Genomic DNA, 72,089 nt, shown 5'->3' on the forward strand with positions numbered 1-72,089 from the left:
TGGTACCCGACATGTAGTAGCACTCAGTGAATATCTGTTGAATATATTTACTCACCTCTTCCCTTCCGAGGGTCTGTGAAAGCTAATGGAGAGCCAAACCTGGGTGAAAATTTGCTGATCACATAAGTCAGGGAACAAAACTCCTTCCAAAGTACTACTGGTCTGTGACTAAATAGAAGATCCAGCCCTTGGCCTCAGGAGCTTACCATCAAGTTGGTGGAACATGACTTGAGCAATCCTTAGAATCACTGGTGGTTTATAAATCACGAGTGGAATCTATGCCTCCCGTGAATGAAAAGTGGTACAGCCATTGATCAGACCAAGAAGGTGTGAGGCTCAGTGCTAGGTTGAGAGGTGCATAGTGTGAGTGAAATGGGGACACCGAGGGAGGGATTCAGTTGAGCAGAGCCCAGTCGCTTCAGACAGAAGAGACTGGGTGCTAATGTTTGTGAAGCCCTGAGAACACTGTGGCCCATAGCAAAAGTTATATATGTGCTTATTAAATCAAAATGTTGAACTGATATTTTTATACCACCAAAGTTTTATTTTTCCTTTTAAAAATATATAAAAATATAAAACAGCTTTATTCAAGAAACAACCACGAACTTCCCTCTCTCAAAGGCACTCATAAGGGGGCTTCCAAAACACGTTTGTCTGATATTCAAAAATACTCTATACTAATGTTAGAAAAAGCATCTATCTACAGGAACCGCCCCCATACCAAACCTGGGGATCACATGGACTCAAGGAGATCGTCTGAGCGAAGAGACCAATCCTCGGAAATATCAACAGAGGAAGATGGCAGCACCAGCTGGCCCTCCTCAGCCTCCACTTGGTGGTGTGCAGCCTGGGCATGCCCTTCTTCATTGAACACACAAGGTGGACAGTCGCAGTCGGGCCTTTGGCTAGACTGTGACAAGGTGAACACCTCGTAGCTTGCCTCACCATTCTGGGCTGTGGCCCCGGCTTCACTGGCTACTTTTACAGAACAGGGCAGAGTAAGCCATGGGGACCGGTGGGGAGCAGTACATGACACTGGGATCACATACTTAGAAGAGGTACCCTTCGAAGCATAGTGCAACTCAGTGCTGTACATAATCATGTCCTGAGAGATAGCCTTGGCACGGATGCCACATTCGGTAACGCGGTAGGTGAACTGGTAGACATGTGGCTGGACATGGTTGGCAGGGCACCCTAGGCCCAAGTGTAACTCATGGAAGTGTACATACACATCATTATTCAACATGAAGGGGTGGACAGTGACCATGAACCAGTCTATAGAGCACAGTACAGTCATTGGGCTTTGTGTGGAACAGGCTGAGAACACAGAGGCAAGGATGACCATCCCTCCTATCAACTCGAAAACTTTCATCCTTGTAGTTGATCAGGTAACAACTCTCAGGAATCAGGATGCTGTCAGGTGAGGATTTCTAGAGCACACAAAAACACAAAAGGTCAATCATCTTATTGCCTATTGAAAGTTCAAACACAATCATTTTTTCCCTTTTAAAACAAGTATTTTCAAAAGGTGAAGTGAGGAGAACTTAAATGGAAAAAAGGTGAGGTGATGGACGTGTTCATTAACTCGATTGGGTGAATTCTTTCACGATGCATACGTATGTCAAACCATCACGTTGTACGCTTTCAATATCCTACAGTTTTTTTTTTTGTTTTTTTGTTTTTTTTTATTTTTTATTTTTTATTTTTTATTTTTTTTATTTTTTAATATCCTACAGTTTTATTTGTCAGTCATACCTCAATAAAACTGAAAACAAAACAAAGAAAAGGAAAACCTTCTTGTGAGAGAGAACAGGATTTTAATTTCATTGTTGGAACTCGTGTTGCTAGATGATGACAGCAGCTTCTCTAAGTGGCTTCGCCACACTGTTGCAGTATAAAGCACATGTCCCTCATCTTCAGAATGAGAGTCAACATTGGTCAGTGATGGCATCCCTTTGTGTGCAACCCCAACAAAGGAAATGAAACTGTTTTTCATGCCACACATGAACTAAGGCGACAGGAGATACAGTTTAATTCAAGCTGGCAGCACTGCCCTCTTTAAGGGCCTCCATGTCCTCTAATATGCCACAAACAGACTCCTCCCTATTGTCCTGTGTTGGTTAGAGACAAACAGGAGTTAATAAAAGTCAGAGAAGGAGATATAGTCTGGGGTACCACGTGGGTGGCTCAGCGGTTGAGAGTCTGCCTTCGGCTCAGGTTGTGATCCCAGGGTCCTGGGATCGAGTCCCACATTGGGCTCCCTGCATGGAGCCCACTTCTCCCTCTGCCTGTTCTCTGCCTCTCTCTCTCTGGTCTCTCATGAATAAACAAAATCTTTTTTAAAAACCCCACAATATGAGAAGGAGGTGACAAACGATGCAAGAAGGAAGGGAGAGGAACACCATCAAATATTCTCGGACTCAGCTCTCATTTCAAAAGTGAAAATGAGGGATCCCTGGGTGGCGCAGCGGTTTGGTGCCTGCCTTTGGCCCAGGGCGCGATCCTGGAGACCCGGGATCGGGTCCCACGTCAGGCTCCCGGTGGATGGAGCCTGCTTCTCCCTCTGCCTGTGTCTCTGCCTCTCTCTCTCTCTCTGTGACTATCATAAATAAATAAACAAAATTTAAAAAATGACATCAAATAGAAATGAACCTAAACTTTTGAAGGAAATGTCTGTGCAAGCGTGAGGTTTTACTTTTGTTCCCTGATGAGTTAAGTCACCCCTGTGTATACAAATGCATCCTTTGACTCTTATTAAGTGCCTACTACATGCACGGCACTGAACTCAAAAGCATCCCGAGGCATTTCTATCCTCCCTGTTTCCCCAGTTGCAAAAATGCAGCTCTTTCCTTTCCTTTGAAACTGATGAATTTGCTGCATTCTTTGATGGAAACCATGGTATAATGAACCCACTAGAAAAGGGCGGTGGCCTGCATGAAAGACTTTGTTTCTAACTCAGGCACTTGATCTGATTGGTACTGATTGGGCCTCCCCATGTCTCTCATTCATGACTCCTCAGTTTCTTGGGCTTGTTGGGTGTAAAGAGCCATCTCCTTCCTTCCTTCTTGGCTTGTTCTGAAATGTCTCTCCTGGGACTGCCTTTCTGTCTTGTGCAAAGCAGAAATAGAAGCAGCAGCAATGAACAGAGAAACTGACCCTCTTACCCCTCCAAAAAAACAAAACAAACAAAATAAAACAGCAACAACAACAACAAAACACAAGTCCACTCCAATGCCAGCTGTTCTTGGATAATGACTCAACAGTTATACAAACAGATCGCTTGCTCTGGAATGACATGCGGTACTCACTGAGCTCATCACTCCATCACCACCGCGCTATCCACTCTGGTCCTGGTCTAACGGAGCCCATCCTACCCTGAGTGTGTTTTAGGAGTGGCTTTCTCCCCCTCTCTCTTTTTTCCTGTCCTTAATATCATCTCATAGCCGGGACCTATTTGCCCTGAACAAAAAATACCTGCCCTTTAAGGAGTTCTTGGAACTGGGCCAAAGAAACAATCCTTCTATTCCATGTTGGTTGTCCAAACCCCAAACTGAGACCCAAGTTTAAGGCCGAGTTCTTGTCCGGGGAGTCCAGCCTTCCATTTCTCAAGCATCTTTCCTATCTGCTCCCCCCGCCATTCCCTCTCACAAGTAATCCCAACAGAGTTATAAAAAGCCCAGAGTCTCTGAGAAACAAAACAGTCATCCCCCTGACCAATCATTTTGGACCACCTCACCTTCCACATCCACTTTCTGAATGATCTTGCACTGAATCAATCTTGAAGAAAGGGGTTTAGTAACATTGCCGAGTTCAGGGGTTCATTTAGTACCAATCTCTAAACTCAGGACAGTCTCTTTTTTCTGTGATTTTTCACAGCCAGGAACAGATTGCCACACAAGGGGGGCAATCCATGAGGATGCCTGTGTGTGTGAAAACCTACCTCTGAGCTCAGATAAAACTTAAAAATGGAAGTCAGGGGGACCCATGTTCAAGACTACGCATCTCTGAGGTGAGAGGGAGGAGTGGGGGACCAGGAGGAGAGCAGAATGTTCTTGCTAATAAGCTTGATAACCCTAGCTCAGTGCCACGCTTCAGGAGTCACTCTGTTTTGCTGAGTACAGATCATCAGAACTGGGCAGCCTCCCCTTTCCTGCTGCCCACAATTCCCAGGCTGGGGTAGAGGCAGTGTGTGTGTGCATGCATGCGTGCGTGTGTGCGCGCGCACGTGCTGGGGGATGGTGACAAGTCATTCACAACACAGTGCGAAACCATCCAATCAGCTGGCTTTCCTAACTTCTAGCTGAGGCCTGCTGGCAGAATGGGATTTGACAGGCAAGGGACAGGGTGGGCTCTGGGTAGTTGGCAAAAGAGGAAGAAGAAGGCTGAGGGGTTACAGATGGGAAGGGGCACCAGAAGAGCAGGTTGTGTGTGCGTGCAGGGGGTGCCAAGTGTAAGGTATTTTTAGCCATCACTGGGGCTGTGCACAGCATCCCTGGAGCTGTGGACAGAATCCTATTTAAAAGTCTCCAGAAATCTTCCGAGTTAAGGGGAGCTGAGGACAAGGAAGAAATAAATGCAGAGAAGGGAGTGCTCACCTTGGGACTACTATCCAGCTTCTTGAGGAGGAGGAAGAGGAAGAGGAGGCAAAGGGAGGAGGAGGCGAGGCATTTAGAAAGCAGTTCTCAGTGACTGCATTACCGTAGCCCCATTTGGACTTGATTGCAAATTATCCCTGTGACATTCCAGAAGCAATGAGCTTTGGTGCATTCATACGGCCAAGCAGGGCTCTGCTATTGGTACAAGCCGTCCTGAGCCGAGCTGCAGAGGCCCACTAACCCAGAGCTGCTAGTGGCACCTGGATGCAAAATGTTTGCTTTCCCTGCAGCTACAGAGTACAGTAGCTTTCTGTTTTTCTAAATGTGGTCTTTGCATATATATTTTCCATTAGTTCCTCGGACAGAGTTTTCCTCCTTGCCTTTATTTTTTTTTTCAAGAACTCCCTAATAAGCCTAATTCTTAATAAATCTTTTTCATTCATTCATTCATTCATTCATTCATTCATTCATTATCTTTCACATTTAAGAAAAATCATGAAATGTTTCACTTTGGGAACAGGAACTCTATTTCTTAATGTCTTACAAGAAAGAGACTGAATATTGGCATAGACACGGAGCATTTTTAATCTCGGGAAGAAAAGACCCTTTCTAAAAGAGACAAAAGCTGCAGACCAAATTCGTTTTGTGCTGTGTATGTTTTGTGAAAGCAGACAGGATTTTTGCCTTCCCATCTCCTCTGATGTCGTTAGAGACACATATGAACCCTTTGCATGGGGATTGGGGAGAGGAATTAGCTAAACATTTCCACATCTGGTTTTGGAACAGTTTGGAAAAAGAACTCACTCCATAGGCTCCTGGAAGCTTTTTGGGTCGACAGTTATTTATTTTTAAAATTCAGTATACTCACGACAGCATAGTTATCAATTGTATATTGTTTTCTCAGAATCTTGTTGTCAAAACAAAAGGAAACTCCCAAGCAGTATGCAATTATCTCAGGGAAATAGAACTGTCAGGGTTTTGATTTGCAGCAAAATTTGTTTGCTCTCTTGCAGCTGATGTGAAGAAAAATGAATCTGAGTTGGAGCGAAGATCCTTTCAGAAAACAAGAACAGAAAAGAAGGATCCCCACACTCTGCTCGAACTTTTGTAGTCCAGAAATTTGAATCCTCACGTTCTGACTATGTCCTGCCAGCCTCCTCAAGGTTTGGGAGGCTTTTCAAATGGAAGTTCTTTTTTATAAAGCCCAGCTTTAAAGAATTTGTTGGTTAACCGTGCTCAAAGAAAAGTGAGGGCTGTGATGATGCTAATGATGTTGAAGGTACGTGAAAGTGAGTCAGAGAATTAAATAACTGCTTTGGTGGGATCTACATCGCTTCAAAAGAATCTGGGTTCGGTTCAGGCTGCGAGGCTTGTGAAGCACAGTGTTACAGTAACCACACGTTATTCATCATTGTGGGTGGAAGAAGAATTATGAACTGCTAATGCTTAACAATGTCCACTTTCTCAACAGAGGAAAACACCTTGACTCAACCCCAGAAAAGACTTCATTAAAATTCAATGAAAAAAGGTTGTCATTAAAAAAGGTTGTCATTAAAAAAGGGTTTGCAGATTCTAAGTGTAACTGCGGAAAAATGCATGGATGCAGGAAAGAAAACACTTCTTAATCTATAAAGTAACCACTGTTCAACTTTTGGTTTCTGTGCTTCTGGATTTTGGGGGCAGATATCTATCTACCTATCTATCTATCTATATATCTATATACATATATACACCCACATACACATACATTTTATATATATACAAAACATATTATATATATTTATATTTATAAATATATACTTTATATTTTTATATAACAAATACATTTTATGTGTATAAATACATATATATTTATAATACATATATATATGTATAAATACATATATGTGTAAAATCCAACGTCATTTCTGGAAAAAAAAAGTCAAGACTTTTTGAAAGCTGTTTTTAATTTTTGACATTGAATTTGAAAGCAATCAAAGCATTATTTTTGTTTGGGCCATCTGGTTTTGTTCTTATAATCTGTTAAGCTATCAGGCATAGTTTAAATGTCATGGTTCATCTCATGCACAAATAAAGATTGCGAAATAAATAAGAGCCCAAGCTCCTTGTAAGAGAAGCTTTTGTTGGGTCACAACTCTGGTTACTAAAAAGTGAGTAGTCCGATGTGAAGTGAAACCGTAATGAGGCTGCACAACTAGGGTAAGCTGGACCCCGACGGAACGTAAGTATTTCCAAATAAATACAGAAGGCCATGCTTTAGTGGAAGTTGCAAATATCAGGTCGTGGAATTCCTTCCCTCGTGCAGAGAAGCAGAGTTTAACTATAAAGTTGAATGAAGGGATGTGTTTCATAATTTCCATAAAATGTACGGAAAATCTCAAAGGCATGCCCCTAATTCAGTTTATGTTTTAATTTAATAATTTATTTGAGCTCGATTTTTCAGAAAGCTATACCCTTGGCCACAAAGCCCTAGAGTTCCCTCTCATTTTAAAAGACAAGGTGAGTTTGTGTCTATGCAGACCTCCCAGCCCCACGGTGACATGCTGCATTTTTAACCCACTAGCAGTCTCTGGGGGGTCTGCCCAAACCAGATTAAGTCCTGTTTGCCTGAGATGATTTCCTGATGTTACCAACTGAAGGCAGAGATCGAATCAGATGCTCCTTCAAGGGCTTCACCACCTCTTTGGGACACCTGTGTCAATAAAGGAGGGCTCTAGATGGCTTCCAGAAATGGTCAGGCACATTCCTCTCTCCCTTTCAAAGTTGGGATTTGGGGGTGACAGGTTTTCTTAAAGCAAGGTCCATGTATGGGGCCCTAGCAGAAGGATGGCTTAAGTCCAAATCAAACCATAGTTGACTTTACGGGCTGTTTGGTTGATTTGGAACTGACTTGACCAATATGTATCTTTCCCACATCCAAGCTTCCTTATGTGTGTCCCACCCAGAACGTGGCCACTGGTGATATGTGGACACCCTGACTGAGGCCGTTCACCACCCCTTGGCTCTTGAGTGGGGAAAAAAAGATTTAGAAAAGGATCCTCTGATACGAAGTTTGGTGGTCACTGTCACCCTACAATTTGGGAGGCATGCTGTATATTAGAGGAGGGAAAAGTACATTGCTCTGTGGCCAGGACACTGTGGGAAGAGGAAATCATATACGTGTGCACATGCGCACACACATGCACACACACAGATGGTTGGACAGACAGACACACTAAAGAGAAAGGAAAGCCCAAATCTCTTTCCTGCTGTTGCCCTGGTCCCTCCTATTTTTTTCCATTCCTTAATCTTTGGACTGTAAATTCCTTAAGGAACTGGGTCTTGGTCTACTACAGTATCTGGTAAATCGTAAGTACTCGGTAAATATTTATCGAATGAAAGAGCAAAGGAATCAATGAATGACCACCAGCCACCTGCCCCTGTCCTTCCTTGTCTGGTCTAAGAGTCTGAATCTGGTTACTGACTAACCCCCTGCACCACTCCTTCCCCAAACTCTTGGCAGAAGGCCTGGAGTAGCAGCAGAGTATTTCTTGGTAGAGAGTGCAGGGCCCCTGTCAAGGGTCAAGGGTCAAGGTCTCCAGCCTACCCACTTACCTACCTGCCTGCCTGCTGGGCTCACTGATGCCAAGGGCTTTACATCTGCTCAGTACAATGGTACCCTTCACAGCCCTCTCCATGAGCTCTTGGCCAGCCACTCCAGAGAGAGCCAGGACTTCTTATATTAACCCCAACCCTGGTCACTGTCCTCCTTCCCTCTGTCAAACACCCAAACAACCAGTGTCAGCATGCCTGGATTCAGCCACAGATTCACAGGCTATCCCTGCTCTAATGGTCTCGGGCAAGTAAACTAAGTCCACCTCTAGACAGAAGACAGGTGCAACTGTCCTCCGGACTGGCTTTACTTGGGAGGAAAGAAGAAATTCTCAAGCCCCAGCCAGACTGAGTCTGGGCAACCGAGAGCCACGGTGTAGTCAGAGTGGGAAGGCTCGGGCCCACAGGTACCACAGAGCGATGGGGTGCCTGGCAGGAGCTTGCCTGGGTCAACCGAGGCACGGGGACACAGTGGCCAACCTCAGTGGCCACTGCGTGGCTGGATTCCCTTGGCTGGAAGGAGAAAGCTAAAGCCTGGGCTACGTATCTGTTCCCCTCGGAGCTGCCAGCTCCCAGCGTGGAGGGGGACGTCAGAAAGCAGCAGAGGTTCCCAGCGATGGTTCGGAGGCAGGATGGCTTAAGTGCCCCCGACCACGAGCTGACCCTGCGCTCCCTCTGGGTTGGCCTCTCCGCTCTGCCGATCCAGAGCAAGAGAGACATTGAGGCCAACTTCAGGTTTTGTTTCAACATCCTCTAGTAGGAGGGCTTCTCAAAATGCTTTGAGGTCGATCCCATCTTCACATATGCTATCATATTTCACCGGTAAATATCACCCTCCATTTCTCTTACTTATACCTTTTAAATAGCAAAGATTTTTTTAAAGATTTATTTGTTTATTCATGAGAGACACAGAGGGAGAGGCAGAGACATAGGCCGAGGGAGAAGCAGGCTCCCTGTGAAGAGCCTGATGCAGAACTCGATCCCAGGGCCCTGGGATCATGCCCTGAGCCAAAGGCAGATGCTTAATCACTGAGCCACCCAGGTGCCCCTATAACAAAGGTTTGATACTGGGTGTGACAGCTCCTTATCCTAGCAATACCAAAATACTTGGGGCAGAGAGTTGGCTTGGTACCTTCCTCACACAATTAGCATGTGGTTAAAATATATACATAATATGTAACAGTGTGAGTCAACTATTCTTCAGTTAAAACAACACATTACAAGGGCGTCTGGGTGGCTCAGGCAGTGAAGTGTCTGCCTGCGGCTCAGGTCATGATCTCGGGTTCTAGGATTGAGCCCTGCAACTGGTTCACTGCTCCACAGGTAGTCTGCTTCTCCCTCTCCCTCTGTGTATCCTCTCTTTCCAATAAATAAATGAAATCTTTAAAAAACAATGAAAACACAACACATTGCAGAGGCACATGGGTGGCCTCAGTTGGTTAAATGTCCGACTCTTGATCTCAGCTCAGGTCTTGATCTTAGGGTCATGAGTTCGAGTTGCAAGCACAGTATAAAAAATATATATACGCAACGGGTTGAACTTATGTTCATTATTTGTATATCATAACATATAAATAATTAAAATAAATATGTAATATATGGATGTTAAAATATAAAATGCTGACATATAATATTATTCTGGTAGTATATACATGTGTGATATATAATACTATTAAAATATATTTTAACAAGAAAAAGAGGTCTCCTTTGCCCTGACAACCTATCATTCCCTTAACAAAGAATAAAGAACTCTTATGAAATTTTTCTCAAGGGCCAAGACTTGAAATATATGTGTGTAATGTATGCAAATACCTGTATACATGTACATAACATATGCAAATATATTTGTTATATAATAGGTAACCCTCCACCCTAGGTCACTGTCTTCCTTCTATGTCTATCTATAATATATCATATATATATATAGTTATATATATTTATGGGTTGAATTGTGTCTCCCTTAATTCATACTTGAAGTTCTAACACTCCCAGTACCTCAGAATGTGACCTTATTTGGAAATAGGTTCTTTACAGAAATAATCAGGTTAAAATGAGATCATTGGGGTGGTCCCTAATCCATTATGACTGATGTTCTTATAAAAAGGGGACATTTGGACACAGAGATCTGCACAGAGGGAAGATAATGCAAAGACACGTGGAGGATGACAGCCATGGGAAAGGAGTGAATGAAGCATTCGCAAGTCCAAGTATGCCAAGAATTGTCAGCAAACACCAGAAACTAGAAGAGGCAAAGAAGGATCCTTTCCTAGAGTTGTCAGAGAGAACATGGCTCTTCTGGTACTTGATCTGGGACTTCCCACTTACAGAACTATGAGAGAGTAAATTTCTGTTGTTTTTATTTATTTTTAAATATCTTATTTATTTGAGAGGGAGACAGAGAGAGAAGTACAACCAGCAAAGAGGGGCAGAGGGAGACAGACTCCTTGCTGAGCAGGGAACCCAACACAGGACTCGATCCCAGGACCCCGGGATCATGACCTGAGCTGCAAGCAGATGCTTAACCACATGAGCCACCCAGGCACCCCCAAGGTATCTGTTGTTTTAAGCCACCTAGTTTGTGGTACTTTGTACAACGTCCCTTGTAAGCTAATAAATATATTTTCCTAATCAACCCAATAGACACACCTACTTCCTTCCTGAGGTAAGAGCTTGCAACCATGGCTCTTCTGACTCAGTGTCTTGCTAAAATCTTAAATTCCATGAAGAATCACAAAGATGGTGAGGCTCCAAGGAATGGGGACAGCTAAAGGGATGCTGATGCTGGTGCTCCTTATCTACAAGGGAAGCGGAATGGGATGGCGGTGGGGTTAGCCTACTTTTAGGAAGACTTCCCTTATTCTAAAAGTTGTTCACAACTGAATGGAGACAGTAGGTATGAATCCAAGTTTTCTTGGTTCCCTGTAGGCATTCAGGTAGAGGCTGGATGGGCACTGGTCAGGATGGCTGGAGAGGGCATTCCTGTCCTGGGAAGGGTGGCGGGGCACGAGATGACAGGGTCTTTATTTTTTTTTAAGATTTTATTTATTTATTTATGAGAGAGAGAGAGAGAGAGAGAGAGAGAGAGAGAGAGAGAGGCAGAGACACAGGTAGAGGGTGAAGCAGGCTCCATGAAGGGAGCCTGACATGGGACTCAATCCAGGGTCTCCAGGATCACGCCCTGGGCTGAAAGCGGCGTTAAACCGCTGGGCCACGGGGGCTGCCCAACAGGGTCTTTAAAGTTCTATCACAGGAAGCTGCATGTGTGTTCCCATGTGTGTGTTCATAGTATCATCATTTGTAGTGTGTTCAGAATTATGTATCATATCATGCTCATGATTAGTACATATATTATAAACACAGGCAATGGAGAACATACACACACCCCATGCACACATAGGTTATGTACATAGGTCTTCTTCTGAAAGTCTCATGATGTCCTTGACACCCAAAGCCTCTACACCTCATACATAGAAGATCATGTAGTACTGTCTACCAGGGATTGACCACCCCCCACCCCAGCCAGGTTTTTGTTGTCACTGGAGCTTGGTGATATTGGTGACAGTTACAAGGGGGAAGCAGGAGGGAGAAGAAGGAAGGTGGGTCATGATGTTGAGGAAGATACTCAGAATGGGGTTCACTGCCCGGCTCTAAATGGCGGGGGGGGGGGCTGACATGGCCTTTTTACAAGCAGCATGCTCGCGGAAAGCCCCTTACCAGAGGTTCTCTTGCCAAACTTCTTGCACTGGATCAAAAAGGCTGGGGCTCTGCTCCTTGGAGCTACATCTATGGGAGCCTTAGCGCAGCTGTAGGGTAAGTGCTCCAAAGTATAAATATTTTCTGTTTAACCTAGAAAGGAGGAGCAGTCATGACTTATTTTCTATGCTTATGCTTCTTAGCAATGTTTTAAGCAATCGCAGAATCCAAAGATTTTTAAAAGTTTGTTTGAACATACACATATGGGTCACGTATGGGAACAGGTCTCAAACATTTTCTTTTACTTGGATACTTTTTATTGCACAAAAGACCCCCTCCTCCCCTCAATAGAGTGCACAGCTCTCCTATTATCTCCCTAGATCTTTGCATCCCTCCTGGATGGTCTTTCAAAGACAGGCACTGCATGTTTAAGCTGTGGAAATGGGAGCCCAGAAGGGCAGAAGGCCTTGGCCAAGATTGAGGTTGGATCAGTGGATTTGGGCCTCAGGCCCTCCTGCCAGCCTGCCTGGTTTCTCTCCCCCTTTACACCGTATACAACATAGTGAGTTATTATGAGTTAATCAATGTGGAAAGAAAGGGAAAGTCCTGGAGTGCCCTGACCCAGGGGCTCCTGTGCCAAGATTTGTGGCAGAGTTCTGCTCCAGTATCTGACGGTGGCCCAGTTTTTCAAGAGAGGGAGTCCCACCTAACTCCCATTCAGTTGAGGTCGCTAAGCAAACCAAAGCACAGAGGGCCTCCGGTGGCAACTTCCCACAGCTAGGGAAAAGGTGGGTAAAGCTCTAAGAGGGCAAATGGCTGTGACGGGCAAGGACCAAGCCTTCTAGAATCTGCCCAAGATTTGCAAAAGACAAGAGAAAGGACGGAGTATTCACAGACTGGAAAGGGCTGACCTGGTTAGACACCAGCTGAGCTGAGAGTCTGTGCTTCCCTGACCGTCTCACTTGGTCACGTTTTTGTTTCATTCCTGAGTTACCGGAACAAAGACAGAAACCAAGTCCACCCAGGAGACAGGACCATTCATCAGAGGCAGCTGCCTGATGGCAGAAACCCAAATTCCTTTGAAGAAGGAAGGAAATAGACATTTATTGAAGTTAGGAAACTCACAAAAGACACAGAGCTTGTAAGTGGCAAAGACAGGACTGGAAGCATCTGCCATGCTCACGGAGTTTCCACAGTTTTCTTTCTCGTATATGCCACCACTGAGAAAGTAAACACAGGGAATGTATTTTTAAAAAAGAGGACATAAAAAAAGCATAGATTGTTTATGGGGATCAGAGTCTAGGGTGATGGGGAGGTGGGGAAATTAATAGCTTTTCAAGCAGGGGAAGTGCAGGGGGTACGAAAGGCCATAAATGAGAGACAGAAATTCAGAGGCATTCAGAGAAGATAATTCTAGATCACTGTTTATATTTGATCACTCCTTGTATTTTAGACTTCTTGAGAACAAGCAGTCATTCCTGATTTCCATGTAACACATTTATTCTAGGAGGTGCATGTGTACCCAGAACATAATGAACCTTAGGACACGCTGTATATTCAGGCCTTCCCAATCGATTTTGACAAGGGAACTGTGCATGGCTTCTGTACAAAGCAACCGAATATGGCAACCCCAAACTATGAAGAATGGCCTGCAGGCTCACCCAATAAATCTTTCTGAATGGAAAAAGGGTTCCACACATTCCCAAACTCTCACATTTGTTACGGAAGTGGGAGATCGCATATTCCCAATTCCACCCTGAGGACAGAGATTGTGTCTTTTTCTGATTTCATCATGTCTTTAAAAAGAATGCCGGGCTTTATTTACCAAGCCTGGATGTTTGTGAAGCTCCAGACAGGGCTTGGATGAGAGTGTGGGGCAGGGGACCAGACAGCCAAATGTAGATTCAGTGGCTCATTTTACATCAGTACCATGTTCTACACAATGAGGCCTAGGCAGCCCCCATGCCCTGACAAAAGTTGGGTTTTCACAAACATTTTGGTGTCCACTTAAAAAGAAAAAAGCCTACTTAGTGAGCGTAAAGAAAGCACCAGGGACTGGGTGCTTTTTATTCCTGGTCAAAGCCATTAGCTGGAGATGTTACAGAAAGGAATTGAGTTTATTTCCCTCCAATAATACCATCTGGCATTCTCGCAGATTCTTTATGAAGAATCTTATATTGTTTGAGCCATGCTCTGGGTCATAACAAGAGTTGAACAACTGTGGCACCCACCTGTTCCAAATCAAGACTGGGGTATTAAGATCAGCAGTGCTGACCTATTAGAAGGGCCTGGCCATTTTGCGTGGAAGGCAAACCTCTCCTAAACCTAGGGATTAGCATGCTCACATTGGGACAACTGAAGCAGGTGCTTGTTCTGTGGGTGGTTCAGAGTCATTTTTCTGGCTGCCTAGAGGTAGAAGCTGAAATAGAATAAGTCCTCGAGGGCATGACCCCAGGCAGGGTATGGGGAGATAAGGGGGACATGCCTTGTTCTTTGCTTCCTTGGAAAATGGAAAGAGAATCTCTTGGCACAAAATGGCAGCTGCCCTGGGTCTTCAGTGGTTGTGCCACAGAACGAGGGGCAAAAGAGCATGAAGCACTCTCTGTCAAGGAATACGGTCATTCAGTAATGTGATGTACATCTCTAAACAAGCAATACTTTCAAGAGGGCCACCTTATTATTTATAAAATAAACTGATTTTCAGAGAGGAGGACTTCTCTTTTGCCTCCCTTTTTGGGATTCTGCTTGTGTAGACTGTAGACACGGAGGGGGGGTATTTTTTAAAAAATCAAATTTTAGGGGCAGCCCCGGTGGCGCAGCGGTTTAGCGCTGCCTGCAGCCCAGGGCGTGATCCTGGAGACCCTGGATCGAGTCCCACGTCAGGCTTTCTGTATGATGCCTGCTTCTCCCTCTGCCTGTGTCTCTGCCTCTCTCTCTCCCTCTCTGTATCTATGAATAAATAAATAAAATCTTTTAAAAAAATCAAATTTTAGATAGCATTTATGACTTCTAAATATCAAAATTTTATGGCTTTATTTTGCCTTCATCTTAAGAGTCCATGAACCTGTAAGGGTGCCCGGAAATCATAATATTCTGGTTCTTGTTGTCCCTGTGTGAACACATCATTGGGCCTTCCAGGTTTGGTTAAGACAGCCTGGCTGCAGGGGCTAAGAAGTGTTCTCAGTGAGGTGGTTATGGAGGAGACAATGACTTAGCTCATCTTACAGGGCATGAGTGGGTGAGACTGTTATATGGTCCGAAAAGGAGTATAAGAAGTCATCATTTCAAAATAATGAAGTTCTGTAGGGTTTACGGCAGGACAGTCTAGTATCTGTGAGGGTCTTTGATGTGCCACAGAGACCGACCAGAATGAAACTGTGCTCTGGTTTTACTAGAACCTTGGGCATATTACTTTCTTTTAAAATTTTTTTTAAAAAAATTATTTATTTATTCTTATTTTATTTATTTGAGAGAGAGAGAGAGAGAGAGAGAGAGAGAGATAGCAAGAGTGAACACAAGCAGGCGGGAGGAGCAGAAGGAGATGGAGAAGCAGACTTCCCACTGAGCAGGGGGCCCGATGTGGGGCTCTATCTCAGGGGTCCTGGGATCATGACCTGAGCCGAAGGCAGATGCTTAACTGACTGAGCCACCCAGGCACCCCACTTTCTTTCTTCTTTCTTTCTTTCTTTCTTTCTTTCTTTCTTTCTTTCTTTCTTTCTTTCTTTCTTTCCTTTTCTTCTTTCTTTCCTTTTTAGAAAAAGAGCATGCATGCACGAGTAGGGGGTAGAGGGGTCAAGGGAGAGGGAAAAGGAGATTCTCAAGCAGGCTCCACACTCAGCCCAGAGCCTGACATGGGGCTCAATCTGAGAACCCAGAGATCATGACCTGAGCTGAAATCAAGAACTGGATGCTTCACTGACTGTGCCTCCAAGGTGCCCCAAGGGCATGTTACTTTCTAAGTGTTGTCTTCCTCATTCATAAAATGAGGACAGTAAAAATAATTGCATTAATACTTCACAGTTTTGGGATGCCTGGGTGGCTCAGTGGTTGAGCATCTTCCTTTGGCTCAGGGCATGATCCTGGAGTCCCAGAATCGAGTCCCACATTGGGCTCTCTGCATGGAGCTTGCTTCTCCCTCTTCCTGTATCTCTGCTTCTCTCTCTCTGTCCCTCATGAATAAATAAATAAAACCTTTAAAAAGTACTTCACAGTTTTGTGCAACAATTACAGAAAATTACAAATGTAAAACTATTCCATAGACTTTCTGTCACCCAAGCCTTCAATAAATGTGAGCTACTATTAACTTTTTATTGGTGGATATATAAACTCAAGTAAACTGCATTGAAACAGAGTTCATAGCACATCATAGAAGCTCCTCCTCATCTATTTTCATGCTGAAGTCTAAACCACATCTGAGTTTTTCAAAGGCCTGGGAGTTGGAGCAATACAGACCTAAGCTTGAATGGGACTCTGTCACATCCTAGCTGTATGACCTTGGGCAAGTCACTTGCCCCTCCTGGCCTCCGTTTCCTCATCTAAAGCAGGGCCAGTTATAATAACCACCTCACAGGACTGGAGGATCGAATGAGGAATGAGAAACTGCACGTACAGGGCCTGGCATAGAGCAAGTGCCCAATAAATGGGAACTATAGAATAGGCTTGGGCAGACAGCCTGGCTGCAGGCTTCAACCCCCCCCAACACCCCCTTGTAAGTCCTAACTAGAGTGCCATCAATCTGCCACTCTCCTTGGGGGTTGCCGGAAATTCCTGGCACAGATGTCTCCTACAGGGATGAATTTTGGATATTCCTCCGTCCACCCCTGTTACCACCGAATTATGGGGGGAGAGTAGGAGAGAAGAACCATTGAGAGGGAGAGGAGAAAACAAACATCTTCTGTATACTCCTGCCCTGGCGAGCCCAGGCGTATGCCTGAAATAGGTGTTCGGTAAATACTTGAGGAATGTATGTACAAATGAATGAAAAAGCAAGGTGGCAGGCAGGCAGGCATCTGGGAACAGACAGAAAGAAATAAGAGTCACGGCAAACTCTCCCCAAACTCGGCCAGGACAACATCTCTATCTTGGGGGCCTCCCCTGGCCATGGGCTGGGGGAAACCCCAAATCTCTGCTTCCTTCTGCACAGGCTACATTCAAAAGCCTTCAGTCCCCATCAAGATCCCCAGACAGAAGCTTGAAGGTGGATTGGGGCTCCCCACTCTGGGTCCAGAGCCCTGAGTCTCTCTGCCATGGGGAGAAAACAGCTTCCTTCTAAGGCGGGTCTCAGCGACCTCCTCTGAGGATCTCCAGATAATAATCCCTTTGCCATTAGGAGATTCCTTCCTTGTCTGATACCATGCAGTGGGGTGCCAGAGATCCACACATGGAAGCAACCTGACTACCAGGTCTTGCCGAGAATCATGGGCAGATGGTTGAGGACAACTGTATACACAGGTAGATCAACACATGCGTCTGACACGCGTGCTGACCATGGAAGGGACGGAGGCTGAGGACAATACTTTTTATGAACAACATTTAAAACCTTATGTGCTGTGGTTTCTCAGAGCCTTTCATGAGCTCAATTTCTGTTCTGACATTTGTTTCAAATAAGGTCTCCTTCCATAAAAATACCACTTAAGGACACACATGCAGAATATGCATTTGGCTTTTCCTGGGTGTTAAATATTTTATTTGATGTGCTGATTTTCCCACTACATTGCTGGAAAATTAACATACACTTAATTGTCTGTGTGACAACCTCTCAACACAGAAGCAACAGTGATTTGGATCCTGAATCCTTAATTCTTTACCTCTTGTTCTCTGTGAGTGGCCAGCCTTGTTTTCACACCCAACCTCCAGTTACCCACAAATTCTACAAATGGCATATAGAAGCAGGCCAAACATCCAAAAAAAAAAAAAAAAAAAAACCAACCCCACAAAAAAACACAAAAAAACAAAAAACAAACATAAACCAAACAAGGAAATAGAAGAAGAGTGTGAGGGTTCTATCCTACATGATGTGATTAAGAGTTTTTTAAAAAAAAGTATTTTTAAAGAGACCCATTAAGCCAGTCTTTTGGAACACACATCACTTCCTGATTGGTTCCACACTCGTGCCATCTCTGGCTCGATCTGGTTCTGGGGGTCTGACTCAGCAAGCTTTTGTTTTATCTCATTCCACGTGGGCTGAGCGCGAGGGGGGTCTCTCTATAAATTGCCCTTTTATTGTTAAGATAAAAAATCCCAGAGGAAACCAGGGCTCTATTCCAATGTGGGCAGTTCCAGCTCAGGGGTTGGTGGATGAGCCCCAGCGAGTGTGTGGAGTGAACCCCAAGGTGGTGGGGGTAAATCTAGGCCTAATGGCAGCTGGCTGGGCAGCTGGTGGAGAGCAGCTGCTCCTGGAGGGGACAATTTCCATGAAGGGGAGAATTGCAAGTTGGGCCTCTGTACAGAGCTGTTCAAGTTGCCCTGACCCGGGGTTGAATTCTATCCCTTGGTATATGTTACTGGCTGATGCTCTGACGTTAGAGGCACAAGGGCTGGGGGGAGTGACCCAGGGACACAAAGAAGGATCTTTGCCCACTTCCAGAGTCACGGCATTACTGGGGAGATTTCAGGACCCAAAGGTGGCAATTCCCATGTGACCTTGCCCTCAAAACAATGTTTTGATGGAACTTAGCAGTGAGAATGTACCACCAACAGGGCTCTCATCTAAAGTTAAAATGCCCTTTCATAACTGTTGGAAAGGAGGTTTGTATCCAGAGAGGATCGAGGATTTGCCCATTTCTGTAAAAAAAAAAAAAAAAAAAAAAAAAAAAAAAAAAATCCTTCCTGACTGTAAATCCTGTGCTCTGTAAATAGGTTTCAGGTCCAAGAAGACCAACAACTGGCATTTTCATACACCAGTGCCCCCGACTGCCGTCTCTGGAGCCTAGCAACAGGAGGGGGCAAAGGCATCTGGGAGGGAGAACATGACAAACAGACCCAAACACACATATTTATTTAGTAAACAAGTTCGTCATCTCCTAAATTTTATTTTATTTTATTTTATTTTATTTTATTTTATTTTATTATTTTATTTTATTTTCATCTCCTAAATTTTAAAATTCACCATGAGCAAACACAAACAGCAGGCTTCATTTGAGAAAATGCACCGCGTTCCCCCCCTGGAAGTGATTGGGTAATGGTAGGCAGGCAGGAGCCACATTGCACCCAGGTGCCCAGGGCTGCACACCTGTGGATTTGGAAACAGAGTCTGGGCTATTTGACGGAGGGAGCCTTGACTGAGCTGGGAAAGGGAGAGGGACAAGGGAAGGACATAGACACTGCTGGCCAGGCCCCTTTGTCCTAGTAAAGTCCATGGTCATCTTGTCACTTCCTTCTCCTTCTCCTCCCAACCCCCACCACTCCTCCTTGCTAACATTTTTTTTAAAGATTTTATTTATTTATTCATGAGAGACACAGAGAGAGGGGCAGAGACATAGGCAGAGGGAGAAGCAGGCCTCCTGTGGAGAACCCGATACGGAACTCAATCCCAGGACCCCGGATTCACATCCTGAGCCAAAGGCAGATGGGCAGATGCTCAACCACTGAGCCACCCAGGTGTCCCTCCTCGCTAACATTTATTGAGCACTTACAGTATGCCAAGTACCCATGTTAGAGGGGAAGAAACCGAGGCCTGGAGAGTTCACAGGACTTGGGCCTATGGGTCGCATCCTGGCAGGGGACCAGGGCTGAGGCCTGGCAAGGTGACTCTGGAGCTGGCTCTCTCCCCACAGAAACCACAAAGGAGGCTTCCCTTGTGAAGCCTTGCCTTGTGGACCCTGATGGGATCAAGGCCTCAGTGCTCCTGGACGATTTCATGAACAGGGGGCCCAGGTACTTCCTCCAAGCTATGAAAAAAGGCAAGTTTCAGGCAGAATCAAGCAATTGCCAACATATTTCTTGTTTTTAAGAACTGATACATTTTTTTCCTGGCCCCCCCCCCCAAAAAATGCCGTTGGGCCTGGAAAAGCCTCATGTATCAAAAATATAAGCCCCATGCTTGTATTTTTTTTCTAGGGCACTCTGAACGAGGTTCACGCATGAAAAGTATGCACCTAGGGCAGGGGCATCAAACCCCCTTGCACAGATCGTCCCAGAGTAGGATTCGATGAGCCCCTCCCAGCTCTAGCAATTTTGCGCAGCTCCACTGTCATCTGGTCGGTGAGGGAAGGGCCTCCCACCCCAGGCGTACTCAAGGACAGAGAAAGCTCAGGCTACAGGAAGTGAGGAGAAACTTGGGATGAATTCAATCAAGAACAGCAGAAAGCAGAAGAGCAGCTTGGGCAGAAGTTGACTTCGTCGGGGGCCGGGAGAGAAACTAATTCAAGCCCTGCAGGCCAGGGTTGAGCAATAGCTCTGGTGTCAGGTGGCTGTGGGCGGAGGTGGGGGGTGGGGGGGGGGAGGACAGAGCTCACTCTGACTTAGGGATTGAATGTGGAGCTCAGCCAGCAAGGACCTTGCTTCTACCAAAGGACTAGGGCATGGGGGTTGGGGTTGGTAGTGCGGGGAGCCTAGGTGGCCTGGGGCTGAATCACGGGATATTGAGAAGAAAAGGCAAGCTTCTAATGTTAAAGGCTAAACAGGTTGGACTTGTCCCTAAAATGTACTGACGTGTAACCTCTGCACGTCCCCATCCCTGCCCCCCTATCCCTGCCGCTAGAAGAGTCTATGTTTCCTTACTGGCTGATGGGGAGGGCTCCGGTGTGAATGACAGGTCATGGAAAAGCTGCATAAGCGTGACGGACAGCATTTGGGCCCTAAGTCTAAGGAGAAAAGTCAAAGTCTAAAGGAGAGTCTCTTCTCAGATCTTTTCTGCTTTCACAACTTGTTCTTCCCTCAGGGGAAATAAATATAGGTAATGGAAACCATCATTTTTGATAGCTACCAGTCCTTCTATTTAGTCTGGGCGGGCACTGTGACCTGGCCAATGCTCCCCCTAACCCCTGAGCTCTATGGGGGGATTTGGAGGGACCCCTGGGGGGTGGAAAGGAACTCCTGATGATAGCCACATGGGTGCTGATGGCCACATTCCCACATGTAGCACATTTGGGGCTTGGATTCCATGCCTCAGAGAAGGTACAGTGGGCCTCCAAAGCTCAAAGGCTGGGAGGTCATTGCATTCTTCAGATCAGCCCTGTGTAGTTGAACCATGCTTTTTACTCCAGAGCACCTTCCTGTCTACTCAGTCTTATCTGATGTGATGAGTGGGAGAATTCATGTCTTTCCAATTTTGTAAGACAGAAAATAAATACAAATCAAAGTTTACATTCCTTTATGCGATTGTAAGTAATTATGCTTATTACCCACCCTACCCCCCTGCCCTGCATTCATTGATCCATCCAACAAATAGGTACTGGGCACCTTCTTCAGACCAGCACTGTTTTAGGTGCCAGAATATGCAAAAGTGAATTACGACAGGGTCCCTATACTGGTAGAGTTTATAGCCCCAGATCAGAGATACATTCAGTAGAAATACCCACCCACCATTATTTAACATTGAATACTTAATCTCAAAATATGTCATTACGATTGTGATAAATAATACCAAGGTTAGGTTCAAGTGTAATGAGAGTGTACAACACAGGGAGCTAACCTAGTCTTGGGGTCTGGCAAGGCCTCTCCAGAGAGAAGACATTTCCAAATCAGTTCGAAGACTCAGAACTGGGGCTGCAGATGGGGAAGATGGTGAGCATGTGTTAGTGGACAGGCTGAGACCAAAGTACAGAGCTGGAGCACAGGGCAGGACAGTCCTGTCCCTACTACTCTGTTGGTTTTACCTTCCCAGCTTCCCTGCTACTCTTTTCCCCTGTGCTGCTACCAGCCACCATTTCCTCCCCTCACCTGAGTGTGACTTAGTTGGGTCTCTTTCATCGTTTTTTTTTAAGTTTGATTGTTTGTTTATTTACTTATTTACTTTCAGTAATCTCTACACCCAACCTGGGGCTCGAACTCACAACCCTGAGATTGAGTGTCACATGCTTTTCTGACTGAGCCAGCCAGGCACCCCATCTATCTTTCATGTTTGAAAATGAGTCAATAGAAGCAGAATCCCATAGTATGAAAATCCTGACATCTTGGATGTGTGTGTGTGTGTATCTTGTAGATGTGGGACGATAACAATATATATAAGAAACATTGCCTTAGAGATTGCCACTCCTCACTCACTGCCACAAAACTGAAATCACCTGGGGTGCTTCTTTTGGCCAATTCGTCTTTTCAATCATAGGGAACTGAATCTAGAATGTTTGTGATTAGTGGGGTGGGGGTGAGAGGGTGGGGAGTGAGGGGTGGAGACCTTCGTGCAGACCATTTTGCCACTCAGGATAATATCCTTCAGATCCACCCAACTTGGTGTCCATTGCTTTTCATCATACCACAGTTTGTTTAACTACTCACCTATTGAGGGACATTTTGGTTGTTTCCAGTTTTGGGCTATTACAAATAAAGCTGCTATAAACATTCATGTACAAGATTTTGTGTGGACATAAGTTTTCATTTCTCTGGGATAAATGCCCAGGAGTGTGATTGCTGGGTCCTATGGTAATTGAATGTTTAGTTTTATAAGAAACTTGCCAAGCTCTTTTCCACAGTGGCTGCAGCATTTCACATTCCCACCAGCAGTGTCTGAGAGATCTGGTTTCTCTACATTCTCACCAGCATTTGGTATTGTCACAACTTTTTGTCTTAGTTGTTCTAATGGGTGTGTAGTAACACCTCGTTGTGGCCTAAATTTGCATTTCCCTAATGCTTAATGATGGTATTTACCATCTGCATTTCCTCTTTGCTGAAATGTCTCTTCATGTCCTTGGCCCATTTTCTGACTGGATTGTGTTTTGTTTTTTATTGATTGGACTGTGTGTTTTTAAAGTTTTTTTTTAAAAAAGATTTTATTTATTTATCCATGAGAAAGACACAGAGAGAGAGGCAAAGACATAGGCAGAGGGAGAAGCAGGCTCCATGCAGGGAGCCTGATGTGGGACTTGATCCTGAGACTCCAGGATCACACCACGGGCTGAAGGCAGATGCTTAACTGCTGAGCCACCCAGGGATCCCTGTTTTTAAAGTTTTTAAAAGTTCTCTGTATATTTGAGATATGAGTCATTGGTCAGATGTGTGGCTTGCAAATATTTTTGCCCACTTTGTAGCTTGTCTTCTCATCCTCTAAACAGGGTTTTCACAGAGCAAAAGTTTGCAATTTTGATCAGGTCTGATTTCTTGATTTTCCTTTTATCTATTTTGCTTTTGGTATCAAGTCTAGAACTTTTTGCCTAGCTGTAGGTCCTGAAGATTTCCTGTTTATTTTTTGAAGTTTTATACTTTTACATTGAAGTCATCCATGACTCAGTTTGAGTTAATTTTTGTATAAGGTATGAGACTTAGGACGAGGTGTGTGGTAGTTAATTATCCACTTGGCTAGGGTATGGTCTCCAGATATTTGGTAAAACACCTGGATGTTGCTGTGAAGGTTTTTTTTTTTTTTAAGAAAAGATTAACATTTAATTCAGTAGACTTTTAATAAGGCAGATTACCCTCCTTAATATAGGTGGACCTCATCCAATCAGGTCAAGGCCTTAAGAAAAAAACTGACCTCGCCTTAGGAAAAGGGAATTCTCCAGGAGACTGCTTTTGGATTTGAGCTTCAACGTCAGCTCTTCCCTGGGTCTCCAGCCTCCTGGCCTATCCTGCCTGAAGCTTCCACAATCACATGAACCAGTTTCTTAAAATAAATCTCTCTTTCTCTACACACACACACACACACACACACACACACACACACCACACACACTCTCTCTCTCTCTCTTCTGTATCTCTAGAGAACCCTGACTAATACAAGGTTGTTGGTTTTTTTTCTTTGTCTTTTAGCCTGTGGATGTCTAATGTCTCCAGTATGTTTTGTTAGAAAGGTTATCTTTCCTTCACTGAACTGCATTTGTACTTTAAAAAAAAATCATTTGGGCATATGTTTGTAGGTCTGTTTCTGGATTCTATTCTGTTCTATTGCTCTATGTGTCTGTTTCTCTGTCAATACCACACAGACTATAGATCTATAATATGGCCATCTGATTCCTCCCACTTTATTATTATTATTTTTTACATTTTAGCTATTCTAGTTCCTTTTGACTTACTGTATAAATTTTAGATAAAATCCTACAAAACTCTTGCTGATATTTTGAGTAGGAATTCTGTTAAACCTGTCTATCAATTTGGGGAGACTGGTATTTTTACTATGCTGAGTCTTCAAATCCATGAAAGTGTTATACCTCTCCATTTTTTTAGATCTCCTTTTAATTTCTTTCATTAGAATTTTGTGGTTTTCAGTATATAAGTCTTATGCATATTTTGTTAGCTATACATTCAAGTCATTTTTGGCAATTATAAATCGTATCGTATTTTTGATTCTGATGTCCATGTATTCATTGTTTGTGTATAAAAATACAATAGATTTTTGAATGTTTATCTTTATCCTGTGGCCTTGCTGAACTCACTTATTCTAGAAGTTTAAAAAAAATAGATTCCTTTGAATTATCTATGTAGATCATCATGTTATCACCAAATAGGAGAAGTTTCATTCCTTCCTTGCTAATCTGTATGCCTTCTATTTTCGTTTCTGACCATACTGTACTGGCTAGAACTCAGCATTATGTTGAGAGTAAGAGTGGTGAAAGTGGGCATCCTTGCCTTTCTCCTGATCTTAGGGTGAAAGTATTCAGTTTTTTATCATTAAACATAATGTTAGCTGTGGGTATTTTTGTAGATACCCTTTATCAAGTTGAGGAAGTTCCCCTCTATTCCTCATTTGCTGAGAGATTTGTATCAGGACTGGATGTTAAATTTTGTCAAGTGCCTCTTCTGCATCAATTGATGTGAACATGTCATTTTTTTCCCTTTAGCCATTTTTTTCTTTCAATATGGTGTTTTACACGGATTAACTTTTGAATATTGAACCAGATTTGCATACTTGGAATAAATTCCACTTGGTCATAATGTAGAATTCCTTTATATTGCTGAATATATTCTATTTGTTCACATTTTGTTAAGGATTTTTTGCATCTATATTTATGAGGGATATTGGTCTGTAGTTTTCTTGTACTATCTTTGGTTTTGGTATCAGAGTAATACTGGCTTCATGAAATGAATGGGAAATGTTCCCACTATTTCTATTTTCTGGAAGAGATTATATATAATTGGCATTACTTTTTCTTCAAATGTTTGGTAGAATTCTTTAATGAAGCCTAGAGATTTCTTTTTGGAGAGTTTGAAAATTATGGATTTAATTACCTTAATAGTGGGTGCCTGGATGGCTCAGTGGTTTAGGGTTTGCCTTCAGCCCAGGGCGTGATCCTGGTGTCCCGGGATTGAGTCCCACATCGGGCTCCCTGCCAAGAGCTTGCTTCTCCCTCTGCCCATGTCTCTGCCTCTTTCTCTCTCTCATGAATAAATAAATAAAATCTTTTAAAAAATACCTTAATAGTTATAGGGCTACTAACAATATTTATTTTTGGTGAGTTGTGGTAGCTTGTGTTTTTCAGGGAATGGGTCCATTTTATCGAAGCTGTTAAATTTATCTGTGTAGAATTGTTCATAGTATTCCCTTATTATCCTTTTGATGTCTGCAGGGTCTGTAGTAATATCTTCTGTTTTGGCTTGATATTGGTAATTTGTTTCTTCTTTCTTTTATCTTTATCAGTCTTGCAAGAAATCTGTCAATTTTACTGATTTTTACAAAGGGATGACTTTTTGTTTCATTATTTTCTTTCTTGTTTCCTCTTTTCAATGTCATTGATTTCTTTTTTTTTAAAAAAGATTTTATTTATTTATTTATTCATGAGAGACACAGAGAGAGACGCACAGAGACACAGGCAGAGGGAGAAGCAGGCTCCATGCAGGGAGCCCGACATGAGACTTGATCCCGGGTCTCCAGGATCAGGCCCTGGGCTGAAGTCGGCACTAAACAGCTGAGCCCCTGGGCTGCCCAATGTCATTGATTTCTGCTTTTTATGACTTCCTCCCTTCTGTTTCCTTTTTTTAAGATTTTATTTTTAAGTAATCCCTAACACCCAACGTGGGGCTCAAACTTGCAACTCTGAGAATCCAGAGTTGCATGCTCTACTGACTGAGCCAGCTAGGCACCCCCTTCTCTTTCCTTTGTGTTTATTTTGCTCTTCTTTTTCTAAGGTGGGAACCTGGATTACTGATTTGAGACCTTTCCTCTTTTTTTAACATATGTATTTGGTACTGTTAAATGGTTTTTGCTGTGTCCCACACATTTTGAAATGTTGTATTCTATTTTCAATTTAGTTCAATGTATTTTTTATTTCTCTTGAGACTTCCCCTTTTACCTATGGATTATTTAGAAGTATCTTGCTTAGTTTCCAAGTGTTTGCATATTTTCCTGTTATTTTTCTGCCATTGATTCCTAATTTGATTCCATAATGGTCAGAGGACACACTGTACATGGTTTTAATTCTTCTAAATATGTTGAAATTTGTTTTGTAGCTCAGGATGTAATCTATCAAGTTCCATGGGTACTTGAAAAGAATTGTATTTTGCGGGTTTGGGGTAATATGCTCTATAAACTGTTGATTAGATTCTGTTGGTTGATGGTGCTGTTTAGTTCTTTTATATCTTTGTTGATTTTCTATCTAACTGTTCTATCAATTGTGGAGAGACAGGTGTTGAAATCTCTGACTAAAACTGTGGATTTATCTATTTCTCCTTTCAGTTCTATTAGTTTTTGCTTCATGTATTTTGCTTCAAAAACAGCTCTGTTGTGTGGCACATACACATTTAGGATTGCTCCATCTTTTTCATGGACTGACCATTTTATCATTATGTCATAATTACATATCATAATGTCCTTCTCCATCATAGGCAATGATGAAGCCTATCTGATATTAATAAAGACACTCGTGCTTTCTTTTGATTAATGTCTGCATGATATATGTTTCCATTCTTTTACTCTCAATCTCCCTATATTATTATATTTGAAGTGAGTTTCTTTTAGAGTACATATTGTTGGATGGTGTTGCTCTTGTCTTCTAATTGGTGTATTTAGATGATTTACACTTAATGTTAATTTTAATCTCTGTCTTCTAATTGGTGTATTTAGATGATTTACATTTAATGTTAATATTGGTATATTAGGGTCTATGTTTGCCATTTTATTTTTTATTCTCTGTTTTTCACTTCTGTTTTCTTTTTCCTGCATTCCTGTGGGTTACTTGAATATTTTTTGGAATATCATCTGGATTTATCTGTTAGGGCTTTGAGTATATGTCTTGGTATAGATTTAAGTAGTTCCTTGATGTATTACATTGTATATACAGACCTTGTCACAGTCTAATGGTGGTATTATTTTATCAGTTAAGGGAAGTGTGGAAACCTTAACTCCATTTATGTCCCTTTGCCCTCCCCAGTTTATAATATAGTCGTAATATTTCCTTTACATACATTTAAAACTATATCAGACAGTGCTATAATTTTTGCTTCAACCACCAAGCATAATTTTGAAGACTCAAGAGGGGAAGGGAAGTCTATTTAACCTATTCATATTTTTATTGATGTTCCAAGATTTTTTTGAATCATTTCTTTTCTGTTTAAAGTACAACATTTAGCTGCTTGTTTAGGGTAGGTATGATGGTGACAGATTTTCATCTGAGAATATCTTCATTTCCCTTTAATTCCTTAAGGATATTTTCACATGGTATAGGATTCTGGGTTGGCAGGATTAGTTCTTGAAAAATGTGTCAATTCCTTATGTGAAACATTATTTTCCTATAAGTAATATCTTTTTTCCTCTGTCTGCTTTCAAGATTCTTTTCTTTGTCTTTGGTTTTCAGAAGTTTGACTATGATATGGCTGTGTGTGCATTGGATTCATCCTGTTTGGGGTTCTCTCAACTTTTTGAATTTGTAGGTTTATATCTTTTCCCAGTTTGGAAATTTTCAGCCATTATGTCTTCAAATGTTTTTTCAGCCTCATTCTCTTTCTCCTCTCTCAGAACTCCATTGATAGGAGTGCTATATCTTTTGTTCAAGTCCAACAGGTTCCTGAAGCTCTGTTCATTTGTTTTCCAGTCTGTTTTTTCTCTGTGTAATTTCTGTTGTTATATCTTCAAATTTTCTGATTTTTTCATTTGTCTCCTCTGTTCTTTTGTGCCTATCCACTGAGTTTTTCAGTTCTAAAATTTCCATTTTGTTGTCCTCTATATATTCTTATTTGTTTGCTGAGACTTAATATTTCTTTGCTGAGATTTTTTTCTTTTTATTAGTCTCAAACATGTTTGTAGTTGCTGATTGAAGCATTTTTATGACAGCTGCTTCAAAATCGTTGTTAGATAATTCCAACATCCCTGTCATCTCTGTTTTTGTATCTATTGATAGTGTTCTTTCATTCAGTTTGAGACTTTCCTGATTCTCAGTATGATAAATGATTTCCAAATGAATATTGTACATTTTGGGTATCATGTAATGAAAACTCTGGATCTTATCCAAACCCTCTGTTTTAGCTGGCTTTTTTTTTTTTCTGATGCTGCTCTGGGAGTGGAAAGGAGGGGATACTGCCTGGTTACTGCTAGATTGGAGTAGAAGGTCAGGCTCCCCATTTGGCCTTTTTGGCACAGGTGAGGTGGGGGGGGGGTCACAGTTTTTCCTGTGGTGTAGAGAAGTAATAGTTTTCTATCTTGCTATGTTGCCCATTTCCTGGTCCTTTGGCCAGGGAGAGAAGGCCTTTATTTTTGTCTGCTCCCATTGGGTGTTTTATGAATAGCTGGCTTCTCTAGCAGCCAGTCTGGGATATGTGAGGCAAAAAGAAAATTCAGAAAACTTACTACCATGTCATTCTTTGGTTACTGAGGTCCTTAGCCAGTCTGCCTTCTTCTATCATTATTGGTCTTCTTATATTTGTTTTATATATAATGTCCAGGATTCCTAGTTGTACTTACTGAGAGGAATGGGGAACAATATATCTATTCCATCTTCTTGGAGGCAGAAGTCCCCAGTGACTTTTAAGATCCGACATCTCATATTAGTTAAATCTCATCACTTATTTGTTAAGGTATGGTGTTTAAAAGTTACATTTTAATATGCTATCTTTATTGAGTGAGTGGATCATATCCATGTAGCTTGTGAGATGTTGAGGAAGAACCATATATTAGGGCATCCCAAGAGTTTTCCAGCTGCTGAGCTGGTGACAGATTCCTTAAATCTGTTCTGATCTTGAACAAACAAATCTTCAAATATGTGCCCAGAGCTGCAATAGGTGTTTAAAAGGCTAAGGAAAAATTCATCCCCTAGACTCCCAGGGTTGTCTGGTTGGGGAGATAAAACAAATGAATTCTTCATCTTCAGAACCTGGCATATGGTAGACTCTCAGTACATGTTTGTCACATGAAGGAATTCTGCTGGCCACATGCTAATCGCCCCCGAATGAAGGGCAGCAGCATGGGCTGGAGTATCAAGAAGAGATTTAATAAGGAGGTAAAGGTTGGGTTGTCTTATAGGTTGAGTAGTATTTTTTGAAGGAAAAATTGACAGGACTTGTTTAAGGGGTAGAGGTGAAAGAGAATAAGAAGCCAGTCAGACTTTAGTTCAGATGCTCAGTGACTGGGAGACAAGGGGAAGGATAGGAGTTTGATTTGGGACCTAATGATTATCTTGAGCTGTTAACAAAACATCCAGGCACAAATGCACAGTAAATATTTGGACTCTCTGGAACTGAGGGGAAGATTATACTAGAAAAAAAAATCCATCTTTTCCTCTGAGTCTCCAGGAGATGTAGGAACTAGCTCCAGCTTTGCAGCGAACAAACTGCAATTTAAGGGGATTCACAACCCCTCCCTGAGCTTTGACTTCCTCATCGGTAAAATGGGGTGCCTTGATAGATGGGCTTTAAAAAGATGTAGTTATTTATTTCAGAGAAAGAGTGTGCACAAATATGGGGCAAAGGAACAGAGGGAGAGGGAGAGAGAAACCCAAGCAGACTCCATGCTGAGTGTGGGCTCAACATGGGGCTCAGTCTCAGGACCCCCAGATCATGACCTGAGCCATAACCAAGAGTCAGATACTTAACGAACTACGCCACCCAGGCACCCTGCTAGATGGTTCTTATGACATAACATTTGATCAGCACCTGGCATAGTATCTGGTATTTGGAAGGAGCCCTATACTTGTTGGAATGTTTTCCTTCTGGCTCTAAGGTTCTAGGATTCTGAGATTTCTTTGAACAGTCCTTACTGTATTGCCTTCTATGATTTTTTTACTTCATAGTTGTTGCTTTTTTTCTCAGCAGAGCTCACCAGTTTATATTATATGAAGAAAAGAGTGTAGGGGAGAGAAAATGTTGTACATGTTGTGTCTCGATCTTTACAGACATAAGTTTTTCACTATTTTGAGCATTTGCAGTGTTCATGCTTGATTCAGCAAAGCCTCCATTTTGGCTGACTCCAGCCCTCCACTCTGGGGAGTACAATGGGCGGGTAGCCATTAGTACACAGGAAGGGAGGGCTTTGTGGTATCTTAAGGCCAGTGGGTTTTATTTATTTCCAGTTTGCTCAACATTTGTTCCACAGATCTGTACAGTTTAAAAATGGGTGGGGATGAGAAGAGAAGGATGAAACCTAACTAGGCCTAGAGAAGAGGATGAACAATATTTGCCCTTCAATATCAAACTGGGGCTCAGAAGGCTTAAACACAAGATTTCTGGGCTTCGTTTTGTCTTTCTGAAACTAAACAGTGCTGTGACTTTCCATGTGGTATCTGAAGAGTTGACTTTGGTTTGAGAAATGGTTCCATATCGTATTACTAGGATTTTATGAATGTAAGACATCCATCTATCAGAAATAGTATTTATTTCTTTCAAATGAAAAATACATTTTTTCAGATTATAAAGTAATATAAGTTAATTGTAAGGTTAGAAATTACAGAAACTAGAAAATGAACATTACTTATAATCCTGCAACCTAGACATAACCAGTATACATATATATATATATATATATATATATATATATATTTTTTAGAGGAAAAGAGCATGAACGGGGATGGGGTGTGGTGAGGGGGAGAAGGAGAGAGAATTTTAAGCAGGCTCCACATCCAGCATGGAGCCCAACATGACTCTGAGATCATGACCTGAACTGAAATGAAGAGTTGGTTGCTTAACCACCTGAGCCACCCAGGCACCCCAAGTATTAATATTTCTATTTATTTCCTTCCTTCTAGTCTTCTCTTTTTTACACACACACACACACACACACACACACACACACGGGATCATCCTGTACATTCATTTGTGTATCCTCCCTTCTCCGACTTAATTTAGGTTTTGAGAATTTCCTCATGTTACTAAATAACCTTTAAACATGATTTTAAATAACTACATAGCATTTCATAGTATAAATGTTACTGTGTAAGATTTCATAGTAAGGACAACTTGTAAGTCGTTTCCACTTTTTCTCTATATTAAAACATGTTACAATGAATTTCCTCATATTTACATTTTTTCAGGCATCTCTATTATTTTTTTTTAGGATAAGTCCTTAAGAAGAGAATTACTGGGTGAAAGAAGAAGAACATTGTTAAGGCTTTGGCACATGTTGTCAAAGTGCCCCGTGGGAGAGTTGTACCAATTTGCATTCCCAGTAGTGTTTGAGAATGCCTGCCCAAATACTTCACCATTATGTATACCTGACACTATTTTGTATCATTTTAATTCAAAAGGCATTTACTGACCACCTACTATGTGTAGGGTACCGTTCAGGCATCAGACTCACTCCTGCCATGCAGTTTAAGTGCTAGGTAGATAATGTACATACAAAATCGGTTAAAAACACAAGTGTATTATAACATATACATCTCTATGGCCAAGGCTGATATCATTCCATCCTTAAATGGCTACTGTTTGAGGAAAGATACCATGCTAGCAAATTTCAAAAATAATTTAGCTTTGGCAAACACTTTTAAAATGCATCAATATGAATCTTGCAAATAACCAAGGTTCAGTTATGATCATTTATGCTATATTTCTTGGCATAAATTTGGGTATGAATGGAGAGGAATATTATAAATCCGCATCTTTTAAAAGAGTAAAAAAACCATTTGAGCCAAAAGACAATTTCTGCTTTTGTTAGTTCTTTTTAGAAAGTTAACCTGTTGGTTATCAGAGAAGGGGGACACAGAACATACAGAAAGCTAACCTCCTTCTGGCAGCTGGGGATAATTTGTCAGTCTCCTTTGAAACGTGGCTTTGTGCTCACTGGTGAAGGCAGCTGGAACAGAAAAAGCATGACAGACAAAAGCTGAAATCCACATGAAGAAAGGTCTTTTTCCCAAAAATTACTGCCTTAGTTAGCAACGGTCAGAAAAGAAAGTACATGTATATCTTCCCAGCAACAAGCATGTCTAGTACTAGAGAAGGCCCTCTATGCCACAGGAATCATCTGGAATAACAGTAGCCCTGAATAAGGCTGCTAGGTAGCATTTAAACAACCCCTCCCACCCCCATGAAAAGTTATATCCTCAAATGAAATTGATTTAAAACTGAGACTATGGGGATGCCTGGGTGGCTCAGCAGTTAAGCATCTGCCTTCGGCTCAGGGCATGATCCTGCAGTCCCAGGTTCGAGTCCCACATCGGGCTCCCTGTATGGAGCCTGCTTCTCTCTCTGCCTATATCTCTGCCTGCCTCTCTCTGTGTGTCTCTCATGAATGAATAAATAAAATCTTAAAAAAATAAAATAAAACTGAGACTATGAATGAAAGTATTATGTTTAAAATCCAATCAAAAGCATTTACTATGCTGAAGAAGATCTACTTAATAAATGGTAGATGATGGCTCAAGCAATAGAGGTTTAAGAATATGATTACAATTTAAAAGGTAACCAATGTAATCACTAAAAATAATACCATCAAACTGGGAAAAAACCTACATGTCCTTCAACCGGTGAAGGCATAAATTGTGGTACACTTATGCAATGGAATACTACTCATTACTACAAAAGAATGAACTACTGATACATGAATCTCAAAATAATTATCCTGAGTGAAAGATGAAGTCTCAAAAGATCACATATTCTATTGTTCCATTTCTATAACATTATGGAAAAAGCAAAATACAGCAACATAAAACAGACGAGTGGTTATCTGGGGTTGAGGTTAGAGGGATGGATTGATTATAAAAGGCAGCATGAGAAAATTTAGGTAGGTAATAAACTGTTTTATATCTTGATTGTGGTGGTAGTTACATGACTTTATATATTTCTCTTAACTTGTAGAACTGTATACCCAAAACAGTAAACTTTACTGTATGTATTTTATTTTTTTAAGATTTATTCATTTATTGGGGGGGCGGAGGGACAGAGGGAGAGAGAATCTCGAGCAGACTCCCTGCTGAGCATGCAGCCTGACTGGGGGCTTGATCTCTTGACTCTGAGATCATAACCTGAGCAAAACCAAGAGTTGGATGCTTAACCACCTGAGCCACCCAGGCACCCCTGTATGCTATTTTAAAAAGTAAATGAAAAAAATCTCATAAAGATAACACTATCGAACTTGGGGAGGTGGAGGAAAGAGGGGAGATTGGGTTAATGTTAAGTGAGATCATTTTTTAATAGCACAAAGTCAATAGATAAGGTCCCAAATGGATAAACCAAGAAATAGGAGTAGAGGCATATTATTTAGTGATATCAGAGTAACCACCAGATGAATTGAAAATAGAATCTGTTCAAAATGGTTGCCTCTGAGGAGTGGGACTAGGGGTGGGGCTGAAAACTGTTGTTTTTTGTTCCAAGCTCTCCTGTATTATTTGGTATTTTTGAACCATGCTCATGTATTGCTCTGATTTAAAGATAAATGTAGTGGAAAATGCACTGGACTGGGGATCGAGAAACCTGATCTCTAAACCCTGGTGCTAAAAAAAAAAAAAAAAAAAAAAAAAACAAAAAAAAAAAAACAAAAAAAAAAAATAAACCCTGGTGCTGCACTAATTGAGCAACTCCGTTCTCCTCTCTGGCTCTCAGTTTCTACATCTGTACCACAACAGGGTTGTTGGACTAGCTGAACTTTGAGACCCCTTATAGACCTAAAAAAATTTATCAAAGTAGATGCTTTACATATCCACAATGATCCTTTGTCAAATCCAACACGGAGAGACAGACATTTTTATGTTTACAGCCAGAAGGGACGAAACTGTCTCATTAAACAGTTTCTTTCTAACCACTAAAGAAATCAAGACACAGATTGGTTAAAAGACTCACTTGGAATGACAGTTAATTGGCGACAGAGCTAGGGCTGGAGCTTCGGGCTCTGCATGGCTTTTACCATGGCAGCACACAGTTATTCCCAGGTCTAATGGAATCATTCCCAGGCACCAGGGCTGACAAAAATTCCCTGGGATGACACCAGCAATGAAACTCATATGCCTGACATGGTTTCATCGGCTAGGAAATGAGTCAGAATTTTGGAAGTGGTCCCAACATACGCACGCATGGTGCAATGCCATAGACATCCCAAAGTTGGTCATGGCTATGTTAAAGCCCAATTTTGGGGCTCCATTCCTAATAACTGGTGGACAAGCTGCCTTTGACAGTGACTGCCAGCCTACTGACTTTCCCTTTTGTGTGACAGGAATCCCAGCACTGGGAAACACAACCATTCTCATTCTGATTTTAAAACAATGGGCTTAGGGATGCCTGGGTGGCTCAGTGGTTGAGTCTGCCTTTGGCTCAAGTTGTGACCCGAGGTTCCTGGGATTGAGTCCCACATCCGTCTCTCCCAGGGAGCCTGCTTCTCCCTCTGCTAATGTCTCTGCCTCTCTCTGCGTGTTTCTCTCATGAATAAATAAATTAAATGCTTTAAAAAAATAATAAATAAATAAAAACAATGGGTTGAACCATTTTTTTTTCTCATCCGTCTTTTATCTCTATGAGCTTTAAGCTCATGCCATGTTTAGCTGAAATCTATCAAGTGCTATGGAAGATAACGTCCACTTGAAAATTTTTATCAGCCATCACCAAATGAACAAGTATCTTGGTATGGTTTTACTGTCCCCCTGGGAAGAGTTGAAACAGACCCCTGACTTAGACTGCACCATCTTCCTAGGAAGACCTTCCATGCTGACTTGCAAGCAAGCTGAAGGCCTGTGTGATTTGCCGAGCTCACCCCCCTCCCCCTTGGCCTGGGCCTGCAGGCTTACTCGCCCCTCATCACATAAGGTCTGACGTTTAGAGAATAAGGATACCATTATGTGGGGCTATCATTCTTCCTTGGTGCAAACAACACTGTCCTTTGTGAGCTCCCAGCAAACTTCAAAGGGTGTGGCTATCTCTCTGCGCTCCCGGGGAAGCCTCCTCGGGGAAGCACTGCTCACAGTGCCTTCCTGGTATAAGAATCTTCTTTAGCTGATAGTGAGTGAAAACAGGCATTTTTAGGCAGCCCCCCTGTTGGTGCTTTGTCTACTCAAGAAGCAAAATTGTATTTTTACCTCCCCCCTTGGCAAATACTTGTTTGCCAACTTTTGTGCCCCCCCCCATCTGTGCTCCCGCTCTAGCCTGGCCGCCTGCCCAGCTCTGAATCCTGCCTTACCTACTGCCTGGCATTTACTTCACAACAGCTGGCCCAGGGATTTCAAGTGCTTAGCCTCAGCTGCCAGCTCAGGGAAGGAGAGGCCCCCCGTAGCCGAGCTTGTGACAAAGACAGCATTTGTTCCCACACCAGTATTCTCCATGTCAGCAGCAGTGACAGGCTCCCCAGGGGATCATGCCCAGTCACTGCCCACTTGGGGAGAACTACACAAGCCCAGAGATGGTCAGACATCCAGCTTCCAGATCTGCTTTGAGACTCCCCACCAGGCTGTGAGGTGATTGGAAACCAGTAACAGGATTCCTATTTTACAGTGAAGAAAGGCAAATGACCAGACCCTAGGAGACTGTCCAAGGAAAGGATGATCAGATTGTTCAAAACAATACCAGAATAACTGGGTCTGACAGACATCAGTTTCTGAGATTTGCCAATTTGTTTATGTGAAAAGTGCTATAACCCTGGCTTGCTCACTGACAGTGGCAGTACCACCCCAAGTGGTGGCTTATGGGAAGGAGGCTGGTGTGAGGGTAGGTGTGCCTTGATATGCTGCAGAGACATGGGAAGAAAGAGACTGTGGCCCAGATCACCTCCCCCAAGGGGCTGGGGGCATTCCTATCTTCCTTCCACCAACAAATGTTGACTGTGCCAGGTGCTGGGATAACACAGATGACTCAGATAAGCCTTTATCCTCAAGGTATTCACAAATGGATGAGGGGATCGCCAGTCTCAGTGATTACTGGGGCTATGACAAACAGTCCTGCTTCAGTCCCGAGGAGAGGTTTGTGCTCATGCTTCAGTGGGCCAGCAGAAAATGGTGTTTGCATAGTTTTTCCAACTGTACAGATGGGTGTACACTGAATAACAACTCACTTTGGTTCTAAAATGGAGGATCCATTTTATCGCTAATCTGGTCAGACTACCTATAATGCTTAAAAATATAGCTTCAAGTGATTATTTTGGTTCTTGGGTTTTTCTCTTCAGTAATAAAAGTGGTGCCATTCTCTGATTCTCCAAAGAATGTCATATGATCCACAACTCTACTCCTAGGTATATATTCCAGGGAACTGAGTTCTGTGTCCAAACAAAAAGTTGTCCATCAGAGGTGCCTGGGTGGCTCCATTGGTTAAATGTCTGCCTTCAGTTCAGGTCATTATCCCTGGGACTGAGCCCCATGTAGGGCTCCCTGCACAGTGAGGAGTCTGCTTCTCCCTCTCCATCTCCCTCTATGCATGCTCTCTCTTTCTCCCTCAAATAAATAAATAATAAAATCTTAAAAAAAGAAACTTGTTCATCAATGTTCACAGCAGCACCATTCACAATAGCCAAAAGGTGGAAACAACCCAATGTCATCAACTGATGAATAGATAAGCAAAGTGTGGTCTATCCATACCATGGAATACAGTTCATCCATAAAGGGACAAAGTAGTAACCCATGCTACAACAGGATGAACCTTGAAAACACAGTGTTAAGTGAAAGAAGCCATACACAAAGGACACATATTATACAATTCCAGCTGTATGAAATCTCCAGAATATGCAAATCCACAGAGACAGAAAGTAAATTAGTGATACATCCGGCTGGGGGTAATGAAGAATGAGGAGTGACTAATGGGTAGAAGAATTCCTTTAGAGGTGATGAAAATGTTCTGGAACTAGACAGTGGTGAGGGCTGCATGACACTGAGTGAGTTCATGCCACTGAATTGTACCTAGGTTTCTCCTGCTATCTGAAAGTAAAGCATAGTTTCTGCCTTGGTCACTGTCAAGAAGTGTTCCTGGTGCTTAATAGGCACTCAATAATTATTTGTGGAGTTCTTTAAAAGAATGAATAAAATATATTTTTCTAACGCTATCCTGAGAGTCATCTGAGGAGCACAAACCATTTTTCTCTCATATTTTCAGAATATAGGGAATTAGCTGAAGCATAAAGCCAATGGGGAGAGGAGAGCAAGTTCTCTGGCATCTCTTCTCATGAGGGCACTAATCTCATCATGAGGGCCCCATCCGCATGACCTCATCTCAACCTAATTACCTCCCAAAGTCCCCATCTCCAAGGACCATCACACTGAAGGATTGGGGCTTCTGCATGGGAATTTGGGGGGGCGGGCATAATTCAGTCCAGAGCAGCTGGGATGCATTAAGCAGTCACTGTGCATCAGTGGAAAGGATCATCTTGGGCAAGATATGGATGTTGATGTCTTCTTGACACCTTTTCCCTCCAACCCACCCATGGTACCTGCTCCCACAGCCCCTAAAATCTCTTCTCTGACACAGCTTTCCTTGGGTTGTAGTATCAGCTCAAAGCTTCCAAGAATCTAGAGAAGAATAGTTTCTCTCAGTCCCTTATTTATACTAGTAATGTTAGGTTCCCCCCTCCCAGGGAGCCCTGCCAACATCAAGGGTTGCTCTTTCAACCCTTGCCTGCCCTCTGCCCAGCCTAGATGCCTGCTACTTGCTTTTTTCCCATGTCTTATTGATGTGGATGTTTTGCATTACATGACATAGCAATCCATGCAGATCCCACAGCCCCAGAGCTGGTTAGGGGTGACAGGTGAAGGTGCCACCAGGTAGGAGAGTAGCAGGCTGGAGCTTTTGAACCGATGTGACCACAACTACCAGTAATTCTGGTGTCATGTAAACACCATTGACACGAAATAATCCATGTTCAGGCACCTGACACATTGTAAGCACTCAATAAATGTTAATTATTACCCTTATGATAAAGGTATTTATGCATCCATTAAAATGCTATTGAATAATATTTAGGCATATAGGTAAGTTGTTGCAATGTATTGTTAAGTGAAAGAAGGAGATTACAAAGAATACGTATAGCATCATCCCGCCTTTACAAAATAATATAGGTATAAGAGAGAGATTATTGTATAGTAATTCAGGGTTCAAGGCTGGTCTATTGTTTAACCTGTGCACTGTCACTTACTAGCTGTGTGACCTAGAGGGAGTTACTAACCCTCTCTGAACCTCAGTTTAATTTGTAAAATGGAGAAGATATGTGTGTGTGTGTATACACATTAATGATATGTTTGCATACCTACACAACCCAAGAGATGTGAGTGAATTCTAATTTTATATCAGAATTAACAAGATTTGGGATGCCTGGGTGGCTCAGTGGTTGGGTGTCTGCCTTCAGCCGAGAGTGTGATCCCAGGGCCTGGATCGAGTCCCGCATCAGGCTCCCTGCATGGAGCCTGCTTCTCCCTCTGCCTGTGTCTCTGCCTCTCTCTCTCTCTCTCTCTCTCTCTGTGTGTGTGTGTGTGTGTGTGTGTGTGTGTTTCTCATGGGTAAGTGAATGAAATCTTTTTAAAAAAGAATTAAGATTTCAGTATGGTCGTTAGAGACACAGTGAACACACAAAATCAAAAACCTTCTTAGATGCCAGCAATAAGCAGAAAAATATGAACAAAAGACACCAGTCACAAGAGCAGCGAAGGTCAGCACGAAGAGCTGAGTGTCCCCCTGCCCAGCTCTGCGACAGCCAGGCTCAGAAGCACTCTCCCTGGTGCTACAGATTCTCAGGCCTACAAGCCTCTGGCTTTGGCCCTCTCCCCCTCGGGGCTCGAGCTCCGCTGAAGGCACTGGCTGTCAGACTCCACGTCATCCCCTTAGCTTCCTTGTTCTCTCCCCATTTGAGATATAATTGCTCCCCTAGCAAACTAGCCTGCAGACATGATTCCCACCTCCCATGTACACAAGTTTATAAATCGTCCTCCTCACAAAGCCACTTTCACTTCTTAAAGATTTTATCATTTGAGAGAAAGTGAAGGAGAGCATGAGAGGGGCAGAGGCAGAGGGAGAAACAGGCTCCCCACTGAGCAGGGAGCCCGATGCAACGCTGGGATCAATCCCAGGACCCCCGAGATCATGACCTGAGCTGAAAGCAGACACTTAACCTCCTGAGCCACCCATGTGCTCCTACTTTTGCTTCTTGAACTACATTTTAGTTTCATTAGAGTCTTTGCTTGAAATTTGCAGGGAGATGAATTTTGAGCAGTTTCCTGGGGGAAAGGTTTTCATGGTCATGAACATGATGGGTTTAAATCCCAGCTCTCCACTTGCTAGCCACCTCACCTTGGTCAAATCTCTTAACCTCTCTATCACTTTTCTCTTCTGTTACCTGGAGGATAACACCGGCACCTTGATTTTAGGGATTTGTGAAGCTTATGTGAGATTATGTACATAAGGGGTTTAGCATGGTTCCAAGCACATAGGAAGTTCTCAATATATAGGAGCTGCTGTCATCATTAAAACGGGAATACAGCTGAGCCTTGAACAACATGGGTTTGAACTGCACGGGTCCACTTACATGCAGATTTTTTTTCGATAAATACAGTACGGTCCAGGAACTGTATTTTCCTTATGATTTTCTTAATAACATCTTCTTTTCTCTGAGCATACCTTGTTATAAGAATACAGTATATAATACATACAGTGTACAAAATGTCTGTTGATAGACTTTTTGTCATCGGTAAGGCTTCTGGTCAATAGCAGGCTCTTAGTAGTTAAATTTTGGGGGAGTCAAAAGTTATACACCAATTTTTGACTGTATAGGGGGTGAACAGGCTGTTCAAGAGTTAACTGTAGTTTGTCCTAAACAATAACCAAAGGTTTCATCTCTTATACGTTACAAACTGCTTACGGCAACTAACCAGGATTTCCCTACCCCTAGCTTTTGTCCAAAAGAGTTTCAATGATATCAGGATCTTAGTTTTAGCCTGGGGACCCCAAACAACTTCACGGGACTCCTGAGATAAAAGCTACGGACTTAGCACCTGGATGGAAATACAGCCATATGGAAACATATATAAGGAAATATGTCATCTCTGCACAATCCTTTCTAAGCCCCGAAGCCACAGGGCTCTATTCATCCAGCAAGGCAATTTGAACACAACAAAGTCATTTTTATATTCCCTTAAATGTGAAAACAAGATCCTCTTCTAGCAAGCACAAATGTATGCAACCTTCCCTCAGCTGAGCCAGTGCTGAATCCAGCCTCTGTCGGCGACCTCGATCAAGTGCATGGCCATCCCCCATAGAGGAGGGGGCCCAGTCCAGGGTATAATGGGATTGAACCAAGCTTGGGCCACTCAGACACATAGCAGGTAGAAGTAGTGCTTCAGAGTCCTAGCTAACGTGATCGCTCAGAGGCATCTCCAAACTCATCACCCTGCATGGGGCATCCTGAACCAGAGCAAAGAACTACTTCATGTCATTGGGTTTTCTTTCCTAAAGGAAAATGTTCAAATCGAGGAAATAAATTATCAGGACAACCCAGGGAACTGAATCCTGAGCACCCCCTCCCCACCGCACCCTCTCTCTCTGTACCTTTCCTGCTAAAATGTCAACAAAATCAGTTCACCGCTGGACCAGGTCCATGACCAATCTGTGCAGGCTGAGAGAGGTGTTTTTTCCACCTGAAAAGCTTCCCAAGATCTGCTACATCAAGTAGAACTCCAGGCAGAGGCTGAGGAGGGGGACCATGGAGGTGTTTTATCACGCTGCACCCCCAAAGCCTGCCTGGGAGGCAGGGTGCTCACCTGCACATAACTTAGGGGAGTTTCTTTCTTTCTTGTTTTTTTGGGGGATATTGTATGCTTTAGTTAACTCCTCTGAAAGCATCATTTTCCTTATCTGTGAAATGGGGGAAAATAGCAAAATATATCTCAAGAGACTGTTGTGAAGATTAAACAGGGTACTGTCTTTAAATTGTTTAGTAACATGCAAGCCCTTGATACATGTTGACTATTATTATTACTGCTCACTAAATCTCATATGTAAATTATTATTATTCTTTAAAAGATTTTATGTATTTATCTGAGAGAGAGAGAGAAGGCAGAGGGAGAGAGAGAGAGAGAGAAGCAGCCTCCCTGCTGAGCAGGGAGCCCGATGAGGGGCTCTATTCCAGCACGCTGGGATCATGACCTGAGCAGAAGTCATATGCTTAACAGACTGAGCCACCCAGGCGCCCCTATAAATTATTTTTAAAATTACTGCAGCTTAGTATTATTTTCAGAAGTTGTAAGTTTTATACAGTGCCATGGATCATAAGAAAGACAACTGGAGACATGTGACTGGTTTCCTCCCCACCGCCTTTTAGCTATTTAAACAAAATTTTCCCATATAATTTTTGACCATTCTTCCTAAATTCAAAAAAACCTACTGTTCTAATCTGAAGGCATTCTAAACTTAAGGGAGTTTTCAAGTCAAAGAGCCTTCTGTGCATCCTTTGGTAAAGAACTATTCTGTAACATGGAGAATCACCTCTTGGTTTTTCTCCTTTGCAAGTTATTTTGCCTGATTGGCTTAAAGCAGGTCACGTGCTCCTGTATGAAAGAGACATTGCTTATGCTAGACAACACTGGTGTGGCCACTGTGGAAGACAGTATGGAGGTTCCTCAGAAAGTTATAGAACTACCCTATGGCCCAGCAATAGCACTTCAGGGTATTTACCCAAAGAATATGAAAACACTAATTCAGAGGGATACATGTATCCCAATGTTTATGGCAGCTTTATTTGCAACAGCCAAGATATGGAAGCAGCCAAAGTGTCCATCAGCCAAAGAATGGATAAAGAAGAGGTGGTATATATACATAATGGAATACTACTCAGCCATCAAAAAGAATGAAGTCTTGCCATTTGAAACAACATGAGTAGAGTTAGAGAGTATTATGTTAAGTGAAATAAGTCAGTTAGTGAAAGACAAATAGCATATGTGGATTTTAAGAAACAGCAACAAAAAAAACAAGGAAAGGGAAAAAGAGAGAGAAAGCACAAAACAGACTCTTAACTCTAGAGAAGAAATGGTGGTCGCCAGAGTGTGTGTGTGGGGGAATAGGTCAAGGGGGTGAAGAGAACACTTATCACAAGGAGTACCAAGTGATGTATGGAAGTGTTGCATCACCATATTGTATACCTGAAACTCATAGCACACTGTATGCTAGCCATACTGGAATGAAAATGAAAAGAAACAAAAATAAAGACACAAAATCAATTTGCTCCTTGCAGAGAGAAGACTCTTGGTGATACTCTAGGCAGAGGCTCCAGAGACCAGCAAGCTCCCACTCGCTGTTCCCATGGCCTCATGCTATGCCAGACCATTCTGCCCATTTAAGCCTGGATTTTTATTTGCGGCTCCCAGCTGGACTCTCTGACTTCATCCCCTTTAATTCCCTTCTGTTGCCACTCTGAGCTGCTCCTCACTGCCCACCGTATCAGGTCCACACCAACCAAAATTCCTACTACTTTCCAGAACAGCCCCCTGGTTAGCTACTGTGTAAGTGCCTCTAGCCCCCGGCACACACTCCGTCCAACCTCTCTGCTCTTGCTCATCTGCCTACCACCCTTTCTTTCTTCCCTCTGGCTCCCTAAACCCAAGGCCTGCCTTTCAGAAGCTTTCTGACTTACATTTTCTTTCCTCTGAGGCCTTACAGCCCTTGACCATACCAAACCATCCAGTGACATGTTAGACTGTTTCATGAGTTCCCCTCCCGTGGAACTGGCCATAGCCTGATCTGACTCCAGAAGCCATGTGCCTAGCTCTACGCTATGTTCATTTGTTCCCAATAAACCCAAAACTCAAAAACTGATACTCAGTACTAACATTTCTTGCTAACACTCTCATTTTGCTTCTTTTCCTTTTTGCAAAACATCACATCTTCACCAAGTACTCAAAACCCCCAGACTTGCTTATGTGATTGCCACCAATAAGTGGCTTTTCTGACACCTGCCCTGCTGACCTCCACTGGTTGTTCTGAGACAGATAGGAGCAGGGGTGAGAAAGCCCTTTAGACACTATTATTGCTGCCCAGACAAAGCACAGACTGAGGGTCTGGAGCTGATTTAACCCCACCAGTTGTTCTGGCCTCCTATAGACACAGCCTGAACCCCTACCTAGAATTTCTGGGTTCAATAACCAAACATGGTTTCAGGGACCCTCAAGAGTTTTTAGCAAAGAATGAGCATTAAAAAGACCAAAGCCAGTGTTTGGCCAAACGGCAAAGGTGCAATTGTTTTTGTTCCTATGCCCACAAATGGGCCACTGAGTATGGCTCTGGGCAGCAATGTGGCCCTCAGAAGGAGCTGTCCATGCAGCCAGAAAAGAACTTTAGGTCCTTTTTAAAAGAAAAATATTTTATTTATTTATTTGACAGAGAGAGAGCGCGTGAGTGGGGACAGAGGGCAGAGGTAGAAGCATGCATGGCAGGGAGCCTGATGTGGGGCTCCATCCCAGGACCCCGGGAGCATGATCTGAGCAAAGGCAGATGCTCAACTGACTGAGCCACCCAGGTGCCTTGCTTTAGGTCTTCTTAAGGACTTGTCCACCTGGTAAAGATACTGTTGACGTTTTTATTTATCAAGCACTTACTATGTGTCAAGCACATTACAGCCATCACCATGCTTCGAATCCTCACAACAACCTTGCGATTTTCCCCACCTATTAGATGAGGAAACTGGCTCAGAGAGATGAAGCGACATGCCCCAAATCACTGAGCTATCTGCCTCCAAAGTTCAAGCTGTACAGCAAACAATCCCCACTCAAACTCTTAGTGTGGCCATCAATCTGCAAATAGGGCAGGGGATGATTGAAGCTTGGCAGCATGACCCATGGGTACCCATCCTACCCATCCTTCTGAGGCAGTGGGAGGGAAGACAACAAACCAAAGCTACTGTCCTAGGAACCTGAGGTTGGGGCTGCAAACTATGATGTTCATGAACACGATCACAGTTCCACCCTCCTCTAGGCCAACAGTTCTTAACCTTTTGGAGGATAGACCCCTTTGAGAATCCAAGGGCAGCTATGAACTCTCTTCCTAGAAAACTGTATATAAATGCAAACATGCAATTTTGTGTAGTTTCAGAAAAATCCATAGAGCTTCCTATATTTCATCCAAGAATTACGGGCCCTAGGTTTAAAAAAAATTGCTGCTTAAGCAAATCTAATCCTATGTTTTAAAAAGTGATAAATTAGGCAACAGCCTAGGATGCAAAAACCAGGATTTGCTCTATGGAAATTTTGTTTTCATGTAACTTTCAGGAGCATGCCTAGTTGCCTGCATAAGCTGCATTTCCAATGAGCATCTCTGGGTTTCCCTAGAGCACCATGCAGTCAGAAACGATCATGGCGCAGATGACCATCATCAAGACTGGGCAGGGCACAGAATTAGAAATGACACATAGAGCTGGTAAGAAGTTTTTTTGGTCACTGGAAGGTGGATAGCCACTCAGTGGACAGGAGTGGCTTTGCTAGATGGTGACTGGACTATCTGACCTATAACAGCCCCACTCAGCACCATGAGTCAAGGGTTCTAAGACCTATGGAAAGCCAAAGAACATTCACACCACAAGTCCACTCCTGTTAAGCATTTAATAGCTCCAGTGAGAGGCCAGGTACCCAATGGGGGTGGACTAAGTATATATTTGCTCACTCGCCTGAGTCTATAATTGACCTTCTCAACTCTGGCCCATGTTATTCCAAATACCAAGTATTATTCCTCACTAACCTGAGGTCCTATTGTTCTTTTACAAGAATATTAGATAATCCCAACCCAAGTCATTCCAAGACCAGTGTGTGAGCCCTCATACAAGTGGCACTTAGTTGCAAGGCACAGATCTGATGCATTGATCCTATAGCATTTTATCCTTTAAGAACCTTTGCACTTGAAAATGAGACGTTGTGTAGAATGTCTGAAAGAATGGTGGACCTGGAGCCCTTGTTCCTGCAGGTATAGTCTCCTTACCTCCCTGAGCCTCACTTCCCTCTATCAGACAGGTAACAATCCTTACCCCGCTTATATCACATGCATCTTGCCAGATTTGAAAAAGAGAGTGAATACAGAAATATTGTATGCACTGTCATGTGTTAGACAAACGTAAGGATCCATAACCATTAGAAATTCAGAAATTTAGAAAACATTTATTGAGGCCATATTATTCCCAGGCAATTTATGTACCTTAAGTGTTTACAGGATCTGAAACAGGCTTGGAAAAAAGTAAAATAACACTTCCAAGCTCACACTGCCAGGTGGCAAGGAATTGGGGCTCTCTCTCTCTCTCCTACTTTTCCCCCTCCCCCAAGATCCAGATGCCTTTCCATGACCCCACATTGCCTATCCCAGAACATTCCCCCCATTGGAATAAGAAATTGTTATTCACTTACGAAAAATATATCCTTGACCCTCTTTGAGACCTCCAAGGCAGTCGGTTCTGTTTCCTCCTTGTGAATGCACGGCTGGGAATGGAGAGAGGAGAGAGGGGATGAGGCAGCCCCTCGGACTCAACCCCTCTATGGACTCCTCTATGTCGGAACTGTTGGAGTTGTGTATTGCTTTGAGAAGACGGCCGACGATTTCACTCTCCCTCTTTCCCCGCCCCCCTTTCTAATTTGCAAGTTGTAAAAATGTGTCGCCCCCAAAATGCACCAGGTGTCTCCAACTTTCTAATTGAGCAAGGCAGACTCCTTCCCAGCCAAGAGCCTTGAAATATTTATCCAAATTTTAGCTTCACTGAATTAATGCCTTAAGCTGGTGAGCAATCCAACTGAAGGTCAATGTTCGTTTCCTAAAGTTGTCCAATGTCTGTGTGGTATTTAGACCTGAAAATGATGACTTTACTCCAGATTGCAAACTCCCCAGAGTGCACCCTGAGGATGGAAGCCAGCCCACACTGTTTTCTGATCAGTCAGCATAAATGAACCTCTCTTTCGAGTTCAAGGTGGGCTCAGAATTGAAGCTGTCTTGAGATAAAGCAGATCAGCCCCATTCACCCCTGGGGGGAAGGCCTCGGAGCAGGGGAATGTGAAAGGCCCCTCCGGTCAGGGGAGACATCCGTTCCCCTTGGCTTTGGGCTGTACCAGTTGGCAGATAAAGCTCTGTGTGAATGCGGGCCAGACCAAAATGGTGCCGAGACAGCCACAGTGTTGTTTAGCAAAAAGAAAGGAAACATCTGCAAATCCTGTGTTGGTGCTGAGCGGGGACAGCCTGCTGCTTTTCCTCACGGGCCCACGGTGGGCCAGGTCCTGACTGATCAGAATGGTTCCCTGAAACAAATGCATTTGAAAGATATTTTCCACCCCCCCCCCAACAGGAAATTCTTGTGTTTAGTCATCCTTACTCTATGGGCTGAGTCAGCAAGCTCTGCTTTAACCACAGCTGCTTTCAAATGGTAAGCTTAGAAGACCAGTTAGTTGAGTGAGGAGCCTTGGCTGAAACGCTCTGACAGCCAGAGCTCCAAAATCGGGTTGGCTACATTGGAGGAGCTGCAAGTGAGGTGCTGCTCAGTACCTACAAGTTCCCCTGGGTGAGCCTCAATTACTTTTTAGTATGTTGCTATGACAGAGCATTCCAGAACTAGAAGGGACAATAGTTTGAGTACCTAAAAAGACCAGTACGATACAGTGGCATGATCTATTGGCTTACAACTTAAATCCTGGTCCTGCCAATAATTAGCCTTACGGCCATAGGGCAACTGTCCTCTCTCTCTGGGTCTTAGCATTCTCAGGCTTAAAATCAAGGCTTGAGTAAGAGACCTGCAAGGGTTCTTCTTGCTCTAATAGTCTGTGAGACAATCTAGGACCGATGACCAGCCATTCTTTTCCGAAATTGCCAGGGGAAGACACTACATGACCTGTTTTGGGAGCCTGGCCCATCATTTTATCCATCTGTGGGTAAATGTCCACATGCACATGTCTTCCCTGGGTCTAACCGCACTCTGATTTCTCTCATTTGGACCTCTGCAGGCATGGAGAACCCCTAGGGAACATTCTTTTCTAAAAGATCCTTTGTCAACTCTGAAAGCCTTCAGTTCTGAGTTCCGATAAATCCTCTGCAGACAAGGAAAGCAATTGCTTACTTTTCAATGACCACACTTCCTCTCCTCAGATCATTTGCCACCCTACTGGTTGTTATCACTGACTTGTGACCCTAGGCTGGGATAGACTGGCTATCTGCTGGACAGTTAGTTCTGCAGAAAGGAAGAAGGCACTTATTCCAGATCAGACACCTCAGAGGATTTGTCCTCAGGCACATGAGAGAGAAGAGCCTTTTATAATGTGACCCTCTCCACTCCTGGATACATATCTGGTGCCCTATGATGAAGACGGTTACCATTTACTGGACATTTATTCTGTACATGCTGGACATCGTTCTAAGCAATTTACATGCTCATTTGATCTAATTTAATCCTCACAACAGTAGAGTTCTTATTCCTATTTTACAGATTAGGAAACAGGTACATAGACGTTCATGAACTTAAACCACTAGTATGCAAGGCAGCTGCTCTTCTGACCCAGGGCTCAGCTCTGAGCCGTCACACTTCCAAGTGGGGCCAGCTTCCTGGGAGGACTGAGATGGTACAGATGATGCTGGCCCCTGTAAAGACTGCCCACTCCACCTGCCTCATGTGCCTGCATCCCTGGCCAGGTGTAGGTGCCTTGCCTGGTTTCCGTGGCAATCTGTGCCCCTTCTACAGGGAAAAAGGCTTCTCCATGCAGAGCTGCCGAGTGTTGACTCTCCATCACCTGAAATTAGTCATGTTTTCCTCTTATGAGGACAACATAGGGAAAGATCATCCTAGAAGATGGGTTTCCTCAAAAGAAAGCAAGCGTTGGAAAGTGACCCCATTCCTCTGAGCTGGTAAATCCATTAGATTTGCCAAGTGTCAGAGTTTGGGGAGAACTTGCAGCAAACTCAAAGTCTTTCCTGTTACAGATGGAAAGACTGAAGTTGAGAGAAGGGGATCAGATGCCTGTGGACTGAGCATCAGTGAGTTCTTAGAAGTTGGGGAAAGGGCCAGAAATGACAGAGTTGACCTAATTTATAATTCCCCCCTGAGCCCACCATACGAGGAAATAGGAAGGAAGGTATCCCCCCCGACACCAGAGCCATAACCCCTCGAAGGACAGGGGTTTCATAAGCACAGGCTCTTAATGCAGTGAGATGCCAAGGGGCTGCCACATTCATATGACCAAGGTTCACAGCTAGATGGTAACATCCCCATAACCTCACACCAGACCTGTTTATGAAATGGATCCCACACCAACAATCACAAGGGGCTCTGGGGGAAAACCACTTCTGTTGAGAAAGAAGCTGGTCAAAACCCTGAGGACTAATGACCATAATCCCAAGATACCTCTCAAAGCTTACTCCTGTGAGAGCCAAGTGGAACCACCTTGCTTCTCAGTTCTGAATGTGCAGATGCCATTGAAGTATTTTCAAGTCAGAAGGCTTGTAAAGTATTCTTTTAAAATGAATCTTATGGTAGTATACATTTTTACTGATCCTCACAGGAGAGTCAATATGGAAAAATGTAAAGAAGGACTTGGGGCTTTGTCAGCGGGGCAAGCTGCCAGGAATTGGCCCTAGGGAACAGGGTCTTAATGGCCGTTTTCAAAGAAACAGCAGATCCTCTTTCATTCCCCAGTGTGAGTCCACAATGTATTTTCCAGCCTCTTCCTCCTAAACTAAGAACAAAGTACCAGGGTTTAAAAATAAAAAGATAAAGAATTAGAGCTTTTGCCTGATTTGCCTGCTACTGAGCAGATAGAAACCTTAGGGTTTCTATGGAGGAGGGTCATGTCTCCTCCAGCTAGACTTGAACAGGCACATGGGGTGCTAGGTGGCTCAGTGGTTGAACGTCTGCCTTTGGCTCAGGCCATGATCCCGGGGTCCTGGGATCAAATCCCTCATTGGGCTCCCTGTGAGGAGCCTGCTTCTCCCTCTGCCTATGTCTCTGCCTCTCTTTGTGGGTCTCTCATGAATAAATGAAGAAAATCTTAAAAAAAAAAAAAAGACCCACATCACATTGTTGGGTAGAGTCTGTTGCTGCCTACAGACTTTGCCATGTGGGTGAAGTTGGCCACACACTATCTTATAAATAAGCGAATGAACTCCCCTTCATTTTATAGGGTGGCTAAAGCCTGATTACCTTTCACAATAAGCCAACGTCTTAATTCATCCCAGCTTGCAGCTGGCCTCCAGGAACATGGAAGAGGTTTGGTTGGGCGGGAAGATGGAGGGTGGGAGCACGACAGGGCGTGTATGCACACGTGTGTGGCACACAGAACCACTTTGGAAGGTTGTTTTTTTTTAATAGGTAGTCAGGACTTTCAAGCTAGAAAAAAAAAAAAAACCCTGCCTTTGTAGTGTTAGGGGATGACATTTCGTTGCAAAAATAAATGATTTGGTCATTACCATTTCATGGTTGCTGGCAACCGACCGCCTCTGCTTTCTAACAATTTCCATTTTAGGCACTGACAGGCCCTTCAAAGTGATTCAGCCAAATATCCACCCCAAAGTTGCGTATTTGGCAGTTTCATACTGAAAAATCTGGGGCCTCTGGGCAAAAATGTCAGAAAGGGCTCCCTCCTTCTTTGTCAGTTGTGAAACAAACAGATCACCATAAACAGTCACCGGGGGCTCCCTGGGCAGCCATGCAGACAGAAAAAGAAGGCACGGAAGTTGTTGGCAGGGCCTGCTTCCTTGGCTCTGCTTCCTGCTCTCGGCCTCTGTTGCTGCTTGTTCTTCTCCTGAAGGCTAGGGCTGCTTCAGTCGTAAACCCTTACCGAGGCAAGGCCCGGGTGTCCAGCAGGCAGGCGGGCCCCGCTGATGGCAAGCGTGGAGCAGAAGTGGAAATCACAGGGACAGGATCTGGGGCCTGGGGATACTATGGAAGCTCACCCTATGGAACTGGCCAAACCCATATGCAAGCTGTTCCTGTGGACATTCATGAGGCAATTTGTCCAGCTGGGTCTCTAGAGCCCAACCAGCAACTCTGAGAGTGATTCCCCAAAGTTCTTTCACATACATTTCCCTCAGCCTTTAAAGGCTCTCCTCCCAGCTTTTTTTTTTTTTTTAAGATTTTATTTATTTATTCACGAGAGACACAGAGAGAGAGGCAGAGACATAGGCAGAGGGGGAAGCAGGCTCCATGTAGGGAGCCTGATGTAGGACTAAATCCCAGGACTCTAGGATCACACCCCGAGCTGAAGGCAGATGCTCAACCACTGAGCCACCCAGGCATCCCTCCTCCTGGCTTTTCAAGCACCTGTCCCCCTCTCTTCATGCCTGACTCACTTTAAATGTCAGGCTTATCTCGGTGAGGCCCTCCTGACTCCTCAGCCAAGCCCTACTCATATCTTCTTTATCATGGAACCCATTTATTTTTTTCTGCTTAAAGTACGCATTACTATCTGTAGCTATGTATTCATCTATGTGTTTGCTTAGTACTCATCTCTCCTATGATATACTAAGCTTCATGAGGGCAGGGGCCACTTTTGTTTTGTTCAACACTGGACTCCTGATGCCAATCCTAGTGCCTGGCACATAGTAAATGTTCAATAAACATTTGTTGAGTGAATGAAGAAACCTGGTAGTATTCTGCTTACTGATCCAGTCTGTGAAAATCTCAAAAATAGGCTTATTGTCTCCTTGCACAGGTTTCTTCCTAAAAACTCCCTGCATTTGTTGCCACTTGTCTATCTGGGAGAGAGAGCTAGTCCTCAGCCACATCCTTCCCCCATTCCAATGCACTTCCTACTTCTTACATGGTTCACGATGCCCAGGATCTGGGCACTGGGACCAGGCAGATTTTCTGCCAGAGGCAGTTAGTGCCGGGAATATGCCACTCAGAACTGACTCTCTTAGCAGCATAGTGAAATGTCATTTGGGGGGCACAGGACCATTATTTAAAAAATATTTTATATACTTATTTGTGACAGACACACAGAGAGAGGCAGAGACACAGGCAGAGGGAGAAGCAGGCTCCCTACTGGGAGCCTAATCTGGGACTCAATCCCAGGACCTCAGGATCATGACCTGAGCCAAAGGCAGACCCTCAAACACTGAGCCACCTAGGTGCCCTGGGACTGGACCATTATATTTAATAATAATACTCAAGTCTACTTTCTCTTCCTTTTGGGAGCTACTTTTAAGAGTTCTTTTGCTCTCCTGTCTAAAAATAGCAGCCAACCTTCTCAAAACTACAAATAATGTCACATTGCTATCATGTCTGAAAATCGCCTTCCATTCAGTGGGCCAGTCCTGTTTTTGGAGAAAGGCCATCTGCTCTAGTCAATGACAGCCACAGCCACCCAGCTGCTTAGGTCTCCTTCCTTGAAGTAATGAAAAAATGAGTTACCAGATCGTCAACATTCAAAAAGTGTTCCCTTAGGGTTACCATGCCTTCTGTTCCCTTTCCTCCTGTCATTAACTGCAACAACACTGATGTTTGTCCAGTTTAGAAAGGTATGGAAGGCCCTGTGCTTTCTGATTACACTTATGAATGGCAACCAATCCATTTATATCTGCTATATTGTTCACTAACCCTACCAAAGAAGGCTTTTCCCATCCCTGTTTTAAAATATGAATCATCTCAACTATGAAAATGTTCTCCAAAAAATCTACCAAAACTTAAAATATGTTTCTTTCAGCCTAGAAGGTTCACTACTTGGAATTGATACTGTATATGTGCCAAGACGCAAGGACTTCTTGCTCCAGAGTGTTCACTGAAATAGCATTTATAATAGCAGTGCTCCCACAGAATGGAACCCTAAGCACAGAGAATGGTAAGATGGGTCTGTATGTACTGTCATGGAAAGATCTCCATGATGTCCTAAATGAAATAAAACAAAGTCTGGCACAGGAGGATCCTGTGTCTTCAGAACCTGTCAGTTCCTCCTTCCAGAAATTTCACAAAATCCTGCCTTTTCATTTCCTCCCGCTGGTTCAGTCTCCTGTTTTCCTGGTCCCAGGGTCTCTTTTTCCAGTTTGTCTTTCCCATCAACTGGAATTAACATTCAAAAACATCACTTTTTCCAGATCTCTTTACTGCCAGAGGCAGAGTCTCAAGCAACTGAACTCTCGCAATGATGGGAGGCAGGATGGTGGAGTGTTTCCTTGTTCTGGGATTAAGGGAGATCTAATGGGAGGGTTGCTTCCACTGCTGATTAGCTGTTTGACTTAACCACTCTGAGCCTCAGTTTCTCCATATGTAAAATAGTCATAGGGTAGTTGTCAGCATGAAATGACCATGTAAAGAGCTCGGCATGGTGGCTGGCACATACTAAGGACTCAATAAATGGGACTCATCATTACTGTTGTTATTTTTATTATTAAACCGGAAATTGGTTCATTTGAAGTTCTTTGAGAAATACTTTGTAACTTCATAACACCTTTTGGAAGAAGAAGTTTCACATGTTTCCTTCTTGCTTCAGTAACCTACTGCATATGGCAAGGCCACCTTTTGTCTATTTCCTCCGATATGCACTCCAAAGTCTGCCCCTCTCTTGTACCCCCAAATCTGGAGGACGTGTCTACGTCCCTTGGATCCATGGCCTCCAGGAGTTTTTCTACAGACTTTAATCATATGACACCCCTTCTATGCCTTCATCTTCCCCAACTATTGTGCTCTAATCTTTCCTGCCTGGCCTTGTAGGGTAGCATCCCAAAGACTTTGGTCCTTTCCTGGCTTTATTAAGAGTTTCTTTGTGGTTCCCTGTTCTGTGTCTCTTTTCTTTGGGATCAGGTGACTATTTTACTCCACTAATTCTTTAAAACAAAAAGGGCTGTTAGCTCATGCTGTGGAATGAAAGGGCATGCCAGTTCTGTTTCTTTTTTTCCCTTGTAGGATCCTCATTTTATACCATTATTGTGAAAGAGAAATGATGTCTTTATGTCCCATTTTGATTTCTGCCTGCTTCATTGAGTGGGCTTCCAGAGTGGAGTCATGAAAGGCAAGGCTCCTGTCTCAGCTTTGCCTATGGACAGCTTTGGTGTGTGACCCCAGGTATGTCAAAGGGATTCCTGTGCTTGTCTCTTCATCAGTGAAATAAGAGTATTGGAGCATAGTTCCTAGTGTGTCTTCCAGCTCTGATGCTAGGTTCTTGTCTGGTTGGGATGGGTCCTGAATGAAGAGACTATGGCAAAGTTCTCTTATCACACCCATCCTAGTGCATGAGCTGAGCTGGTTTAAGTTGAAATTAATTATTCTGTGGGACAGTTTCATGCATTTCTAAGAGCCCATCTCCTGAAAATTTTTCTGATGTATATTCTATGTCAAAAGAATTGTTATTTCTTTTTTTTCTCCCAGGGCTCACCTTAGCAGTGAGCTCCAAGCCCCACTTAACGCTGAGAAAAACCATACATGCTGAGCTCTGGTCAGATTTGATGGCGAAGAACATTTCTCTCATTACCACCTCCATTCTCGGTGATGGCCATCATCACACATTTACATCCTGGATGTCTTCCAGGCAAATGCTGAATAGTTGATTATTTGCACAGATGATTATAGCTTGCCCTCACTTGGATTTTGCCTCCAACGTCTCTTTATTGAGAGTTTTTATATTAAACATACACTAAGTCTCAAGCTTGATTTTAACTGATCCCACATGAAGGAATGATTTTCAACTCATAACACATGAGGAACATCTGTTCTGCTTATTTGAATTCAGGCAGTGCTATTATTATTGTAGAAGCTGACTGTTGAGTATCAATATTTGTCTCTTTCAGTTCCATTGAACTTTCCGGGGTGCCACTCCCATTTGTGGATCTTTTAAACATACATCCTGGAGTCTATAAAACAGTGGAACAACTCCCATTTTCCTTTTCATTTTCTCTGACTTTCACTGCAGAACTTGGGTCAAGCCCTGGCTGTTGCTTGCACACGTGGTTGGGACATGAGAGTCCCCATCAAATGTAGCCAGAATCACTGTACAAAAGTCCAGACATCAGGTACCCAGACTTTGAGGTTGCCTCATGAAGGCCATTCCAGACCTTTGTTTGAAACAAGCAAGTTCCCAGGGGGATCTTGACTGATCCAGGAATTCACCTGCAAACGGGAACCCACTGAGCTGAGTTCTCTCTCGCTGAGGCCTCCAGATGGGCCAGGAAGGAGGATGTCTTTGGACCAGAGGCTCTCATCTTTGATGTCAGTACACTCTGGTGTCTGACAATCAGTTACTCTCTGTTTCTGATAATCAAATACCAAAGCTTGTGTATGATTTACTTAAAAAAATAAACTCAAGCAGATTCAAGGATTTCTCTATAAATAACTCTAACATTCCCATATGCTGTCATGAGTGGGAGAGAAAGGGGTGGGGTTATATTCAGTGCTCTGGGAACTAAGAACTGTGGGTGTGCCTGAGGGCATGTGAACACTAGGGGCGCTCATGCCAGGCTCCCATCACTGGCAGCACCTGGGTATTTTAACAAGGGCCTCATGAGATTATTTCCCTGCCGATGGGGTCTGTCACAGCAGGGATTTAAGGGCAGGCAAGACAGGGCAGGCAGCACATACCATGAAGGCAGTATGCTGGCCCTAAGTAAGCAGATTGGCTCTAAATTGGGCTAAATACATGATAAATAACAGAAGGACTTAAGTTAGAATCTAAACTGCTAGTGTATCCTTGGCTAAGTTACTCAATTTCTCTGAGCCTCAGACTATTTACCTTTAAAGTGGAGACATTGGGGTACCTGGATGGCTCAGTGGTTGAGCGTCTGCCTTTGGCTAAGGTTGTGATCCTGGGGTCCTGTGATCAAATCCCGCATCAAGCTCCCAGGAGGGAGCTTGCTTCTCCCTCTGCCTGTGTCTCTGCCTCTCTCTCTGTGTGTCTCTCATGAATAAATAAATAAAATCTGAAAAAAATAAAATGGAAGCATTATTCTTATACTTCTGAGAGGTATGGTGTGGATTCAACAGGATGGTGCAAATAAATCACCCAGCATGTGTCTTGGGTGAGCTAAGTGTACCACAACACATAGCACATTGTATGCATCTGAGGCTGGACCCTCAAGCCTATTACAGTGGCTAGCACATTGTAGGTACTCAGAAAAATGCTGACTTGATGCAAGAGGCCACATATTATATGAGTCTAGTTGAGATTGATTTATTTATTTGAGAGAGAGGGAGAGAGAGAGAGAGTAGGTGGTGAGGCAGAGGGAGAGGGAAAATCCCAAGCAGACTCTCCTCTGAGTGCGGAGCCAGATGCGGGGCTCGATCCCACGACCCTGACATCGTGACCTGAGCTGAAATCAAGAGTTGGGTGCTTAACTGAGCTACTCAGGTACCCCGTGTGCACTTAAATAAAACATCCAGAATGGTCAAATCCATAGAGGCAGAAAGCAGACTAGTGGTTGCCAGGAACTAGGGGGTGACTGGGATGGGGAGTCACTGCTTAATGGGTATGGGGTCTCCTTTGGGGTGATGAAATGTTCCATAACTAGACAGAAGTGATGATTGCACAACATTGTAAATACACTAAACAGCCCTGAACTGCATGCTTTTAAACAGTTAAACAGTAAGTTTTGTGCTGTTTATATTTTACAATAAAAAAGTTGTTGGTTTGGGTTTCGCATTTTCTTCTCTTTTGTGTGTCTCTAATTCACAGACAGCTCTGAGACAGTGCACATGTACAGGGGCTGATAATCAGATACCTGCTTCTACCCCACAAAGGCTAGAGGGTATGGCTATGAGATGTTCACACTCTAGGCCAATGTCCCCCAAATGGCTGGGCCCTAGCCCTCATCTCCTTTGAGCTGATGTTATGTTGGTCCTGTGGTCTTGCCCCTGACCTGAGCCCATGCTAGAGGAGTAAGAACAGTAGGAAAGGTGCCAGCCTGAACCAGAGGATTAGGCTGAGGCCCAGCAGAAACAGTGGCGCCCAACTCAAAGCCAACTGTTCCTCAGTCAGGCCACTCAAAGCTGATTGGCTCTGATGGAAGCCATTGACAGTCCTGCTCTTGGAAAACACCACTGTCCACACTACCCCAGGGAGCCTAGGAGGGCTCATGTGATCATTAAGCCTCTGCCATCCCCTCCTTGAGCAATCACCCAACACTCCAAATGCTGAGATTCTTGAGCTGCAACCAGGAATGTCCCTGGAGTGAATTAGTTTTGGGGGGATTGAGGGACCAGCTCCAATCTGGGGTCTAGAGGGTGACTGAAGCATTTGAGATTTGTTACCCAATAAAAATCTCTGCTAAGGCCCAAGACTGAAATAACTCAGCTGGGCTCTGGACTCAGCAGGGACCATTCATTAGCTAACACTTCTCGTCTGTGATAGTTACAGACAGGTTTTTTCATGCCCCCCGAAATGGGCTTCAGCATCGCAGCTGGCAGACAGCTGTGGCCTCACAGTGTTTACATTACCCAGACTAATGCAGTCTGTGCAGGAGACACAGAAGGAATCTGATTTAGCTTTTGGAAAACGGGATTTTGAAAAGTTCCGTGGTTTGCTCTTGCCCCTCCCTTCCTGAGCTGCAGAGAGACCGAGGTGGAACGAAACAGGCATGGCTAGGAAAAGGAGACTCTCACATCTTTGTTTGGCACTGCTTTGTTTGACACCTCCAGGTGGTGGGAGCTGAGCCGAGACCAGAGGATTAGGACAGCCAAACGCTAGTTCATCACTCTAGAGTCCCGTCCTACTGGTCAGCAAGAGCTCCTTGGGGACTCCGCATATGTGAAAAGAACAGAAGGACTAGGGTCCCCATAGACTGCTGGGTCTGTGACCAATTGCTCACAAAGTGGAAGCAGGGGCTGGTTAATCCTACTGGAGTGCTCGGGACCTATCACACTACCTCGTGGGCAACCTACTCCAGTGCAACAGCCATTTTGTTTTATTTCCTCAGGTTGCTGTTCAGTAAGGTTCCCAAGCCCTGTCCATTCTGCCTTCAAAATGCATCTGACATCCTCCTTTCTTCTCTGTCACCATTGCTGCTACTTGGAGTCAGGGCCATATTTCCTCATGTCCATACTAGGGCACCATCTTTCTAACTGGTCTCCTCTCCCTGCTCCCTTTTCAAGATGGCTCTTCCAGAGATGTATCCTTATATCATATCCCCTCCCATACCATCCCATCCCATCTCATCCCATCAGTAAACATTTCCTGAGTGCCAAACACTATGGGATAAGCCCTTTGTTAGGCACCAGGGATATGCACATCAATCAGACACAAGCTCTTTCCACAAGAAAAACAGTTCAAAGGGAGGAGGGACAAGGAGGCAGAGAAATACAGGAAGGTTTTAAAGGTGCAATGCCAGGGCCCAGGAACTCTGGGAGCCTAGAGGAGAGTACCTAAGCTAGAGCTGAGGTGAGAGTGAAGAGAAGACTCTCCTGATGTCCTTTTCATCTGGCCACTCACCTCCAACCTGACACTGCTACCACCATCTGTCTCCAACTTTCTTTTTCAACCAAATGTTCCCCTGACCCCCTTCAAAGTAGTCTCTATTCCAGAAAGACTGGTCCCCTGTTATTCAACATATATAAACTCTCCCACTCGCTCAACCTTGCTATTGTCCTTTGCCCTTGGCCATGACCTGTCTTAGTCTGGAGGTTGGCCAGGCATCGTGTCTTCCCACTCTCCTCTTGCGTCTTCTTTAGCACTGAAGCCGTGCCTGGCACCTGGTATGGGTTGACTGATCTACTGAGTACAGCTTCTTTTCACTGTGGGACCAATCTGCCTCTCACAAGCAGGATGAATAGTTTTGCCTCTATCAGGGCTATCAGAAAAATCTGAATCCAGATGAAGGGGCTCAGAAAATTGCTGATGAGTTTTGGTCACACTGTCCCCAGCTTTGTCCTGACCTCTTGGAAAGAGGATGCTGTCAATAATCAAGTGGAGATTAGCAGTTTCAAGAGTTCCAGTAGGCATATAGTTGGATATATTTTCCATTCTGATTTAAATATTTAGCCTGATTTGTTTTTGGCTTTGTTTTGTTTTGTTTTTGTTTTGTTTTGGTCCTGAGCCTGTTGGTCAGGGCTAATTTGTACAGCTGCTTTTTCATTTGGTTTCTTCCAAGAAAGCGAGAGGAAGTAAGGTTGCCAGCAAATTTGCAGTTACCAAGGTTTTCCTAAGACGAATATTATTTTTCTCTTCTAATACTGCCAAATACAGTATAAAGAGAAGCATGTGATTATTCCACAAATTTAGTTATACCAGGGGTCAAATTCTGTACTCTGTCCACATCCTGATGTTGGGAGACCTATAATGCTGATTTCCTGACCTGCTAGTTAGTCAACCGTATTTCCATAGCTGTACCATATTTCCAAAATTGTAAATTCACTCAGATCTTGAGCTTGGATTCTCAGAATTGCCTTCTCCTAGATTGCAGCAGGAAGGGCCAAGGGGGGCTGCTTTGGGTAGGGGAGGGAAAGGGGAGGCAATGGAGAAGCCGGGGTGGGAGAAAGAGCACGGGAGTCAAAGGAGCATTGGGTGCTGGTCCCTGCTTGGTCACTGACTCAATGTGTGATTCGGGCAAGTCACTTCCTCTTTCTGAGCATTTCTACGGGGAGCATTAGAGTGGATATGTTCTAAGGCCCTTTCCTGTCAAATATTACTGGACCCTATATTTCTATAAAGGTTAATTGAGCAAATGCCAAAGCCTTATCAGTACTGACAAGGCTTCTTTCGTCTTGTCTGCCCTTAGGAGGCGTTTGCCCAAGTTGGTGCTTGGTCATTCTGAACCCTGAGAAGAATGGCCTGGAAAACAGTGCTCCTGGTCTTACTAAAGGAATGCAAGTCTAGCCTGGATAGCTGGTTTTGAGTCTTGCTTAGGCCTGGAGGACACTTTTAAACAGCCATGTTGAGATATGATTCATATACCCTACAACTTACTCATTTAAAATGTATAATCCAGTGGGTTTTTATATCCTCAGAATTGTACAACCATCAACTATCAATTTTGGAACATTCTCATCACCCCTAAAAGAAATCCTGCACCCTTTCGCTGTCATGCCCCTGCACCCAAACTCTTCACCCTGCCCAGTGCTAGGCAGCCACTAATATTTCTGTTTCAATGGATTTGCCTATTGTGGACATTTTTTAGAAATGGAATCATACGATGTCTTTTGTGACTGGCTTCTTTCACATAGCATAATGGGTTGGTTTGTTCGTTTGTTTTAAGATTTTATTTATTTATTCGAGAGAGAAAGAACAAGTAGGAGAGGGGCAGAGGGAAACAGAAGAAGCAGACTCCCCGCTGAGTAGGGAGTTCAAGGCAGGGCTCGATCCCAGGACCCTGGAATCACGACCTGAGCTGAAGGCAGACACTTAACCAACTGAACCACCCAGGAACCCTGCACTTAGCATAATCCATGTTATAGTGTGGATCATTTCTTCATTCCTTTCACTTCTGAATAACATTTCATTGCATAGATACACCATGTTTTGTTTATCCATTCACCCATTGATGGACATTGAGTGGTTTCCATGTTTTACCTATTATGAAAAATGCTATTGAACATTCATGTAGGGGTTTTTGTGTGGACATTTGTTTTAGATTCTTTTGGGTATATACTTAGGAGTAGAATTGCTGGGTCATATGGTAACTGTGTTTAACTGAGAACTTTCAGACTGTTTTGCAAAGTGGCTGCACCATTTTACAGTCCCACCAGCAGCATACAAGGGCTCCAATTTTTGGAGGTTACATTTTAATCGTGTCCCATTGGTAGAGAATACTTTCCAGGGTTGATGGCTTGGAGAAGCCATCTCCCTGGGATAGTTTGGACCATGTAATGTTAGCTTTTCAAGGGGATAATTTTTATAAGCAAGTCCCCTCTGTTTTGTTCTATGGTGGTTAGATCCTAGGAGAAAGTGACTTGGGGGAATCCACCATTGGCCTCTGAAGCCTTCAAGAATTTGGTGGAAACACTTCCATGCTATCTGGCAGAATGGCTCATAATAAGATGTTGTGTGAGTTTGTAGTGAAACCTGTATCAGTTTTAGCCCTTTTAAGGTACTTTCTGTCGGCAACAGATCATTTCTGGGGATAGAGGGAGTAGAGGGGATTTTGGCATATCTGCCTACTCAGTCTTGTGTCCACTAGTCCTGCCTGGGAATTGGGGTAGGAACAAAAGAAGTCAAAAAGGAACCTAAGTGCTTTGGGTAGGGCGACCGTTGTGTACTGGTTTGCCTGATGGTCCCAGTTTACACCTACTATTGCAGCGTTATAATTAACAGCCCTGCTTGTCACTCTCAAAAGTGTCCCAGGTTGGGGATCCCTGGGTGGCTCAGCGGTTTAGTGCCTGCCTTTGGCCCAGGGCATGATCCTGGGGTCCCGGGATCAAGCCCCACATTAGGCTCCCTGCATGGAGCCTGCTTCTCCCTCTGCCTGGGTCTCTGCCTCTCTCTCTCAGTCTGTCTCTCTCATGAATAAATAAATAAAATCTTTAAAAAAAGGTGTCCCAGGTTGATAAACTGCATGGTCCTCTCAGCTTTAGGCTGCAAAGATGTAATGTCCAGCATCCCACTCAGAGTTATAAAGGCTACAGACTTTCACATCTTAATGAACTTATATCTCACTGGAATAAAGAGAGGATCTCTCAAACTTGCTGAAGGTTGGCTCCCAAACAATAGCATGAACCAGGGTCATACACAAGAGAAACCAAATGCTGATGAGATCCAAAGTGTAGGAAAGTATATTTTGGGGGAGGGGTTGGATGTAAGTGTATTCAGGAAAGGCTTCCATGGATGAGGTGAGGTCTAAAGAGATTCTTGAATGAAGTATAGGATTTGGGCATTCCAAGTTCCTTGACAGATCAAGGTCCCAAATATCCTTTGTCCTTGTTCTAATTAAAAGGCACCATGCTCCCTTGTGCTTGGGCAGACAATTCACATGACCTCCCAGCTCATTTGGCAGCACTCAGGAGAAATCTGGCCTTGCAATCAGACTAAATGATGTGTTACCCTACACTTAATCTCCACCATCCATCAAAATCCAGGGGCCTTGGCCCCAGCCCTCAACAAGAGGCCCACAGTACCTGGGTAGGATTTCATCCAGGGAATGAATGCAAAGCCCCTAATTCTCCATCCATCTCAGCCCTCTGTAAACAGTTACAGACTGCAGCCAACAGCAAAAGAACTGCCAACCCAAATGAAAGCAGTGAGTCAGCAAAATAAAGACAGATGGCAATGGATTAACTGTAGCATAGACGGCAAGAAGCAGACCCTCCTTAGTTCTGACCAGATTGCCTCCCCTCAATTTCAGGCAACCTAGTGCTCACAGCGAGCCCCTCATGAGCTGTGCTGGGGGTGGGAGAAAACGTTTGCTGCACACAGAGTGTGTGGAGCCACGGCAGTCTAGGGGAACGCTGCTTTGATCCATTGTCTCCTGGTGGTCCGGGCTTGGGGCTAGAGGACAGGGAGGAGGACAGAGGGGAAGAAGACATTGCTCAGGCTTCCTCCCAAGCTGTTCCACCTCCCTTGTGCCAGGGCCATTTCCTTAGATGGCCTTTTCAAGGATTCTGCTCTGTTCCCCCTGAACCATACTCATTGGACCACATCACTGTAACTTACCCTGTTTTGCCCATCAGTGTAGTCAAGCTCAAGCTCTGGAGATGGTAAAAGGTTGAATTAATGTCCAAAAATATTTTTTGCAACTGAACGTGAATTTCTTTTTTTTTTCAATTGAAGTCCAGTTGACACACAATGTTACATTAATTTAAGGTACAGCATACCGATTGGGTAAGTTCATACTTATGCTGTGCTCACTGCAAGTGTAGCTACCATCTGTCCTCATACATCACTACTACAATATCATTGACTATATTCCCTATGCTGTGTCTTTCATCCCTGTGACTTATTCATGTATGGGAATGTCTTTTATCCATGTCTATGATGATGAACACCTAGCTGTACCTCCTAGAACATAGGAGATGCTCAACAAATATTTGTTGAATGAAAGAAAGAATGGATGAATGAAAGCTCTTATGCAAAATATGGCCTGAGGACCACAAACAAGATAGGCCCACCACTGAAGTGAGATATTCCATGTAAATCTCTTTGTCTATTCAATCAAGGAATCAGTCATTTAACAAACATCTCCTGACATCCCCCAGGTACTCAACACTTTGTGCCCACCCATCACCTTGGCTATATCAACATTTTCTGAAGACTTTCCTCAAAAGGCCATCTTGTTAAAGTAATCTATGATTTCATGCCAACTTCCTATATTCCTAGCACCTTTGATGTCTGGGATTTCTTGGAAGACCTCTTAACAAACAACTGCTTTTTTTAAAAGATTTTATTTATTTATTCATCAAACACACACACACACACACACACACACACACACACACACAGAGAGAGAGAGAGAGAGAGAGAGAGAGAGAGGCAGAGACACAGGCAGAGGGAGAAGCAGGCTTCATGCAGGGAGCCTGATGTGGGACTTGATCCCGGGTCTCCAGGATCAGGCCCTGGGCTGAAGGTGGTGCTAAACTGCTGAGCCACCCGGGCTGCCCACAACTGCTTTTTTAAATGATGAACAGTCCTTAAAGAAGTGGAATGTTCTTGAGAATAATTCCAGACAATTCTTGGGTATGGACAGGAATAGAGAGAGGAATGAACAGTTGGCCTAGTTGAGTAGGAAAGGAACAAGCATTGGAGCATGACGGAGTAGGGGATGGAGAAGGTTATAGGTTCCTACTCTATACCCACCTAGCTTACTACTTCCCACAACAACCCAGTCTGCCCAGAATCAGAACTGAGGCTTCTCTAGCCTGGCTTTTCCTATGTTTACTCTAGTATTGTCACTGGAAAAAAATTCATGGAAATGAAATTCACATAAAATTAATCATTTTCAAACAGAACAATTCAGTGGAATTTGGTCCATTCACATGTTATACAACCACCACGTCTATCAAGTTCCAAAACATTTCCCTCACTCCAAAGTAAAACCCTTATCCATTTAGCAGATTCTCCCAATTTTCTCCTTTCATCCAGCCCCTGGCCACCACCAATCTATGTCCTGTCTCTATAGATTTACCTATTCTGGATGTATCAAATAATGGAATCATACAATATGTGGCCTTTGTGCCTGGCTTCTTTGACTTAGCATAATGTTTTCAAGGTTCATCCAAATCATGGCATATAGCAGTACTTTGTTCCTTTTTATGGTTGAAGAACATCCCATTGTGTGGATATATCACACTTTTTAAATTCAGTTGTCTGTTGATGGACTTTGGGCTGTTTCCACCTTTTGGCTATTGTGAGTAGTGCTGCTATGATCATATGTACACATGTACTAGTCAGAATCCCTGTTTTCAATTCTTTTGGGGTACATACCTTAGAATAGGATTGTGGAGTCACAAGGTAATTCTATGTTTATCTTTTTGAGGAGCCACCAACTGTTTTCTACCCTTTTATTTTAATACCTTCAAGGTGGGACACCTGGGTAGCTCAGCAGTTGAGCACCTGCCTTTGGTCCAGTGTGATCCTGGAATCCTGGGATCGAGTCTCACATCAGGCTCCCTGCATGGAGCCTGCTTCTCCTTCTGCCTATGTCTCTGCCTTCTCTCTCTGTGTGTCTCGAATGAATGAATGAATGAATGAATAAATAAATAAAAAATAAATAAATAAATAAATAAAAGATCTTTTTAAAAATACCCTCAAGGATTAGTAGACACAACAACAAAAGTGACCAATTGAAAGTCACCAGCTTCTGTGAAGCTGACCTAGGTATCCTTGGATTTCTATCCCATAACCCTAGGGGCTGCCTCAGGATTCTGGAGTATTGGCATGAGTGTTCCCATCTAGTTCTCTTTCCCACCATCCTTCCCTCTCCTCTTCTTCCCTTCCTTCGTTCATGTAACAAATATTAATTGAGTGCCTACCATATTTTAAGTAGCATACTAGATACTGAGGGGTACAAACATGAACAAGATGCAATTCCCATCTTTGGGGACACTGAAAATGCTCAGGAGATGGTACACATTCACGTCGAGGTGCCAGATATCATAGCAGCCAGGAGAGTTCCAAATGTAGACACCATGTACCACCCACATCAACCTCACACTATGAGCTCCTTAAGGGCAGTAACTGTGTCCTGTTCTTTGCTATACACCTAGAGCCTAGCATGGTGCCTGAAACACATCTGCTGTCTGCAAAGCACCCTCAGAAAGGTCTGAAGTAGGCTGCCTGCCAGCATATTGCCCTGTCCCAGCAGTCCTGTTCTGTCTCAGGCAAGTGGCACAGAGTGGGTATACTTGGGGGTCCTGCCTCCTCTGACCTTCCTTCAATTTCAGGATGAGTTCTCTTTTGAAAGTGTGTTTCTATTTTTAGTTTCATGATCCCCCCCCCCAAAGAGGAACCTAGATTGTATGAGGAAGTGAGACCATCTTTCCCAGGGAGTAAATTCATGGCAAACAGAAAAGCCCTCCTCAGTCACCAGTTTGACTTCTGTCTCCAGAAAGGGTCTTCTATCTGACCATGGCTGACAGGGTGGAGGTAGGGGCTGGGAAGTGGGCAGGAGCCGGCCCTAATGCTCATGGTGTTCCATGATTTTGGTATACTTCTCTCTTCGGCCTGTGTTCTGCTTTCCTTGGACCTGATTGCTAACCACAGAAGTTTCCAGAAGAAAACCTAGGACCGCGACGCAGGGATGCTGCCAATTTTATAAAACTACAACTTCAGTTCATATTCTTGAAACACCCTCCTGGACACAAGTAATAAAAAACTACAGGGGTCAGTGGTGAGTAAAAGGAGGTGGGGGGTTAAAGGGGTAGATAAATAGAGAGGGAAGCTATCTCAGATTATATTAGAAGCCAGAGAAGCGGCAGCATGGGGGTGAGGCTCCCATGCCCCCACCGGAGAGAAGGAAAGCACCTCTGTGCAGGAAAGCTGCTTTTAAACAGAAACGTCCTGGGGCAATCTATAGTCCTTTTCAACTCCCATTAGCCTCTGCTCCTTTATGGCTAACGGTTGGCCTGGGCTCCTTCTGGAGTCAAACCTTCTGGATCCTTGCTGGAGTGCAGGGCTAAAAGGAGAGCAGGGCAGGTCCCCTCCCCCAAGGGACGACCACTGGAATTACACATTTGAAGGGTTACAAGTCTTTTAAAAATCAAGGAAAGAAATTCTAGCAAAGATAATTGTTCTTCCTTTTCTTTTTTTAAGACCCCAAACCTCAGGCAACAGTGTTGTGGGAGCCCCTTTGTTAGATCTGCCTGCCGGCTCCTGGGTTGCCATCTCCAATAAAATTTCCACCAGAATTCCCACTGGGGAGGCCAAGTACTCTGTCCAGCGCTTGGAGGTACAATTTTGAACTAGACACGGTCCTTGCCCTCAAGGAATTTACATTCTAATAGGGAAGAGAGACAAGCAGACGGCTAATGATAACATAGAATGATGAGCACTGGAAGCTGCCTGGGGGAGGGCCAAAGGGGGAGCATTTAAATCATGCTGGAAGGTCAGGGAAGGCTTCCTAAAAGACATGATGCAGAAACTGAAGAATGAGTAGGAGTTAGCCAAGTACAAGAGAAGGAGGAAAGGATATTCCAGACAGATGGGCTTTGCAGGAATAAGGCTTGCTAAGAGAGATTAAAGCAAAAATGTATAAAATAACACAATCACAAAAAAATGGAAAGTTGAGCCATACAAGCAAAAGCTGGCTCTTTGGAAGGACCATTAAAATGGGCACAGTTGGCAAGTTTGCTCGAAAAAATAAATAAATAAACCACTTAGGAGTAAGAAAAGATAGATGGAGAGGGAAAGAGAAGTGAGAGGGAACTACATTGAGAATATATTTAAAAACATAGGAAAGATGAAACACTCTTAGTAACTAGTAGTGAATTGTGCTCAATTCTCTGGTTAGAATAACCTCTGGCTGCCTCTGTAATTAGAAGTTGTGGTATAGATCTGAACTTATAAATAATTGGTATTTTGTATTAATATTTATACCAATACATTTGGGATGTAGATGAAATGGACAGTCTTCTAGGGGGATAGAAATGACCAAAACTGGCTTGAGAACAAGGTGAAGATCTAACTCCACCAATAAACTAGAGAAGAAGTTGAGGGGCACCTGGGTGGCTTAGTGGTTGAGCGTCTGCCTTTGGCTCAGGTCGTGATGCCAGGGTCCTGGGATCGAGTCTCACATCAAGCTCCTTTCAGGGAGCCTGCTTTTCCCTCTGTCTATGTCGCTGCCTCTCTCTGTGTGTCTCTCGTGAATAAATAAATAAAATCTTTTTTAAAAAGTTAAAATAGAATCAAACATGCATACATGTCAGCCCTCTTAACATATACACACACCCTAAGGTTTTAAAAATATGTTGTACAGAACCTTTAAGAGAAAGAGAATCCCCTTATCAAACAAACTGCTTCAGAGTATTGAAAAAGATGAAAAGCTCCTATCTTATTTTTCAAAATTATCATTACATCACTAGAAAATTGTAAGAGGACAGAAAAACAACAGTATATAAAAGCCCGAAATAAATTACTAGCAAATCAAGTTGTGCACTTTTGCAAAAGAAGGATATAACCTAAACCAAGCAGGGTTGAATCCTAGCAATGCAAGGCTGCTTCCCCATTAGAAACTTTATCAACATAATGCATTATATTTGCATGTTGATGCAGGAAAAACCATGTGATCATTTCAATAAACAGAGCAAAAGTATTTGACAACTTGGCACCCATTTGCTCTTAGAAAGCTCTAAGAAAACTAGGAATAAAAGAAAAGTTTAGGGGCACTTGGGTGGCTCAGCAGTTAAGTGGCTGCCTTCGGCTCCGGTAGTGATCCTGGGGTCCCGGGATGGAGCACCCCGCCAAGCAGGGAACCTGCTTCTCCCTCTCCCTCTGCCACTCCCCTTGCTTGTGCTCTCTCTCAAATAAATAAATACATAAATATTTTTTGAAAAAAAGAAAAGTTTAGTGTGATCAAGAGTATCTTCCAGAAATCTATAGAAAACTCCATACTTCAAGAGGGAGCAGGCATAGCAGAGTGGTTAAAAATACAGTCTCTGAAGCTAGATAGTGGCAGTTTGAGTCTCTGTTCTGCTACTTGCTACCTGTGTGACCTGGGACAAGTTCCGTAGCTTCTCTGTGCTTCAGTTTCCTCATGTGTAAAATGGAGATAATAATAATATCTATCTCATAACATTGTAGGAGGATTAACCTGTATTCATAATAGTGCTTTGTAGATAGAAGCAACACATATGTGTTTGTTAATAAATTGTGAAACAGATGTTTTCTGTCAAAGTTAGGAACAAGATAGGAATGTCTAGGACTACTGTTCCTCTACTATTCAACGTTTTACTGGAGGTCCAAGCTAATGTAATAGAACAAGAAAAATATTTAACAGAACCACAAAGGAAGGACTAAAACTGTCAATATATATGGAAAACATCTAACCAGGAATGAAGTCTGCCTCTGTTCGGAGAAGAAATACAAGAAAAGAAAGTGGGAGGAATGGGTGAAGGGGGTTGAAACATTTAAAAAATATATATGCCCTCTAGGACATTTGGCTATCACTATTTTCTTCTAGGTGTTTCTACATGGATATGTCACCATCATTTCACACTGAGCACTGAATCCAGTATCTTTCTCCATGCCTACTTCTCTTGACTCCCATTTTACTAAGTCATGTAGGCTCAAAACTTTGGAATCCCTTTGGACTTGTCCTTCTCCTCCCTTTCTCATATCTAATTACCTGGTCCATCTAGTTAGTTTCCCCCCACCAGAACAGTTTTCAGATGTTTTCTATTGTCGTTCTAGTCCAGGCCCGCATGCACTCATACCTGAAACAGTGGCTAGCCCTCAGTCCCTCTCAAGTCACTGAGCACACCCCAGGTCAATGTCACTCTAAAACCTATCCTCAGGTTATTCACTTCCTTACAAGTCTCCAGTGGCTTCTCACTTGCTAGCACATCCAGTCTAAACTCCTCTGCTTGGTGGTAAGGCCTCTCACCTCCTACCTGCACCCAACCAAAGTTTTTCTTTTCCTGCCACCTTAATGTGTCCCCCCTGCTCTGGTAAGACCAGGATCATCAGCATCCTCACATATTTTCTTTCCTTTTTAATTCAGAGTCTTGGATTGACCGGTCTCTCTCCCTCAGTGTGCTAAATCTTTTCCCATTCTTCAATGGTCAGCTTAAATAGGGCCTGAATCATACCATTTGTTGAACACTTAACAGCATTAAGTGTTATGTGCCAGGTTCTGTGATCATTTGATCTTCTCAGGAACCTTATAACTATTAAGGGCTCCAGGCTTTCCTTATAACTACCCTCCGGATAACTATTTCTGAAGTTTCACCTTTATGGCTTGGTTATAGTGATGTGCTCCAGGTTCACACTGCTAGTAATGCTGGATCTGGAACTCCAAGCCATGTTTACTGCCCAACCCAGAGCCCATAGTCCTAAGCGCCTCTCTGTCCTGACTCCCTGGGCTGCCTCCCTGGCTGTATCTATCCCCCCTGACTTTCTCTTCATCACTTTGGCTACTATGCATTGCTGTCTACTGTGTGCAAGTTTAGCTCCCAGAAGAACTGTAAGCTCCTAGAGATCAGGGTCCACATCTCATACTTCTCCCAAAGAGCTGCCCCCACAATGGGCACTGGATTAATTGGTAAGGGTTAATCAAATATAGCTAAATACATAGAGATCTGGTCTTAGCATCCAGTCTTCAAGAAAGAAGGCTTGTGTAGCTTGAAGAGAACACAAGCCCTTCCCATTCAAAAGCCTGGGGTTTCAGCTCCAGAAAGGGAAGGGAGGAGTAGAATTGCTCCATTTTTCAAGATTAACTTCCCCCCAATCCTGTCACTCCCTGATGATCAGGCTTCTCTCTGTGTAGCTTAGGTCAATGTTGCATGATGAATCTTCCCTTAAATAAGGATTAGACCAGGCCAGGTTTTGTTAGCATGTGAAAAAGGAGCCAATGCTGTCAGCTTACCATTGTGCAAAATCTGACTCCTGGGAATCTTCCAGAAGTGAGCCTGGGGAAAACTAATAGTTATCCTACCTACCTCACAGGGTCATGGTAACAATCAAGTGAGATAATGGATATGAACACACTTTGGAAAGTAGCAATGAAAAGCAGCTTGCTTCTTGAGCCTGAAGTGGAGCAGTCAGAGCTGTTTGGTAATATCAAGGACTCAGCCAGGTGAAGGGTGGGGGCTCTTTGGAAATTCCTGGACTCACCATTTCCCAAAGGTTGCACGACTTGCTTTCTGGCAACCTTGGGAAAAATTCACTTTATCATGAGACTTCTTTAGCTACATGTGAATTTATCCTTGACTTCCTTTTCCTTTTTCTAATTACACTTACTCAGCTAGTCCACAATACTCTGGGGACTTCTGAAAGATAAGCTAACTTTCCCTCTTTTTGGTGCATTGACAAGACAGTATTTTGCCGGTGGCTGACATTTAGATTTCAAACCTCTCTCCAAGGTCAAGTGCAAATGACATAGGAAAAACACACTTGAAGATTGCTGTCTGCTGTACATGATCTATAAATGATACTAGCCATTGGATGTTACTAAATAAATAAGGAGAGCCTCTGCTTCCCCTGGAGAGACCAGCTTCCTCTAGAATTCAAGTATTGTAAGAGTCAAGAGAATTTGGGAGCCTAGGTTGGACCAAAGTTAGAGGTAAGAGAAGAGATTTTTGTAAGAGGGAAAGTTTGGGTTCAAAAGATTCTGATCCTGAAAGTAAAGGACTTGTGGGGAGCCAGGGGAGAATGAGCTCAGCTTGGACAGAGAAGAGGAGAAAGGGCCGACTGTGCAGGGACCTTGGCCAAAGGGCCTTGGATCAAGAATAGACTGGGCTTGCAGAGGTAGCCAAAGGTATTCGAATCAGGGAATTGAGCAAGATTTATCACCTAAGTTGGCCTAGACTGGACAGAGCTTGGCTATGAGTCTGTTTTATGTGTTGGGCATGCATTCATACCTCCTTACAGTTGGAGCCTTCAGATAGGGAGCAGTCACTCTCAGTGAAAAGGGAACAAAGGGAGGTTGCTGCTGGTGTCAGGAGCAGGGACAGAACCTGAGAAGCAAAGCCATGGGCTACACTCCTAGGTCTTGATGCACTGCCCCACCACCAGCTCCTGGGCTACTTGCTATCCTATCTGCATTTGAACAGTGTGCACCCAGCAGACCTCATCCCATGGACTCCTAGGCCACCAGCTTCTATGCCCCATATTCCATCATTTCACCTTTGGTTCTAGAACACTGAACCCAGTGAGCTGCTGCACTGAACTGTGGGAACATTGTAGGCTTGTGTGTGTATGTGGTGGTGGGGGTTCCCGAGTGGCCCTAGCCTCAGCCTCTCTGACTGTGGGCTTCAGAGGGTGCCTGTGACTATGAACTTTGCTCCGCTGTGACTGCTGGATGGAGAGAGATGAGTGTAGGCCCCCGCTGGTTCTGTCCCACACTCCCCGTTATGATAGGCAGTGAAGCAAAAAATTTGGGCAATTGCCTGACCTTAATGGGATAGAAAGGGCTCCTCTTTTGCCTGAAAGGAACATCCAAGTATGTGCTTACTGTTTAGTTTTCCTGGAAAAATAATTTCTCTGGCAGGCTAAGGAGGGTGAATTTGTCTTCAGAAAAGAATTGTGTCATATCCACAACTCCTGCGGCCTCTTCTATGCATTTCCATGGCTGAAAAGCTTGAATTCAGTGGAGGAGCAACCAAACACAGGCTAAGAAAAGTTTTTAGTGTTTACTCAAAAATCATGTGTTGTATAAAGAAAAATAGAGGTGTGCTATTGGATAGCTCTTTGGGGGTAACCCAGCAATCCACTGAGATCCAGGGATTTTTGAAGGAGAATACAAAATAGAAAACAGGTTGATCTTAAGGGTCCCCTCCCCCTTCTTGGGATTCTGCCCTTTAGAAGTCCATCCCCTTGATCTCCAAAGAACTTTAGAGTCTTTTAGAGTCATGTGTTAAAGAGTAAAATGTGCCTAGGAGGGATCTCACTTTAAACCAGATCAGGTGATAACAGCTCTCTCTTCAGTGTAGACAGAGATCCTTGGAATGGGACAAAAAGATTCATGGGGACGGCAGGAATAGGAAGCCTGAGTGACAAGAGGGGACAAGGGAATGAGAAGGAAAACAAGAGGGTACACAGACTTGGCTAACTTGGGCCATCCTAGTTGGAGGGAACCTCATAGACTGTCTATATCAGTGTTTTTCCAAAAAAAAACCTCCACATTAAAAAAATACTGGAATCCTTTGTTCAAACACAGAATCGCATTATAAATAAAACCAATACAAGTGGGGCCACCCTGGTTAAAGCTAGGGTGAGGGCCCTGGGGCTCTGTCTAATTAGCTTCCCTTTCTACTGCTGAGCCTAAGAGAAAGGTAAGATAGTACTCCACTCAGCTGATAGTGAGGACCAATTGTTCAATATGAATTTTGGGACCTGGTCTGTTACATGCAGTGATTATTAAAAATTAAAGTATGTAAACTTGCAATTAAGTTATATGAAAGCTAATGAATGCTCAATACTCATCACTTTCTGGTTATTTTTGCTACCCTTTACTATTATGTCTGTATGGTGGAAATGCTCTATAGTGGTGCACTATGGAGTATGTGCATGTCTTCTCTGCCCCTTGTTCTATGACACCATGTTGGGATCTTGAAACTGGCTACAGTGGGAATATTTACACCACCGAAATCAGCAAACACTATCAATCAGCACCCTTCTCTTCCACCAACCGAGAGAGCCAATGTTTAAACATTTACCAGCACACTCCTGACTATGCTATAAGTCCTCACTTCCCCTGGAAGCTATACCTCCAGCGACCTCAACTATAGTTGCAGCTTAGAACTTGGGGCAGGGGGGAGAAGATATGTGGCTGAGTGACCACTATCACAAAATACATACACTT

The 72,089-nt window shown here is 43.5% G+C and overlaps 1 protein-coding gene across 1 annotated transcript; it reads right to left on the reverse strand.

The window, feature by feature from the left end:
* Nucleotides 1–597: 597 nt before the first annotated feature.
* On the reverse strand, nucleotides 598–45,736 carry PLAC1 (placenta enriched 1). The gene is made up of 3 exons (XM_041742023.1): nucleotides 45,665–45,736; nucleotides 32,113–32,184; nucleotides 598–1,430 (listed from the first exon to the last, which is right to left on the reverse strand). The coding sequence occupies exon 3, from the start codon at nucleotides 1,370–1,372 to the stop codon at nucleotides 734–736; it is 639 nt and encodes a 212-aa protein (XP_041597957.1). The 5' UTR covers nucleotides 1,373–1,430; nucleotides 32,113–32,184; nucleotides 45,665–45,736; the 3' UTR covers nucleotides 598–733.
* Nucleotides 45,737–72,089: the final 26,353 nt, after the last annotated feature.

This window comes from Vulpes lagopus, chromosome X, assembly GCF_018345385.1.
Source record: "Vulpes lagopus strain Blue_001 chromosome X, ASM1834538v1, whole genome shotgun sequence".
Taxonomy (NCBI): Eukaryota; Metazoa; Chordata; class Mammalia; order Carnivora; family Canidae; genus Vulpes; species Vulpes lagopus.

What these genes read in the sequence shown, in the direction of transcription:
- PLAC1 (XM_041742023.1), bottom strand. Translation starts at nt 1,372, where the DNA reads ATGAAAGTTTTCGAGTTGATAGGAGGGATGGTCATCCTTGCCTCTGTG.